The sequence below is a fragment of the Lygodium microphyllum genome, unplaced genomic scaffold (assembly GCF_053477565.2).
Source record: "Lygodium microphyllum isolate KBCC unplaced genomic scaffold, Lygodium_microphyllum_v1.1.10 scaffold_266, whole genome shotgun sequence".
Lineage (NCBI taxonomy): Eukaryota > Viridiplantae > Streptophyta > Polypodiopsida > Schizaeales > Lygodiaceae > Lygodium > Lygodium microphyllum.
In genome coordinates, this window is record NW_028229747.1 from 4,634 (window position 1) to 76,722 (window position 72,089).

General features: G+C 41.1%; 1 protein-coding gene across 4 annotated transcripts; it reads left to right on the plus strand.

Annotated features, from left to right (window-relative positions):
- The first annotated feature begins 23,693 nt into the window (after positions 1–23,693).
- On the plus strand, positions 23,694–43,042 carry LOC148008219 (pentatricopeptide repeat-containing protein At3g53360, mitochondrial-like). Of its 4 annotated transcripts, XM_087674405.1 has the most exons (4): positions 23,694–23,945; positions 24,141–24,226; positions 24,352–28,163; positions 42,843–43,042. In XM_087674405.1, exons 2-4 carry the CDS (start codon positions 24,209–24,211, stop codon positions 42,847–42,849), a joined length of 3,837 nt encoding a protein of 1,278 aa, XP_087530531.1. In that variant the 5' UTR covers positions 23,694–23,945; positions 24,141–24,208; the 3' UTR covers positions 42,850–43,042. The 4 variants fall into 4 exon arrangements, with proteins under 4 accessions (XP_087530531.1, XP_087530528.1, XP_087530529.1 ...); XM_087674402.1 differs by lacking the exon at positions 42,843–43,042 and having other exon boundaries at positions 24,352–30,917; XM_087674403.1 differs by lacking the exon at positions 42,843–43,042 and having other exon boundaries at positions 23,695–23,945; positions 24,361–30,917.
- The last annotated feature ends 29,047 nt before the right edge of the window (positions 43,043–72,089 follow it).

The following is a 72,089-nucleotide window of genomic DNA, read 5'->3' on the forward strand; positions in this document are numbered from 1 at the left end:
CGTGTTTTTCTTCCTCCTCTTCTTTGTCATGTTGGGACGCTTTGTATAGTTTGGTTTTGCAATCAAGGTACATATGCCTCTCTCTCTTCGTTATTGTGAGTTGGTAAGTTATTGTAAGCCATCTCAAAATATAGTCCTATGGGATTGGCATCAATAAGTATTTCGAGACTCGAGACACCTTCTTGTGTAGGACCTTTAGGCAATGCGTGGTTGGTGCTTGGTGAGTATCATGTCCCATGATGGCACTCATGTGTAGCATGCATACATTCTTTCATACATTTAGGGTTTGTGGTTGCGAATGTATATATCACTTGTCTTGAATAGCTTGAGATTTATTTGTTGTGTGACTCTTATGTTCTCTTTAAAGTTTGGTGTAGCCATGGAACAAAGCAAAGCCATGGGAGATATTCCCAACATAGTGCTTTCGACTCCATTGAATGTAGTGGATTTAGTTTAATTAAACAAAATGGCAATGACATCATCTCTTCAACAATTGCCACCTTTGAGCCATTCGCATGGGTATGGAAGATAGTTGCTTTAATTGTGCTTGCACCAAAGTGCTATATATATTTTTGGAGATGATCGTTTATATATTTCATTGCAGTCAGTGTATGGGCTCTAATAGAATGAATGTGCAAAAAATGAAAGAGGTGGCAAGGGGACAAGAGATGCATGTTGCTAAATGTACAAGATCTACAAAGATTTGGAGAAACACGAGGACTACTTCAAGTGCTTTGGAGTTTAAAAATCTTGAGGCCAAGATGAATGAGTTGACGAAAATGTAGATCGGCTTATGTGTGTGTGTTGATCATGCACCATGTACTCAATGGAGTTACATGAACAGGCTAAAGGTCTGTATGGTGTTGTGTGTGAGACAAAGCACACGCAAGGTGTTCTCCAACAAGTGTCGACTGATTTGGGTGGTGAAGTAAGTGCACTTTCAGTAATTATTTTTGAGACAAGTAGATTAATGAATCTACTAGTGAATGATATGTGGGCTTTGTTATGGGGGCTTGGAGATTACCATGAACTTGTAATTTGCCAGAGGGGTTGTTAGTTTTCATTCTTGCAATTTCAAATGAATGTTAGTAGGTTTAACATCTTGCTACAACAATTCAGCCACCATCAGATGAATGGTCGCATCTAAGAAGAAAGAATTGCTTAGGGTGAAACTTATAGGTTCGGATTGTCTTGCATATTTTTAAGTACTTGGGCTAGCATTTTTTGTGATAATATATGCTTCTTTTCTGTAAAGCCTATGTGGAATCTGCTAAGGTGTGCAACACTTTTTGATATAACAAAGCGTATTTGAGTAAAATGTATTGAGTGTGTATAACGTGACGTCTCTTTCTTGAGGTTTACATGGAGTAGTTTTAATAATCTAGTGATGTTCAATATATTTACATTCGATGTATTGTGTACATCGAATGTACATGATACATTTAGTTTTGAAATCAAACCATGCCTTTGATAAAGTGTGTTGATAACCATTTCTGTGGTTGCATGTTTACTTTGTTTTGTTAGTTAATTGAAATGGATCAATTATGCATGTGTTATCTAAATTCTCTATCTTAGCAAAAAAGCTCTCTCTCTCTCTCTCTCTCTCTCTCTCTCTCTCTCTCTCTCTCTCTCTCTCTCTCTCTCTCTCTCTCATGGGCGGGCCCAACGTCTTTGTAGATAGATACATTGACAGGGCTGCATGCATTGACTAAAATACATTGACTTGGTATTGTGTGTCTTGATATTTAATATTTAATATTTAATATTTAAATATTTAAATATTAAATGTGTTTGTACATATATGCTGAGCCATGCCTTCGATGGAATTAGTTGATAACAAATTTTGTGGCCATTCAATCAATATGGGGTGTTCGCATCGAGCAACTGGCAAAGACTATGTCTTGCGTGTTCATAGGGCTTCAAGCTTTAGGCATTCTAGCTCTGATACCATCAAAGGAGACTATGTCTGCAGCCCATTTTTTGTAGAAGCTATATCTTGCTACATAAATGGTTTTTGGAGAAACGGCCCACCCTGTAGACCGTTTTGACGTGGTCTACAACTTTGCAGAAGAAAGTTTTTTCAAATTCCTCACAGATTTTGAGATATTCAGCACAGACCTGTGCAGACTGGCTGTTTACTGCTTTAAATGGCAGGTGATTCCAGGGCACTGGTGGCTTTCATCCTTACAATGTATATGCCCTTATTATCATGCATTTGAGCATGATATTGGAGTGTTAAATGCTCAGTTTTGGAGCTTATTTGCAGGCTAGAAACAGTGAACCGGTTGCTGCCCTGAGCTTGGAAACAATATACCTACAGGGTTGAGGTATCTGTGATGCTTATTTGCTATTGACAAATGCTTGGATCATACAACCTGAGTGGTAGATGCTTTTGGGATATTGTGAGCGCTGAAAGTCCAAAGTTCGGACTGATTTGTTACTGGTTATACTAGGGTATTAACTGGTTATTGTCTGCAGGAATGATACCTATCATCTTCACTTGACATAAATTCAATATATTCTAACCGGTTGGACATGCATCAACTCGTGCATAGAGTGGCACAACTGAATGAGATGTTTTGGGGTTTTTTGAGGTTTGAATACTCTTGTTTTAACAGAGAAAATACTGTTGGTTATAGTAGTGGACTGGTTGTATTTGGCACTGCTACTTGCATACATTACAAACATTGATACTTGTATGGACATAGTTTGTTGCTGGGATGTTTTGCCACTACCATAGAATGTTTTGAACTGATTTGAGCTTGGCTTATGCTCAGTTGACTATGTTTTTCATTATTGGAATACAATTTATAGCAAGCAGGTTGTCAGGAAAACTGTCTTGAATAGCAGGAAACTAGTCTTGAACTATAGGAAAATGAGTTAGATACTTATAGGTTGTATATATCACTAAATACCTAAGTTGCAACTATGGCAAATGCTCAAGGCATTGACAATATCACTCAAATTGTGGGAGAAAAGCTGGATAACAAAAATTTTGCTTTATGGAAGTTTTGTATGAATAATTTTTTGGTTGGCAAAGGTTATTGGGACTTGTGTACAGGTGATGAGGTTGAACCTGAAATGCATGAAAGGAATTCAACAAATGATCAGAAAATGACTCTTTGTTTGGTGGTGCTCGTTACTATGTATCCTTCATTGATGATTTCAGCAAGCATACTTGGCTTTACATAGCCAAACATAAGGATGATGTGTTTGATGCATTCAAGGACTTCAAGAAGCATGTTGAAAATGAGTTGAGTTGTTGTAACATTTCATGTCTTAGATCAGATGGAGGTGGAGAATATGTCTCTAATTACTTTGACAGGTACCTTGCTAAACATGGAATCAGAAGACAATTAACTTGCAGCTATACACTGCCACAAAATGGTGTAGCAGAAAGGAAAAATAGGGTACTGATGGAATCGGCAAGAGCTATGCTGAATAAGAAGAGTTTGCCAAATGGTTATTGAGCTGAAGCAATAGTGATTGCTATCAATGTGTTGAATAGAACCCCTACAACACAGATTCATGATGTAACTCCATATGAGAGGTTGTATGGTCATAAGCTTGACATTTCACACTTGAAGGTATTTGGCAACATTGCATATGTGCATGTTCCTGATGAAAAGAGGAAGAAATTGGATCCTAAATCTGTCAAGAGTGTGTTCCTTGGTTATGCACAAGACCGGAAAGCTTACAAGTGTTATGTACCATCTACACATGAGACATTGATTAGCAAAGATGTTGTTTTTTATGAGCTAGCATCATGGTATGGTAATCATGTTGCAATGGCTACTGATGGATCAGCCCCCAGCACTAGTAATGTTGAAAATACACCTACAGTGAGTACATCTATGAGTAGTCCTACAGGTGATGGGTCACCTACAGTAAGTCCTTGGTCAGGACACTTGCAGAGTCGTACTCCTACGTCCATTGACACGAATATGTCAGTGAGGGAAAGCTTGGATAAGGGAAAAGAAAAGATGCTTGAGGATGTGACTGGTCCACTTACAGCAGGTTATGAGTCATCTAACAGTGATAATTTGGATAGTGAGTTAGGCATTCCGTCTATTATGACACCTAGAGTAAGGTAGAGTTGTTATGTACCACCTCATGAGAGGCAAGCTTAGAGTGAGCCATAGTTTACGGAGATCTGAGAGAGTCAAAAAACCAGTTGATAGGTTTACATACACTAGTTATTCAGCCCACCATCATGCATATAAGGCTAGTGTGATAGGTTACAAAGAACCTACAAAGTTTGATGATACAGCAGCTCAAATGATAACTGGTGTGGTGCCATGGATGAGGAGTATGCAGCCCTAGTTGAAAATGAAACATGGGAATTTGTTGAGTTGCCTGAATGCAAAGTCCCCATTGGCTACAAATGGGTGTACAAGGTTAAGTGCAAGTTAGATGGTTCATTAGAACGTTATAAGGCTAGGCTGGTTGCAAAAGGGTATGCACAGCAATATGGCCTTGACTATGAGGAGACTTTCAGTTCTGCGGCTAAAATGGCAACTGTCAGAACTGTCATTGCTTTGGCAGCATGCAAAGGCTAGAAATTATGGCAAATGCATCTCAAGAATACTTTCTTGAACGGTGATTTGGTTGAGGAAGTATATATGGAGCAGCCTAAAGGCTATGTTCACTTGGACTTTCCTACACATGTATGTAAGCTGAAAAAGGCTTTATATGGATTGAAACAGGCACCTAGAGCATGGAATGCTTGGATTAGCAGTTATTTATAGCAACATGGATTTAGATTGGGTGATGCAAACCACAGTCTATTCACGGAGGAGACAGATCATGGATATGTGTTTCTAGTAGTTTATGTAGATGATCTTATCATCACTGGAGATGATGAAGAGGGCATTGCTAAAATTAAATCATGTTTACAGGCTGAATTCAGAGTCAAAGACCTTGGTGAACTAAAGTATTTTCTTGGGATTGAGGTAGTCTCTACGCCTCAAGGTATATGGCTATTACAGAAGCAGTATGCTCATGACATGTTACAAAAGTATGGTATGGCTGAATTCAAGCCTATGGAGACACCTCTTGATCAGAATGTCAAGCTATAGATTGATGTTGGGAATGACATAGAGAATGTGACCATGTATCGACAGATGGTGGGCAACTTGATATACTTGACTATTACCCGTCCTGACTTATGTTATGGGGTTGATTAGTTAGTTCATGCAGAAGCCTCGCAAACCACATTTAGATGCAATCAGGAGGATCATGAGATGTATAAAGGGTTCTACAGATTGTGGGTTGTTTTATGCATATGGAAAATCCCTTGACTTGACAGGGTTTATGATGCCGATTGGGCTGGTTGTGCCTATGACAGGAGGTCAATCTATTGTTATGCATTTGGATTGGGCAGCAGTATGATCAATTGGCAGAGTAAGAAACAACCTACTGTTGCATTGTCTAGTATAGAAGCTGAGTATAGAGAGCTGCCTTAGCAGCTTTGGAAGTGGTTTGGTTGATGAAACTGCTAAAAGACTTGGGAATACAGCTGGAAAGCAGAGTGAGATTGCATTGTGATAACCTCAACAGTGTTATGTTGGCTAGGAATCCTGTCTACCATGCTAGGTCCAAACATATTGAGGTTCACTACCATTTCATCAGAGAAATGGTTCTTATAGGGAAAATTGACTTGATTCATGTGAAGACTGAAGACTAGGTAGCATATATATTTACCAAGTCTCTTGGTAAAGAAAATTTCATATATTTCAAATAGCTACTTGGAGTTTATCAAATGGTTTGAGCTTGAGGGGGAGTGTTAGAATATCAAGCTCCCGCTACTCTTCAACCAGTCTATCTTTATGTGTGTGACCGACATTAGCTGGATATAGTTGTACATATATGTGACATTCAATAAGTTGGTGTAGTCAATGACTTAACCACAATTAGCCTTGGTTAGTCATACCTATGTGTGTAAGTCTCTTTTAGTTAGTATGATGGAAGAATAATGAAAAAAGAACAACAATGAGCTGAGGCTCATCTTTCGCTCCACTCTGTCTCTCTCCTTCTCTTCCAACATGAGTCACGTGTTCATAATACTGTTATTTTTTATTCCCAAAATGGTGGATTGTGCTCCATTTTACATACTTTGCCTACAATGAATGTTCACCCAACAACAATGGTACTACTATTTCAAGAGCCAGATGTGCATTCCATGGGAAGTTTTTCTGAAATGTGTGAGAAATGTTTAGGTAAGTTTTGGAGATGCGAGACTCGAGTGCAAGGGTCAATTTTGTTTGGAAGGCATTGCTGTCGAAATGGAAAAGTAATGTTGCCACTATTGCAACGTCCACCACAACCATTGCATGATTTGTTGCATGGTATGCACCCTCAAAGTAGGATATTTAAAACTAACATACGAGCATACAACAATGCTCTTGCATTTGTATCACTCAAAGCTAATGTTGATGAGCTGCCTGTTATCGGGAATGGTTACACCTTTAGAGTGCATGGCTTTGTTTATCATCGTAGAGGTACTTTGCTTCTTGATGTGCAACGTCAAGAAAGGCTAAAATTTCCACAACTCTATGTTTATGATACCGAGCATAAGTTGCTTAATAGGCTGGGGGTTATGCATGATTTATTACCAAATTTGCTAGGGGAGCTTCCATGTATGATGCATCGACACAACGTATATGCACAAGCTTTTAGGTCTCTGGGTTTGCAACTGCAAAATAATCTCATGCAAGAACTAAGAATGAGTATTTTTGGTGTTCAAAGAACTAGTAAACAGTGCTCTACTCCTACAGCAACTGAGGTTGCAGCTATCATGCCGAGGTAGGGTGACAAGGATACTCTTGATTGTTAGGATATTCATATTTACACTCAGGGTGGTCGATGTGTTGCTATTTCAAACTTGCATAGAGCATATATGCCAATGCTATATGTCCCCCTTTTTCCAATGGGAGATGATGGTTGGCATGTAAAGGTTGAGTTAGTAATGTTAGTGTTCCTGTTAACATATTTGAATTGTCCAATAAAAATTGTGTTACCCAAATGCAATTTTATGCATTCCGTCTTCAGGTGCACGAAGATACTAAGGTGTGCATATTGCGCGGTGGTTAGCTATTGCAACAATTTATTGTTGATGCTTATTGTAGTACAGAATAGTGTAGATTAACTTGGTGTTTCCAGAATCAATCAAAAAAGCGTCTAAGACAATCAATAACATCATCTGCTATGTCTTCGCTAGGTTTGCAGCTAGAGTTAAGAATGATTTCCGCTTGTAAGATGGTTTAAGGCCCGCAGGTAGCTAGGGTTTGATGGGGCCAATAAGCGCAGTGGCAGATGGTGGTAGTTGCCCATGACACGATGGTTGAGTCCCATGGATAAGCGTTGGAGTAGTGGCTGCTACGGATGGGTTGCTACACTCGGATTGGGCTTGGCAAGTCTTATCGTCATTAGTAGGGGTTGAAGGGGGTAACGTTGTTTAGGGTTTGGGCCAATAGTCTTGCTCAACTCCTCGGAGCTCATGCGTGGGTGAACTAGTAGCAGGCAAGCTTAGGAAACATTGCGGCTTCTGGTTCCAAGGTTCCACGAGGCTCAGGTTGGTTAAACAAGAGGGTGGCATTTGAGTGATGTCGTGGGCCACTCTGGCCTTAGGGATCCATAGCCAGGCATTCCCCTCATAGTATCCTTGTGCGTGCAAGAGGGATCTAGGAACCCATTTTGGCTTAATCATGCTTTGATCTCCGTAACTGCATCTTGGCTTCCTGGGCTTAGAGTCTCTTGAGTTACGAAGACGTGGCGTCTACTCCTAGGCGGCGATCGCGGTTGTTTATGCCTCCATTGAAACTCGCGTTGTTGGGCCTTAGCTTTTGCCGCTATGAGCGGCGGCCCGTGAGGTTTTGGTGCATGTGGTTGAGCCCTACCCCCTCCGTGGACTTGGCTACAAGTATTTCTACCGGTGGCCTTGCAGACTTTAACAGAATCGTGTAGCCCTTGCCAAAGGTTGTATCAATATGGACGTTGCCTATGGTGAGGTGGATGCATTGCGACTCATAATCGATATTGCAGCAAGTTTGCTTCTTGAAGGTTCAAGCTAGCAGCGACTCTATGCCCGCGTTTTTAGTGTTTCGCAACATGTAAAAGATCATTGGTATAGTCTTAGACTCGATAGCAATAGCGATCCGACACTTGTCGAGGAGTGCGTATGAGCAGCCTCCATATGGGTTCACGTTCTTGTAATTGATACACACTCTAATTTTTCTGTTTTTCTTCATCACGATGACTATGGGTGATACTCAGTCCGCGTGCTCAATTTTGTAAATGAATCCTACTCTCATCATCTTATCAATCTCTTCCTTGACAGCATGAACGTGCTTTGGATTCATTGGGTATGGTTGCTACCTCACTGACGTTGCGTTTGGTGTCATGGGTATATTATGAGTCACTACACTCGGCCCTTTAAGCTCTTCCAGGGACCATGAGAATATGTCTACGTACTCTCACAAGAGAGCGACAAGACTCATTTCTTCTTCCTCAGTCAAGTCATTGGCAATGAAGGCTGGTTGGGGTGTCTCCCCTTCCCGAGCTAAGCTCGCCTCCTTGACCCTGGCTGGTCCCTCGATTGATTCGCTCATTTGCCCTTGCCGTTTGGCACCCAATAAGATCACTACCCTATCTCCTTTCTTGAATTTTGTAAATCGTTTAGGGAGGTCCCGTGGTTTTCGCTGTTCGTCTGTTTGTGTATGCCTGGGTTGGTTTACCCTTTCCTGCTTCAATCGTCTAGCCTCAGGTGGACAGGTAGGTCCCCATTGGTGCATCGGGTCTTGGGTGGCCTAGGTATTTTTGGATCGCTATCCGACCTCACCTCTGACGCAGAGTCGAACTCGCCATCTTCGCTAGAAGAGGGGGTCTCCCCTGGTGGTCGTAGTTCAGATGGTGATTCTACCCTAATAAGCGCCAGTGTCGCTCCTGGTTGAGCTAGGCTTGCTTGCACAAGGTCTAGGGCTCCTACGTGTTCTAACCAAGCGCGATCACAATCCATGCGCATGATTCCCCGCTCTATCCTATAGACACTTCTCTTTTGTGTCTTGGAGTCTGCCCGTATTTATTCTATTTCATGTTCCTCAGTGTCGTATTCTACCGTGTCCATCTCACCCTCACTTCCATCATTGAAGGATTGGCACTCTTCGTACTCGTTGTTAGAGTCCTCTGCATCAAACTGCTCATCATCTCCTAGGGCTTGGCATATCTCTTGTCGTTGATCAGGGACTAGGGCCCAGTTGTACATAAGGTTCAAGTCATGCATCTTGGTCCATTGCCACTTGGATTCACCTAAGAGATCCTGGAGTGGTTTGAGGTTTACTGCTGAATTGTCAGCTAGCTTGTCTGTTAAGTATTCCAGAGCCTCTTGGAGTTCTCTCTTGTTGCTTGGCACTTGGAAGGTGACGGGCTTAGGTCTCCCAAGAAGGGTTCCTTCCATCATGCAAACTAGTATAGAGGGTGTGCCGTCAGTCGTGCCCATCATCTTGATGTCTTGCTCATACTCCTCTTGATCCGAGAATGGTAGGTCGACTATAGCAAGGACATGCATCCAATCCTGTGCATCCTCTGGGCATGGGATATACTTGGTCAAGGACCCATAAGACGTCTTGACTTAACCATCACCCTTGAGCATCGCAAAGATGGCATCCAAGTTAACTGGTGAGGTCTTCCAAGTGTCCATCTCTACCCTCACAACTTTCTCATGTTGCCTAAGAATATCAAGCCGTTACCCCAATCTTTGATAACTCTGGCATTGTGCATCCAGGGTCGGCCTAACAGGATATCGTAGTCCACCCCCTTCATGACTATAAAGTCGACAGAGAACTAGACACCTGCAATTTTCACTGGCCAGTTTTTAAGTACCCCGAACGGCTTCACTCTCATGCCGTTTGCTATTATGACATTAAACCGAGCAGTCTCAACAGGTGGGTTTCCCCAGGTTTGTAGTACTGCATGGCTCAGCACACTAATCCCGACTCCCATGTCTACGATCCCCTTTCTCGTTGTGTCACCTAAGGCTAGGACTGGTAACATTGCATGTATCTCAGTGCCTTCCCAGAAAGCATTAACGTGCAAGGATTTTGGCACAGAGTGCAATGTTAGACTCGGTATTTGTGTTTCTGCATCCTGATCATGCAGATCCACAGCTTGTTCTCGTGACCCCTCAACCCACTGCTTGAGGTCTTGCCATAGGGTGGGATGCTGCTTAAGCAAGCCTTCTAGGCTTAACGTCACACGGGTGGTCACTAGCATGGTAAGGAGGCTGTCGACTACTCGTCTCTCTCCTGCACCGGATTGTCTTGGCCAATGGCCATGACTGATTTGTGGACCTGTAGCATCAAGGTTTGGCCTAAGGGGTACTGCCTGTGATGCGGTTTCATCTCCTGACTTTGGTCGAGGGGTGAGATTGCTGTGTTCATGCTGGTGAGATCATCGATCTCGTCCTCTAGGATGGGCTCAGCATCCCTTAAGTGCTCTTGGGTCTCTTTCACCCAGTCCTTCACTTTCTCTATGGCCTCGAGTTGGCGCTTCGGATGCGGGTACTCCCCTACCTTGGCACTTCCCTTTTCGGCCGTCTTGGGGGCTGAAGTTTCTGCCTCTGCGTCCGTGACTTTCTTTCCAACAGGCAGAGTTGTAGCACTCTCAGTTTCTTTCCAACAGGCAGAGTTGTAGCACTCTCAGTTTTCAGTGCGATCTTAGCCTCCGACCTCTTCTTCCTTCGCCTGTGGCTCTTCTTCCCTATTGAGGCTGCATCGAGGTTGCTGGGTCCCAGTAGTGATATACCGGCCTACTTTGTCTGAGCATGGGTCATGACCCGCAATGGGATGGGTGTGGCCTCCCCATCAAGGTTCTCGACACCAAACAACCCCAATGGAACATATGGTACGTTGGCTGAACTTGCAAAAGGTTTCCGCTTTGGGTAATCGACGAAGAGATGGGTAATTTCGCACTCAACGCACCTTAGGTCAACTTTGTCTCTATTCTGTTGCTCCCTCTTGGGGCAACGTGATGAGACATGACCCCGGTGACCACAAGTCCAACAGATGATTGGATCCTGTGTCAGCCCTCCTATGCCTCTACCTCATCCTCTCCCCAACGCCATCACTGGTACTGGTCAATAGTCCATAAGGACTGCATTGCCCTCGTCGTCATGAGAGACATAAGGGTATAAGTAAGTCTCTTCCTCATTTGGCTCTTCCATGTAGTGGACTGAAGCGTCGCTCGGTGGATGGGTCACATAGGGACCGGCCGACCTAGGTATACCTGTAGGGTTTATGTCCACCCTAGGGACAGCCAGCTTAATATCGTTAGGCCCAGGAAGGGCCAATGGGGCTCCCCTTCCGAAAAGTGGTTGTAGCCTATTCGCTAGGTAAGGCTGATCGTATGGTTGGGAGTATGAAAGTCTCCTGGGCAATCTGCAATGCACAATGTCATGGCCGAACCTGTCGCAGTTAGCGCAAGGTCTCAACCGAGGGTCTTGACACTCGACCGAAAAATGGTTTCCACCACAGTACACACATTGGACGTGTGGCCGCGTTGGTCATCTCCATAGGTCTTGCAGCTTGAATATCTCCATCTTGACATCAGCCAAGTCTTGGTTCGTCTCGGTGGCCTTCCCCTTATCTTGGGATGATGGGGCTGGTCACTCACTAGAGGCTGATGCTCTTTCTAAACTTCACGAGATGGCTTCTTCTAAGTTGGAGCTCTTCTCTTTCAGTTGATCATCGACTCTGATAGCTTCCTTAAAAACCCTAGCTAGCTTGTCTTGTTGCAAGCTCGAGTTGGCTACCAAAGCCTTATACAGTTCCTCATTTCGAATTCTGCTGATGAACACATTTGAAACTGCTCTTTTAGTCGATCGTTCACTTGTAGGGATTCTCTTGAAGAGGCTTCTCACGTGGGTTACGTAATCGCGAATGTCCTCCTTCTCTTTCTGCTTGACATTCATTAGTCGTACTAGCAGATTGTCGAAGTATCCAGGCTCAGCAAATCTCTTAATGAAGAGATTCTTGAGGCTATTGACATTTGTTTGCTCTGCGGCATCTAAGCTTGTATACCAAATCCTACCCTTGTCACCTAAGCAGAGTCCAAACGCTTGAGAGCACTGAGTCAGGTCGCTGAGGCCGTTGGCTTCACAGACTTGCTCGAACTACTCTACAAAGCTGTATGGGTCGTCGTGGGATTGGTACTTGTCGAGCTGCTTTGCGACTATTGGGATTTTAGACTGGCTCTTAGAGCCTTGGGTTACTCCTAACCTTGCCAGCAATGAGGTCGCCAATGCTGCAACACTTTGCTCTGCTACGGTGTTGTCTAACAATTGCTTCATAAGAAGCTCGCTCAGCGTTAAGTCTCCTTCTAGGGCTCTCTCGTGATCCGTTCGATTTCTGCTAGCTAAGTTCAGCACTCGCTGCACCTTACACAACTCCGTACTTTGCCTTTGACTCATGGCCTGCTGGTCTCTATTGTATGCGGCTATGCTTTGCAACACCTTGTGGGCTAGCTTCCTCTCTTCTTCTAAGTCTACAATGATAGCATCTGCTGTCCAACTGTGGTGCTCATACCGAGCGTGCATATCGTAGCTGCTGACCAGTGCTGGATAGCCTCTGGGAAGACATTTAAGTCGAGTTCCTCGTTAGACCTACAGTCTGAGCTTTCCTCTGCCATAGTTGAGTTCTCGTGCTTCACCAAGCTATCGATCAAGTTGAGTGGGTTTGTCGAATCCCCTTCTTTTGCACTGCTCGCTTCGTCCTACTTCGCGTGCTGATGGTTTCTTTCTATCTGTGGGTTCTCTCCTATTCGTGGGTTCCTTGAGTGGCTTATCTGAGTGAGTTCCTTGACTTATTAAATACAATCCTCAATTTATCTCCACTCCGTGCGTGTGTTCTTTCTAGTGCACTTGTGTTCAATCAGGCTTTCAGTTTTCCTTAAGTGCACTTCAAGTGCGGAAATTCAAGGTGAGAGCGGCAAATAGCCTCTAAGCGTCTTACGCACCCTCACTTCGTTTTGGGCCTGATAGGCTTTGTCAATAAATTCTCTGGCCGTCTAAACAGGATTTAGGGTTTTTTAGTTACGTTGCCTTGTCGTTTTTGGGTCCAATTAGGGTTTTATGGCTCAGCAGGTTGCCTCTAGGTCTCTAGGTTTCTAGGTATCACGACAGCCCACTCAAATTGCTAAGCGGCTACGCCTTATGCTTTTGTCTACTCTGTGTGCCAAAATCAGGTTCTAAGCGTCAGGAGGGCTTACGACAATTTGCACTACTGAGCTTCAGCTGGGTCAGGTTAAATTTTTGAGAAATTGAGCCAAATACACACTCGGCCCAAATGGTCCAAATTGCAAGGGCCGAGTGGGTGACTGAGACGGGCCAAATCGCATTGGTGTGAGTACAAAAAGTTTTTCGCGGGCCAAGGTTCGAGTGGCGTGACTCGGATGGGCCGAGTCAAATGTTGGGCCGAGGGGGGCTGAGTCATCTTGGGCCAAGGGCCGAACTGGTGAATGGGGCCAAGTGTCCAGTTGGTCAAAAGGCCGAGTGCTGCCACTCGGACAGGCCGAGTGGACAAGGGTCAAGGGCCGATTAGGGTTTCCGGGTCGAGGTCCGAATGGCCGGGTCCGAGGGACGAGTTTGGGACTCGACCTAACAAAGGCCGCTCGGACGGGCTAAATGCGGCGTGACGAATGTCACGCGACGATGATTTCGATCAAATCTCATGAGCCAAGCAATCATTCCAAGCACAAGCTTCTAGATCCCGGCTAAGGCACCAAGGGAAGTGATTGGTATACTTGGGGTGAGCGGTAGGCTCTCCGATGACGAGATCGAATCGAATCTTTGCGGGCTCTCTCTCTCTCTCTCTCTCTCTCTCTCTCTCTCTCTCTCTGTGCAATGGCTGCAAATGAGCTCTCCTTTGGCCTCTTGGCTCTAAAACCCCCTCCCAAGTAAGGCTTTGACTCTCCCAATCACTCACTTGCCAAAGCATCCCAAGCAAGCTTTTTGCCATTTTTTGCATGAGTTATGCCCTGTTTTGCAATAGTAAACCCTACCCTTTCCCAGTTTGATTTCCTAATCCTATCCTACACTAAATGCAATGAGAATCAAAAGCAACAAACTGAAATGATTTCTCCCTATTTTCCAATCATCAAACAAACAAACTAACCCAAAATACTTACTTGTTTCAAAGATCAAAACACCGAGCCTTCCTACCTATCTCAAGCTCCGTTTCGGGGATGAATCCCTTACTTCGATGCTCGATATGGGGCGCACAAGCGCTCAAGCTTGAATCTGTGTGTCCCAACAAAAGGAACCAAAATGTGGGAGATTTCGCTCAACTGCCAAGACCCACGGACCGCTTATTATTTCAAGCATTCCAAGCAAGCTCTAATGGCTACCTCTTACATAGTCAACGTGCCGTCAATCCTACGAGTGTAGTGAGCTTACCTTGATATCGATATGAGTTGCCTTCTCTCTCGCACACATCGATACCTCCACAATCCTAAATGCTAGCTCAAGCCTCCTTCATCTCCAAGCTCCATCCACCATAGCCATGCGCGCAAGAGAAGGGAAGAGAAGAGAAGAGAAGAAGAGAAGAGGAGATGGTGAAGAGCTTCACCCTCTTGATCCCTCACTCTCACACACTCACTCCCTCACACTCACACTTCCTCTCTCAAGAGCACACACAAGCAAGAAGAGGACAAGAAGAGAAGAGCTCTTGTTAGCCACACACCAAAGAATGAACTTCCATTCACTTTTTGAACTTTATATATACAAACCCTAAAACCCCATGGGCGCCCATCCCTTTTTACATGATCGGCCATTGTGACAAGGTCCCTTTTTCTAATTCCTTCTTCTTGCTTCATACCCTAAGCCTATACGCGTCTATTCTTTTACAAGTGGCACAGGAGGGAGTCTAGCGCTCTTTTACAAGAGTTTTTGAGGCGCCTTTTATTTAAAATTACGCTTTTGGCCCCGGCTTAGCTTTAGAGGCCGATTGCGTGTCTTTGCTCCTCTTACATCTTCTTCCCGCTTTTTCATTCATTCTTCCGCCTTCTTGGCTTGGGCATTCTTCCACCTTTTTGGCTTGGGGTTAACACCATAGGCAACATTCGCATTGTTACAGCCTTCATCAAGGGAAGACATCAAAGAAACCTGTTAAAAAGATGACACAAAAGAAGAAGCAGGACGAAGGCCGGAAAAAAGAGAAAGAAAATTTAGAGAGGGCAAAGAGGGAATCCCTCAAGGAGGCCGAAGAGAGGGAGAAGAAGAAAAAACATGAAGCAGATAGATTAGAAGAAGAGTCTAGGAAAACAGAGAAAGAGAGGGAGAGAAGAGTTGTTGAAGAAGAGGAGGAGCTAAGAAGGAAGGAGGAGGAAGACTTGGCCGAAGCCACATGCCGATCAATTGAACAACAAAGCAAGGCAGATGAACTGGGGGCTATGAGCCCGCCCAGAGAGGAGGGGCCCAGTTCCAGCACATAGGTGCTAGAAATCGTACCACCGATCGTCACTGAGAGCAAAGGCAAGGCTTCCATTCACCCTATTCCGACCCTCCTAGTGCCTTCCACCGAAGCAACAACCCTCACCCTAAGCATCCCCACCAGTGCAGATGTCTCAAACTTCGTAACATGGATGCAGTACTTTATTAACAAAGAGTTGGCCCAAGGGAAGAGCACCGAGACCATAGCCACATGAAAAAAAGGCCGGCCACTAACGCTGAATCAAGGCAGGATCCGAAGCAGTAGAAAGTGGAGGCCTCGACCACTAGCTAATTACGACGAGTACGTCGCCGAGCTGCTCTCACAATTGAAGAAGGCTAAGGAGGAAAGAAAGATAGCTATGGCTGAGTTGGCAGCAGAAAAGGAGTTGGTGACTGCATTTCAGCTCAAAAAGACCCGAGTAATAGCCATGCAGTAAATGAAGATCTTTGATCTCAAACAAAGCTGAAGGCTAGGATGACATGGAAGAGGGTTGGAGACAGCAGCTGGAGGATGAAACATAGGAACTTGTGAAGATGCAAAGAGAATACAAGCTCCTGATTGTGTAACTTGAAAAGTTTACTACAAAAACCAATCAAATCGAAAAGCTTATGGTTGAGTTTACCGCCAGGGACGAGGAAAGAAAGCAGGAGTTAGAGCTGCAGCAGAAAGAGATTGAACAAGTTGGACCGAGGAAAGAAAGCAAGAGTTAGAGCTGTAGCAAGCCGAAAGAGATTGAAACCATGACCGACAAGTTAGATGAGGAAAGAAAGTAGGAGTTAGAGCTCAGCAAAAAGAGATTGAAACCATGACCGACAAGCTGGACGAGGAAAGAAAGCAGGAGTTAGAGCTGCAGCAGAAAGAGATTGAAACCATGACTGACAAGCTGGACCAAGGAAAGAAAGAACATGAAACCATGAGCAAAGAGCTGAAGGACTAGGAGCAGAAACTCATGTCCCTAGTCCAGAGGTAGGGTGAAAGCATGGAAGAGATGAAGAAGAGAGTTGAGGAATGGGCTGGGCAAAATGAAAGAAGGGTGAAGACATTAGCGCGGCACCTGGCTCTGGTAGAGAAAGAGAATATCCTTGCAGAGAGCAAAGCAGAAGCCGCCCAGCTAGCCTTTAATACCCATCAAAAGGCCTTTCTAGATACACTGATAGACATCACCCGCCTAGACGAAGGAGAGTCATTGGAGATGGTTAAGAAGAAACTCAGTATCACATGCAGAGCTCTGCATGCAGGGTTGTACATGCCACCCCAACCTCCGGAGGTTAAGCTGAGCTTGGATGATCAACGAAAGTGCCTATTACTGGCCGGCCTAATCCCCCAGGAAATTGATGCGATAGGGTTTGAAGAGGGAACACAACAAGGAGACTGCAAGGGGATGAAGCTGAACTTCAATTCGATATGGGAAGGTTTAGAGAAGAGGTGATCTCACAACCCCCCTCGCTACATTCTCAATAGCAACAACCGGTCGACACATCTGTGGAAAGACAAGCGGCGCTCATGGAAAGAATGAAAAAATTATTAGAAGAAACCAAAAAGCAGCTAAGGGTCAAGCCAGTCGTGTAGTCATCCGTGCCCCTCCCACCATGCCCCGATGACATTCCCGCAGGATTCCACGCAGAACTGGTAGTTTGGGAGCGACAGGAAAGAGAAAAAGAGCCATTTACTTTCAGCTTCCTCATGCCCAACTGCCTGCGGAGGCTCTTACCACTCAAGGTGATGGAGGAGGTGATTGGAATTGATAACCGACTAGGACAGAAGTGGCGGGAAGAAAGAGAGAAGAACCCCACTCTTTGGGGAACTGAAGAAGCCAAATTCTGGCAAAATAAAGTGTTCAAAGTACCACATTCCGTGCAAGGTTATAATTGCCAGCCCCTATGGAGGAGGCGGGTGTGCGACATCAGCATGCTTGCTTGGATGGCTTTTTGCAACACCCTGCCCTATGAGAGGAACAACCCTATGTTTATGGCATACCCTCGTAGGGTAGGAGTGGATTTTGCTGCCCTCCTCCTTGGGCGATATGATTTTCCCATTATCTACAACTCTAATGTTGTCTCTTTTAAACACGCCCTCATCTTCAACTTGGAAAGCTTGGGCGACTCCATGACTTGCTTCCTCGCTGACTTCTCTTGCCCTGATCCAGCTTTTGTAACTACATGTAATTATCTTAGGCTTCTTAAATTATTACTTAAGCAGGGCCCGACTCCGCAAGAACGTGGCCAGCCTCCCCTCTTCTTTGATCCTAACGCCATCGATAGCTGTGCCATGGCGCGCCTGATGATGAGGGCTAGCCTCCTCCCTTCTTTTTGCCTAGCTCTCCTGGAAGACACGAACGACAGCCAGCTCACTAGATGTAATCATCCCTTCCTCTCCACCACTTCACTCCACGTTCACATGAATCTTAAAGGACATGCAGAGCTGGCAATTTTTGAGCAAATCCATCCGACCTCCTTCTCTACCTAATTCAAACTATGAGAATTAGGCACTGGCTATCATCCTACTAGTGTAATAATTATACTAAATAATTTTTTAAAATATAAGAAGAATAAGAAGAAGCAAAAGAAGAAAAAGAAAAGCATGAAAGGAAAAGCAAGAGGAACATCACTCAAGGACATGGAAAGAATGACTCACTTGAAGAAGCACTTAGCACCACATAAAATATGATCACTGCACCTAGGGGTCCTCAAGTTAGGTGTGCTCGGTGGCTTTGGTTGGCCGACTCCGCTCCTAAACCCCTAGCCCTTTTGATCCCCCCCTTCATGCTTAGGGCCCATCAAGGGCAGGACATACCTAGGGAGGTAACACTCGCCTATGGTTAGACCTGTTATCCTAAGCTACTTGCACCGCACCTCCCTTTGCATGAATGGGATACTCAAGTGTGAGACGTCACCCAGGCTGGCCTGTGGTTAGATCCACCTCCCCATTCCACTAGCACGAGCACGATGCACTGCACAATAAGGTAGACACTCCCCTTAGGTAGTGCACCACACCTTTTCCTTTCAGGCATTACAAAAGGTGACAAACCACCAACTTTGGAGGCTCCCATCATCCACTTGGCATCCAATTGGCTTCTCCAACATACATCATTACCAAGCTTCCACACGCACCCGAGTCTACATGTGCCACTACCCTCACCCGAACAATTTGCCAACTGCCTACCATTCCCCAACAGCAGCCATAAGTGCCATGGGATTGGCACCCATCTCGGAGGGGGGTAATGTTAACCCCAAGTCGAGATGTCAGAGAAAGATGGTGGAGAAATGAAGGAAAAAGTGGAAAAAAGATGAAAAAAGAGCAAAGACATGCAAGCGGCCTCTAAAGCTGTGGGGCAAAAAGCGCAAATTTAAATAAAATGCACCTCAAAAAGCTCTAAAAACTCTTGTAAAAGAGCGTCAGGCTCCCTCCTGTGCTAATTGTAAAATATTAGACAGGTGTAGGCTAGAGGCATAAGGCTAGAAGAGGAAAATAGAGAAAGGACCTTGCCACAACGGTCGGTCATGTAAAAAAGGGATGGGTGCCCATGGGAATTTAAGGTTTTGTATATAAAGTTCAAAAAGTGAATGAGAGCTCATTCTTTGGCGTGTGGCTAACAAGAGTTCTCTTCTTCTTCTCTTCTCCTTGCTTGTGTGTGCTCTTGAGAGAGGGAGAAGGACTGTGAGGGAGTGTGTGCTCTTGAGAGAGGGAGTGTGAGAGTGTGAGGGAGTGAGTGTGTGGGAGTGAGGGATCAAGAGGGTGAAGCTCTTCACCATCTCCTCTTCTCTTCTTCTCTTCTCTTCTCTTCTCTTTTCTCGCCCGTGCGGCTATGGTGGATGGAGCTTGGAGATGGAGGAGGCTTGAGGATGCTTGAGCTAGCATCTAGGATCATGGAGCTACCGGCGTGTGCGAGAGAGGAGGTACCTCATTTCGGCATCAAGGTAAGCTCACTATACTCATAGGATTGACGGCATGTCGGTTAGGTGAGAGATAGCCATTAGAGCTCGCTTGAAATGCTTAAAACAATAAACGGTCCGTAGGTCTTGGCCGTCAAGCGTGAGCTCCCTCTATAATCGGTATTGTGATCAGAGGCCTATAAAGGTCTGGCAGACATGGTGGGGACAAACGATAATAGGCCAATGCAAGTTGTTGGTACCTCTATTGGTAAGAGGATAGTTTTACTGTTGTCATTCATGGGTGGGCCAAGGCATATGTATCAATTATATCAGGATGCCATGGCTATAGTGCGATGCAAGGGAAAACCTAACCTTTTTATAACAATGACATGCAATCCAAAGTGGTTGGAGATAACTAATGCTTTGTTGCCTGGGAAAAGTGCTTATGATTGTCCAGATTTGACTGCTCGCGTGTTTCATAAAAAACATGCTAATTTAATGTATACGTTGTTGCAGAAGGATCTCTTTGGAAAGGTTCAAGGCTATGTTACTGTGATTGAATTCCAAAAGAGGGAGCTACCACATTCTCATACTTTGTTAATTTTAGAGCCGTCTTTTAAACATTCTAAAGCATGTCACTATGATAGACTGGTTTGTGCTGAGTTGTCAGATAGAGTTAGGTTTCCAGCCTTATTTGAGACAATTTCAAAGTGTAATATTCATGGCCCTTGCGGAGGATTGAACTCGAAGAGTCCTTGTATGGATAAGGATAGATGTGCTAAAGACTATCCGCAAAAATTAGTGGACATGACAACAGTTGGTAGTTCTGGCTATTCCGTTTATCGAAGACGAGATGATGGAAACTCTATGATCATAAATGATAATGTTATTGATAATCAATGGATTGTTCCATATAATCCTTTCTTGAATGAGAAATACAATGCACACATAAATGTGGAGGTGTACTCGACAGCGGTTGTTAAGTATTTGTATAAGTATGTGTACAAGGGACATGACCATACAACCATCAAATTTTCTGTTGGGATTGATTTAGCACGGAATGGTGGCGATGTTCACAAGGTGGATGTGGGAGCTTTCGCTCAACCACTGAGACCCACGGACCGCTTATTGTTTCAAGCGTTCCAAGCGAGCTCTCATGGCTATCTTTCACCTAGCCGACGCGTTGTCGGTCCTCTCGGGGTATAGTGAGCTTACCTTGATGGCGAAACGAGTTGCCTCCTCCCTCACACAAGTCAGTAACCCCACGATCCTAGATGCTAGCTCAAGCATCCTCCATCTCCAAGCTCCATTCTCTATAGCCATGTGCAAGGTAAGAGAAGAGAAGAGAAGAGAGAGGAAAAGAGAAAAGGAGATGGTGAAGAGCTTCACCCTCTTGATTCCTCACTTCCACACACGGACTCGTGTTAGCCACACACCAAAGAATGAGCTTTCATTCACTTTTTGAACTTTATATATACAAATCCTAAAACCCCCATGGACACCCATCCCTTGTTACATGACCAACCATTGTGGCAAGGTTCCTTTTCCTAATTTTCTCTTCTTGCTTCATGTCTATACCTGTCTATTCCTTTATAAGTGACACAAGAGGGACCCTGGCGCTCTTTTACAAGAGTTTTTAGAGTTTTTGAGATGCATTTCCTTTAAAATTACTCTTTTTGTCTCAGTTTAGTTTTCGACGCCACCTCTACGCCTTTGCTCTCTTTCTGTTCTTTTTGTACTTTTTCCTTTATTTTTCTGCCATTCTGATTTGAGGTTAACAGTGGACGAGATTCAGAGTTATTTGGATGCACGATATGTTTTTACCTCTAAGGCATGTTGGTGGATCTATGATTATGCATTGCATGATGAAAAGCGTGATATACAACGTTTGTAGGTTTACTTACCTGGTGAGAACTATGTGGTGTTTTGAGATATAGATAATATACTAGATGTTGTGCAGAATGAAGACCTTTAGAAAACTACTCTTACTAAATGGTTTGTGTGCAATTGCATTCATCCAAAGGCTAGGACTATTCACTATCAAGACTTTCCAGTGTATTGGGTGTGAAATGCACGACATAAGATGTGGACTAGGAGGAAGCGTGGGAATACATGTGGTCGGATGTATTTTGTGGCGTCTACTTGGGGTGAGCTCTACTATTTGTGGATGCTTTTAACCAAGTGTCGGGGATGTACTTCTTTTGAAGGTCTACATACTATTGATAATGTGATCTATGATACTTTTAGGGATGCTTGCATTGCAAGGGGCATGTTGGAGAGTGATGATGAATATGTTATGTGCTTAGAAGAAGCTTCCTCTGTGTAAACCGATGTTCAACTCCGTACTCTCTGGGAATATGCGAGTGTCAACAACTGGTAGTGTAGTAAACAATGGGTTCATCTATTGGATTCAAGGAATAGGGGATGGAGTGGGTATTATCGAAAGTTGTGATAAGTTGTGTGTTTCACCTAGCATGGTGTTGAAAGGGCAATGTATTGTGGCTACTTTGAATGATCATGCATTGCAACTGATGCTAGAGGAGATCAAGCAGTATTATAGTGTAGATTCGATTGTAAAGACTGATGACTCATTTTTATACTTTGTTGAGTATTTAAATACATTGGACCTTGGATGTGGATTTCCTCATTTATTGTTGCTAAAGATAAAAACACATATCATTCTTCTTAGAAATTTAAACCTCAGAAGGGGTATGTGTAATGGTATGTGGTTGATATGTAGAGCTTTCAATAGGAAAGTAATAGATGTTAAGATAATAACAGGGGCAAATGTAGACGAACGAGTTTTTATTCCCCTGATTACTTTTATTTCCAATGCTACACAATTGCCATTTACTATGAAATGGAGGGAGTTTCCCACCATCCGGTTGACATTCGCTATGACAATCATCAAGTCACAGGGATAGACTCTATCCATTGTTGGGCTTTATCTAAATGCACCAGTATTTACACATGGTCAACTGTATATTGCATTTTCAAAGGTAAAATCTTCGCATAATGTGAAAGTCTTATTGGGTGGATGTAGTTATTGACGACCATGTAGGGACACTGGTTTTGCATATATGTGAATTGCTCTCTATGACTTGTTTGGTTGGCATATACTCTCTTGGAAGTAAATTATTTTTCATATTTTGCTATTTATTTAACTTTTGCAAATGCCTACCTTAGAGTGGCATTATTACCCAACTTCTGACTATTAAAAAGAGTTACAATGCATGTTGCGCGCATTAATGAGTAATGATATCATAAGAATGACATTTGCAAGGGTCATCGAATGTTTATATGATGATGTTAATATTGACATCAAGCTCCCAGTTTTTATTGAAGTTGTACATTGTGGATACACACAATGTTTTCAGGTGCATATGTACGAGGTTGACCATAAGAAGAGATTTCAATGCTTTCATACTGATAAGATATCGAGGCATTGGTTTAAGTATGGGTTCAAGGATTTGGGTTGTTTTGTGACGCTGCATCAACGTTTATCAGTACCTACTGAATGGTTCACAAATGTTCAACCATGTATTATTATTGTTGGGATGAAATGGTCTTTGTTAGTTGTTCCACGTACTTATATTGTGATTTTTGTTCCAATGCATGTGGTAAAGAGAAAGGTAGGACTATTGCATTGCCCATGCGATTACCAATGGAAATTGTGGGATCATTCCGTGCTTCACCTTCGCATATTTTGCTCAAGGAGGAAGATTTTGTTAATGATTCCCCAAAGAAGATGAAGTTTTCTTTCTATTAGGCATCTTGGAGACGTATTTTTTTGTTGGCATCGGCCATTTGCCTGTGGTGCTTGGAAACACTCGGGTGCCTTATACTTAGCCTTCATGGCTTGCTAATGGAAGGTCTCTTATACTTGGCCTTCATGCCTTCATTTTGACTATGTCTCTTATAGAAATTCTTTTTGTGGTGGTTGGTCTTTGTTTCGATTATGACCGGTTTTAGCATAACGTTGTTGTTTCTAAGTATCATGCAAAGCAAGCAAGTGATTCCTTACATTGATGTCAAGAGGAAAGTTTGTAAGTATGGTGCATGGAAGAGATTGTTTTTGTGTCTGGCATTTTGTGTTACAAATTCGATAACCTACTTTTAGTTTTAAGTTTGGAGAGAGAGAGAGAGAGAGAGAGAGAGAAGAGAAATAAAACATCTTGAAAATGGAGAGGAGAAGTAAGAGAGAGAAAGAGGAGAAATAGATTATTGAGCGAAGTCGCACGGCAACTTTGCATGCTATGAAACAGACTAGCGTTCTGCATGCGCGAAAGATGCTTGTGCAGGCACTAGCGCAAGTACATAGAATGAAGAAAGGTATACACAGTTGAAAAAGCCCCCTGTTGCTGCGACGGGGCCCCTTGCATTTTGGGCATTAGTGCAAAATTTATGGGCGTTTTGTTAAATTTCCCAAGGATTCAATTTATAGCAGACTCAGAAACAACGGGAAATCGAAATGATTTAAAGTTTGCCCACACACAGGCCGGAGAGGCAGTTTGTCAATGCCGCAGGAAGAATGAACCATTCATTGCATGAAGCCTGTCGAGATACAGGCTCACCACTAACTCAGCAGCAGGTTGTGCTCTGTATCTGGTCTGGTTCCTCTCATAAGGCTGTCTGAAAATCTAGACTAGAGCAAACAAATATTATCATTGATCATGAATGCTCGGTGAACAAGCTCGAGCTGTTTCAGTGTACGTAGGAGTTGTTTCATTCTCTGGGTTAATCATTCGATAACCTCGTCTCTTTCTGGTGTTCCTGCTGCTAGCAGGTAAGGGACCCAAGCTACATAGGCAGTGTATATGGATCGAGTCTGATAATAGCAAATGCACATGGCCGATGTCCGGACTATCCAAAGTAAGTAATTTCTGTGTTTTCCCCCTCAAGGAAGTTAACGGTGATGTATCATGACTTGTATTAGCTTTATCATACAAATCTCTTGAACTTCAGATGTGCCATATGATTCATAATCTAAGGATTAGTGTACACAGATAATGCAAAATTCGATTAAGAACGGATTGGAACAGTGTTACCATACGATTTTTAACGGCTTCACACCTTTTGGATCTGCAAAATCAAACCAGGTCTTTTCAAATGTTAAAAAGATGAGTTTTGCTCGTGATGTTTCATCGTATAATCCCACATGCAATGATGATTTTCATTATGAGGTTAATAAGGAGGCATCTGTGTTTTACTCTTTAAAAGAGGGGAGTGATGAAGGAAAGATTTGTTGGATGAAGGATGGGCTGCCAATAATTGACAGGCTTATCCATAGCTTGCAAATTTGCCGGAAAAAAGGTGGCCTCATAGATGCAAATCTCATACAACTTCACGTTTGTAGCTTTGGGCTAGAAGCTCTCACTGTGTTGGGAAACCATCTTGTGACAACATTCGTAGAATGTGGAAGCATTTTTGATGCTCGCAGAGTTTTCAGCAAGCTGATGTATAGAAGCGTGCATTCATGGACTTCTCTTATGTTAGGATATGCTGACAGTGGCCAACCGCAGTATGCCTTTGACATGTACAAAAGGATGCAGGAAGATTATGTTGCTCCTAGCACATACACATTTGTCGCGCTGTTGAAAGCATGCTGGAGACTTAACAATGTTGAAGAAGGCATGAAATTATACATAATGATCACGACTGTTGGATTTGAGAATGATATCTTTGTTGGTAGTGCTGTACTAAACGTGTATGCAAAATGTGGTTCACTTTCAGATGCTCGAGAAGTTTTTGAGAAGCTCCCATCCCGAAACATTGTATCATGGACCTCTCTTCTTACAGGATATGCTGAGTATGGCTGTTTTCAAGAAGCACTGAAATGCTTTGACCTGCTCCAACTGGACTGTATCTCCCCCGATGCTGCTGTTTTGATGTGCATTTTGAAAGCCTGTGGTAGCAATGGGGCCATACGAAACTGCAATGAAATTTACAATTTGGTTATCCAAATTGGAATAGAGGATGATGCTTGGGTTGGGAGCACTTTAGTAGATGTATATGCCAAATGTGATGCATATGCAGAGGCTGAAGAAGTTTTCAACAAACTTCTGGCTAGAAATTCTGTTACTTGGACTACGCTTATTGCAGGATATTGTGATTCAGGTTTTCCCCACAAAGCTCTGGAGTGTTTTGAACAGATGCAGCTAGGAGATCTATCTCCAGATCCTGCCATGTTTACATGCCTAATAAAAGCCAGTAGCAGCATAGTAGATCTAGACAATGGTAGAGAGCTACACAAAGGAAGTGTGGAATGGGGTTTCGAAAGAGAACATTCACTCATTGATGCTTTAGTTTATATGTATGCTACATGTGGTTCATCTGCTGAGGCATGGAAAGTTTTCCAGGAGCTAACAACCCGACTTGCTACATCATGGACTTGCTTAATAAAAGGATTTGCTGAAAGTGGGCTACACGAAGAAGTTCTAAAGTGCTATTACCAGATGCAGGCAGAGAATGTGGCTTTTAATGCTGTCACATTTAGCTGTGTGTTGAGAACCTTTGGCAGTTCAGAAGCCATGCACTTGGGTCAAATAATGCACAGGGAGAGTGTTGAAAGGGGAGTTGAAGGGGACCTCTTTCTTGGCAGTAGTTTGGTGAGCATGTATGTTAAATATGGGTTAGTCGTAGAGGCCTGGGAAGTTTTTAACAAAACCATTCAGCGAGATGTAGTGACATGGAATGCTCTAATGACAGGATTTTCTGAACATGGACCTTACCAAGAAACGATTAAATGTTTTGGAATGATGAAGACTGAAGGATTCTCTCCAAATGCTATCACTTATACTTGCTGCTTGAAAGCTTTGGGGCTAACAGGCATGCTTGACAAAGGTCGAGAATTACACATGGATGCTACGGCAGAGGGGTATGAAAGGGATGAATTTGTTTCGAGCAGTTTGATTGATATGTATGGCAAATGTGGCTCAGTTATTGATGCAGGAAAAGTGCTTGATAAACTGCACACAGGAAACCCTGTGACATGGGGTGCAGTTATTCATGGTTATGTGGAACATGGACTTTATGAGGATGCACTAAGGTGCATGAAGAAAATGGAACTAGAAGGTATTTGTCTGGAAGCTGGCACTTTCCCTGCCATTTTGAAAGCTTGTTCTAACATGCGAGCCATAGATAAGGGAAGGGACACATATATGCAGATCACATGCAAGGCATTTGAAAGTGATGCTTTTGTGGGATGTGCTTTGGTTGAGATGTTTGTGTCTTGTGGCATGCTGTCAGAAGCTCGCAATGTGTTGCTTGATCTGTCTGTCCAAAACATTATTGCATGGAATGCAATCATAGCAGGACATGTGGAAGGTGGGTTTGAGCAGGAAGCACTAGCTTGTCTTTATCAATTACAGCAGTCTGGGATCCCTCCTAATGCTTTCACATATGGCTATAGTTTAAGAGCTTGTTGCAGCTTAAATGCCTTTGATAAGAGTAAAGGACTGCACAAAGAAGTCATTGAAAGGGGGTTTGAGGGAGATATCTTTGTTGGAGATACGCTTGTCGAAATATATGCCAAGGATGGTTCTTATTCAGAGGCCTGGAAAGTTTTTGATATGCTGCCGAATTGTACTGTAGAGTCATGGAATGCAATGATTTCAGGGTTTACAGACCATGGATGTTGGAAGGAAGCTTTAGGTTGTTTCGATCAGATCAAATTGGAGGAGGTATCACCAGATATACATACATATCTCTATGTGCTGAAATCTTGTGACTGCATAGAGACAATTAGCAAGGGTTTAGAACTGCATGCAGAGATCACATGTAAAGGATTTGAAATAGACACCTCTATTGGCAATGCATTAGTTGATATGTATGCCAAATGTCACATCCTTGTCGATGCACAGGATGTCTTTGAAAAGTTACCAGATCCAGATGTCGTGTCATGGAGCACAATTATAACAGCTTATGCTGCACATGGACTTAGTCAAGAAGCCCTCAAAATGTTCAGGAGAATGCAACTGGAAGGTTTTCGTGAGAGTACTGTAACACTTGTTTGTCTGCTAAAAGCTTGCAGCAGTACCTTGGATATTGGACAAGAAATATACACATACATTGTAGTTAAAGGATGTGAAAGAGATGGCTTCATAAGCACTGTTTTGCTCGACATTTATGTCAAACATGGTTTGATTCTGGAAGCACATAAAATTTTTGACAGTTTGCCAGTTAAGAATATTGTGTCCTGGAATACAATGATTAAAGGATATGGCATAAATCATGATGGCAGCATGGCTGTACAACTTTTTCAAGATATGCAAAAACAGGCTGTATTTCCTAACAAGATCACATTTAATTGTGTACTCACAGCATGCAGCCGTGCCAACCAAATACAGCAGGCTAAAGAAATCTTCAAGCTTATGAGAGAGAATTATGGTATGGAACCAGGATTTGGTCATTTGTCTTGCATGATTGATCTCCTTGCACGGTCAGGAGGCTTGCATGATGCACTGAGCTTTCTTGAATCTATACCTTTTTCTCCTTCCAAAGTTATGTGGATAACTTTACTTAGTGCCTGCAAAACTCATATAGAGGAACACCTTGGACTTAGATGCTTTCAGCAGCTCATAAATTGCCAGTCAGAATATGGCATCTCTTACATCCTCAAGGGAAGCATATCTACAAACACTGGGAGGTTGTATCCTGAACTATTGATAGAGGAAACAAGAAAATGGTCAGGCAAAAAGAGAACGCCTGCTAATGTCTCCAGAAGTGTGGGCACCAAGGTGTATGATTTTTGGTTTGATACTCATCAAGAAAATAATTTCATGCTACAACATCTTAGTGAGAAAAAAAGGTACGTTCCAAATTTAGATTTAGTACACGCACAAAAAGATAAAGGTACATAAAAGAGTAGCAAATTTAGGCTTAATATTGAAACTATTTGTCAAGATGTATAATGTCAAATGAATGCAGATTGAAGCTTGATTGCACTAGCATTTTTCTCTTCATAAGAGGACCAAACAATGTTCAAGTGGCAAGAACCCAGTCTTATACAAATACGCCATGTGAACATGAGGGTCCAAACAAGTGATGCACCCAGCAAGACTTGAACATTGGTTCTAGACTCCTTTCCATTCGGTGGAAGCAGACCTATTAGAGCATTGTCTACTTTTCACTAGCTGTTAGATTCCTAGTGGTCAACCAGGCCCTCCAAGATATGGCCCTGTAGGTTGCCTTCTCTTGGTGTCTTTGACATCTTGCGTGGCATAGCTGTGCTGCTTGGTCCAAGAATTTTATGATATTGAGGGATTTTTGTCTAGGGAAAATTGGCAAGCTAGGAGAGTGGTTTGTGCACCATTGGTTCGGAGTAAAGTTGGGAGAGACCTTTTTATACAAGCTGATGGTCAGAGGGCCTGGTGCTCCAGGCAGGGAAGACCTAGAAACTGTTTCTGAGAAGGGGATGCAACACCGAATCTGCTATGTAAGAGTGGAGGCCTTTGCCCTGATGGATTTTTACTATTGCCTTGGTGATCCATCCTTGCTCCACTTGCTTTATAGTCTCCTAGGAGTTTGGCAGAGCCTCCATAGAATGTCTGAAAATGCTAGGAAGAGATTGACAGGCAGCCCATCATTTACAATGGGTAGGTCAAAGGGCAGGACTGGACCTGTGGGTACCCTGTAGTACCTGCATTTGTGCTTCAGTAATAAATGGTGTACCTGTAACCACCTGTAAATACCCTGTTCAGCCCTCGATGCATTATGTCTTGGTTACAGATGCAGGAGAGCCTTTCACTTATGATGAGGCTATGCACAAGGGTGACAGTCACTCCGTATATCTCCTCTCCAAAATCTATTGTACTAGATTGGACACCACCGCTTTGAGTTAAGACCTTTCTATTTCTGGTATAAGAATGACACTTGGGATTTGGTTTCCTTGCCTATGGGCAAGAAGGCTTTGCCATGCAAGTGGGTGTACAAGCTGAAAAATACCCCTGGACACCCCAGGCCGGCATACAAGGCTAGATTGGTAGCAAAGGGTTTTAAGCATGAGCATGGTATGGAATTTGATGAGGTCTTTTCTCCTGTGGTTAAGATGACCACCCTGTGCTTAGTCTTGGCTTTGGTTGGTTAGCTTGACTTGGATTTATACCAGATGGATGTCAAGACGGCTTTCTTACATGGGGACTTGCATGATGAGATTTATATGGAGCAGTCTAAGGGCTTTGCAGAACCTGGCAGGGAGCATCTAGTGTGCAAATTGAAGAAAAGTCTTTATGGCTTGAAGCAGGCACCTAGGGAGTAGTATCATAAGTTTGATGCCTTTATGTAGTCACAGGGCTATAACAGGAGTGCTATGGATCCGTGTCTTTACACGAAGAAAGCTCGTGATGGTTCTTTATTGATTTTGGTACTCTATGTGGATGATATGTTGATAGTAGGGAAAGCTCATGATGAGCTAGATGCTCTTAAGGCTAGCTTAAGAAGAGCTTTGAGATGAAAGATCTGGGACAGGCCGCTCACATACTTGGTATGCGCATTAGACGCGACAGGCATCAGGGACTCCTCTACTTGTCACAGAGGGAGTATATTCATAAAGTCCTTGAGCGCTTCCGCATGCAGGACGTAAAGCCTATTGGCTGTCCATTGCCTTCTTATGTGAAGGTATCACAGACTGATTGTCCGCAGATAGATGAGCAGAGGGCCGAGATTGCCAAGATTCCCTATGCATCTGCAGTGGACAGTCTTATGTGTGTCATGATCGTCACTTGTCCAGATATTGTCTTTGCAGTTAGTGTTGTGGCATGCTATATGGCTACACCTGGCAAGAAACATTGGGATGCCGTGAAGGGTATCATGAGGTATCTGAAGGGCACTACAGATATGTGCATATGCTATGGCAGCCAGGATACATGAATCGTGGGGTACACTGACTTTGATTATGTAGGACATGCAGATAGTAGGAAGTCCACTTCTGGCTATGTATTCACCTATGCTGGAGGTGCTGTTTCTTGGATGTCCAAGGTGCAGAAATGCACGGCCCTTTCTACTACAGAGACTGAGTATGTTGCAGCCACTGAGGCTTGCAAGGAGGCCATTTGGTTGGGTTGTTTGGTTGCTGACCTTGGTATTGATGCTATTCCTACACTGCATTTAGATTCTATGAGTGCTATTCAGTTAGCCAAGAATTTGGTCTTCCATGCGAAGATAAAACACATTGAGGTGAGGTATCACTTCATACGTGGGGTCGTTGAGGACAAGTCTGTTGATCTTGTCAAGATCTCGACTGACCAGAATCTTGCAGATCTGCTCACGAAAAGCCTCTTTACAGAGCGCTTTGCCTTCCTCAAGAGATTGATGGGCGCGGGATGAGATGACGTCTTTCCTCATTCTATTGTACATGTGTACACGTACTGTCTTTTTTTTTCCCTCTTCACTTCTCACTAGGGCAGATTCGTCTTTAAGTGGGAGGTTGTTGGGGGTAAAGGTGTCTACGCCTAGCCGCCCGTGTATTACTACACTAACAGTCACCACCACTGCACAATGCAGGTGGCGGGCGCCCGTCACCATCACTTTATTCTTTATTCTTATAGTAACAGTTTGGATAAAGGAAGGCCCGTCACACATTGTGACTGTTGGGGTTTCCATTTCTTGTCTCTCTCTTTCTTACTCTTGCTCTCTCGCCATAGCTCTGGAGTGCAAGCTTCGATTTTTCTCACCTTTCACATGTGTGAAATACATTAGTGTGTAAAAGTGCATATCCAAGAAGACATTTTATACCACTTAGTGTTAAGTAAGGCTCAAAGGTGTAGGTGGATATTTTAGAGCATATATTCAGGTCCTATCAGTTGTACTTTCATCTCATGTACTCATTGTTTGTTTATTAGTTTAAAGCATATATTCAGGTCCTATCAATTGTACTTTCATCTCATGTACTCATTGTTAGTTTATTACTTTAGTTTGTGTACTTGCAAGAGTTCTTTGTGTGTGTGTGTGGCTATTGTTGCCATCTTTGCTCTAACACATTGATCTGCACGACAAGTGATAACTCTAGTGATGGCTAGTGGTCCGGTCTATTGCAAAAGTTGCCCAAACCACCTTCTCCACTAGCCAATTGTACTTTAATGGTCTTTATGTTAAGACCAAGAGCTATACTTGAAGTTTAGGTCCATACTCACAAGAACTATGCCTCTAAGCCACGTTGGCTTTTGATTGTCTCCAAGCCATGCACATACAACTTTGAGCCATGCCCTTGGTCGTGTGCACAATGCCTCTAAGCCTTGTTGACCTTTGATTAGTATCTGAGCCATGTACATGAACCTTTGAACGTTGTTCTACTTCGAGTCCTTGAGCTTGTCAGTAGACCATGTCATGATCTTGCTCATGTTTGCCAACTCTCTCACTTCTGTATCTCCTTTATAGAATCTTTTGCATGGGATTAGACACTACTACTTTGAGGTAAGACCTTTCCATTTCCTTTTTCTTTTGTTCCGTGTCATGGGTTTAGTCACCCATTATGTGAAGGGGGAATTTGTTAGTTATTATTCATCCCCTTGTGTGAAACACATTAGTGTGTGCTAAAGTGCATATCCGGTAAGAACACCTTTTATACCACTTAGCATTAAATAATGCTCAAAGGCGTAGGTGGATATTTTAATCTATATATTTATGTCCAATTAGTTATACTTTCATCTCACTTATTGTCCATTTATTCTTTAAGCTTGTGTACTTGCAAGAGCCCCCCCCTCCCCCCCCTCTAGCAGGTCGTGGAGTTCTATTTGCCATAGTTGTTGATTTCTACTCATAAGCTCCACCCAATAGTTTGCTAGTAAGTTGGTATTCCTTTACTAGGTTAGGATATTTTGCCATTAGATGACCCTCTAGTTGAAGAGCTATGATATTTTTATGTCACAAATTCTCATACGATAGAGGGCCCCATCAAATAGATGGAGAAGATTACGAGTTCATTTTCAACATCATGGCCCTACGTCATGCTTGTTGAGCTAAAATAAGCATTTATTCAATATATTGTCATTCATTCAGATTTCCATCATGTTCATGGTTACTGAGTTACCCTAACTCTAACTGTGTTCTGTTGAGTTTATGCTTTGTCATACACTTTCATTTATGTTTTTGCATTAGGGTATTTGTTCACATGGTATTAGAGCAAGGTTCTCTTCAATGAATTCTCATCCTTCGATCTAAAAGCCCTTTGCAAGAAGTAGGAACAATAGGAGGGCAAGATGATTTTCAACCACAACTTCACTACATCATCATGATGCTCCTGAGCCTAGCATACTAAGATACGAGACGGAGTGGGCTTCATATCTTGGTCCTCCTTCTGACATGGTCAGAGAGTCTTTAGATTACCATGAAGTCCACAGACCATACGAGATCTTACGAGCTGAATATGATCTCATTCTCATGTATCGAGCTCAATAATAGATTGAAGGTAAAATTGAGTTTTCTCCTTTAGATTTGGTGCACCGGTCTAATGATTTTATAGGAAGGATGGAAGCTCCACAATAGATTGGCCATCTTGATGTGAAAATTGCCTTAGAATATAAACCATTTTCCTCTCTACCACCATCAACTCCATCCTTATCTCTTTCATCTTTTCCACACACTTCTCCACCTTGATTCACTCATGTTAGGTATGCATGTTATTACTTCTCAATCTTTTGAGCTTATTTCCTCTTTTTCGCAAGATATTGGTGATGCTTATGATGAAAAAACTCTTTAAACTAAGTATTGGTTCATTAGCCTTGAAAGGATAGGTTTTTCCAATTGCACTCCAAAAAAGATAAGCAAAAGTTGCAAGAAACTTTGGTGAGTGCTCCATATTTTCTTCAACGGAATGAAGTGGATTTTTAGGACTAAGCTAAAGGTTGATGGGACTTTAGTTGAGTATAAGGCTCTCCTTGTGGTGCAAGGGTTTCAACAAAAGCAAAGTATTGACTATGAAGAGACATTTGCTTCTATTGCGTGGTTGACATCATTTCATTTGTTGGTTACGTTAGTTGCTAACTACAGTTCATCGATCTATCAGATGGATGTCAAAAGTGTCTTTCTAAACAATTATCTGGAGAGGACATCTATGTGGAGTAATCTCTCAGATTTTTTTGGGTGTTTGGAAAGATAGGGTTTAACTTGTTGTGGAAAGCTCTTTATGGGTTGAAGCAAGCATCACGGTCTTGGTTTCAAAGAATGATGAGTTCCTTCGAACTCAGGCATACCATTCTATCCCTTATGATCTGAACTTATATGTTCATACTATTTCAATGGGGGTTAGCTATATCCTACTATATGTAGATGATTTACTTATCATCATTGGCTCAAATTCTACTGCCATAGCAAAAATTAAGGCCTAACTTTATTATACTTTTGAGATGACAGACCTTGGTTTGTTGTCTTACTTTTTGGAGATGGAATGGTCGATTTGGGAGAGGTAATTTTGTGTCATAGCAATACGCTCTTTAGTTAGTGGACCAATATTAAACGTATCAAACACGACATGTGGCCATGCCTCTTGATCCCATTGTCTATCTTTCAAATGATACCCTAGGTTAGCCTTTGATAAGCCCACCTATAGATCTATGGTAGGGAAACTCCATTGGTTGATTCATAATAGGCCAGATTTAGCTTACTAAGTTAGTTTATTTCGTTAGTATTTCACTGCATCTAGGATGCCACATTAGATTGCATGTCCACGTTTTGAGATATTTGTGGTGTATATATTTTTATGGCTTAACTTATGGTTCTGATTTATGTTTACAAGGATACACTAACTCTAATTGGGCAGGAGATCCTGACACTTGGCATTCCCATGGTGACTATCTCTTTATCTTGGGCATGTCACACGTATCTTAGGCTAGCCGTAAGCAAGAGATGGTGGTAGCTTCCACGATCGAGATTGAGTATATGGCTCTTTGTCACCATGTGGTGATACTTTTTGTAGTTGCTTTCCTTATTTACTTATATAAATATTTTATTTTTCTTTTCTTTAGTTGACGTTGCTTTTTACCCCCAGAGTTTTCTTGGATTAAGGCGAGATCTTTGCATGGCAAGAAGAGGCAGCCATTGGGACAAATTGGACTAATTGTTTATTTGAGTCTTAGGACTAGTTTTATATTGAATGGGCACTGAAGAATAGAATGCCAGTGGTTTGGGACTGTGTGCTTAGCCACTGGAGATGGTGTAGGACAATGAGCTTGGCCAAGACAAAAGATGCACATGTGAAAATGCTCATGGAATAAAAATCATCGTAATTGAGCCATATTACACTTTTTGATGTGGTTGCAATGATAAAACTTACTCAGAACAACTTGAGGAATGCAGAGGTCACTATCCCTAAAATTTAGAGACTTACTATTTTTGGACCACAGAATCCGTTTGCATCATTATCTTCATTTTTGCACGAGGATTAATTTTCTGGTCTGTGCTGAGGTCAAAATTTGTATTGATCATGGAAAATTTTAGACCGGAAGGTTTAAACAGAAAAATTGTTACATGTATGCTATGTGGTACAAATTTCCAAAAGAGAGAAAGTAATTAAAAAAAACGTAATAGGTATAAGGGGTAGATCTGAGAGTGAAGTTTTGAGGAGCTGAGGGCAGATTGCTACAAGTACATCAGCTATGAAGAGTACTTCATCTCTGACTCATGTATGGATGTAGAGCTTGCTCCCTCTAGTCCACTCTCTCTCTATTCTCAGAGGAAATGCTTGGCATGATGGGCTGATTTCATCGAAGGTACTAGTTCTATGTTTTCTTTGCACTTCTACAGAGGCAAGAGTCTCACTGTTTAGGTTTAGGAGTAGCTGTTGGCTTCTCCAATGCAGGAACTAAAGAAAGTGATGACCATGCCACACATGAACATGGTTTTTTAGTTTTGATTTAATGCTGTTTGTGGGATTGTTTTACTGCTGGAATGATGCCAGGGTAAAAGAGATGTTGTTTTGGATATGCTGGACAGTAAAAATAGTAAATACAGAGTTGTTTAAGATATGCTGGAGAGTGAGAACAGTGCACACAGAGTTCTGTAGACTGCAATTCTACACATGAATTATTGAGTTATGGTCACAGAAAATGCTTTCCTAAAAGGGATGTTGTTCTGGATATGCCTGCAGACTGCAATTCTACACATAAATCATTGAGTTATGGTCACATAAAATGCTTTCCTAAAAGGAATGTTATTCTAGATATGCGGACAGTAAGAACAATGAATACAGAGTTCTGTAGACTGCAATTCTGCACATAAATCATTGAGTTATGATCATAAAAAATGCTTTCCTAAAAGGAATGTTGTTCTGGATATGCTAGATAGTAAGATCCGTGAATACAGAGTTCTGCAGACTGTAATTGTGCACATGAATTATTGAGTTATGGTCACAGAAAATGCTTTCCTAAAAGGGATGTTGTTCTGGTCCTGCTGTACTATCCTTATGCAGTTAGGATTTACTTAGAAAAGATAAAAACCAATTGTTAACAGGTTATGTATTTTGAAACATTTCATTTTTGTAACTTTCCGTTGTTTAATTGATAAAGAAATACTGAGAGGGGAGTTGGTCTTTGGGGCTAATCTGGTGTTGAGCAAGAGAGTGAGGTCTCTGTTTGTGTGTGTGTGTGAAAAGATGAGGTGTTAATTGAAGGAACTACTGCTTGATGTGAGTCATAGACCGGTTACACTCTCTTTGATAGTACCATACATGCTATCTACTTGAGGAGCTTAGTGGCAGTACTTCAATTTTCATGCGACTCTCCCATCATTGTCTACTCCAGTAACCAGAGTGTTGAGATATCGAGCTCCACTCGTGATATGCCAGGGTGACCGTTGTGCATTTATGTCACCGACTTGTCAGTTTGCAGATGTGGTTGGTACACCGCCCATGAATAATAGCTAGATGATAGCTATTCTTATCTACTCTAGTTCGTGGCTCAGTTAGTATGCCACCTTAGTTAGTTGAGTTTGGTTTGAGACCCATATATAGGGTTCTTCTATTTCTATGTACTTGAGTTCTTTTGGTTAAACAACTAAGAAGAGGAAAACTGTTTTCAGCCTCCACCTTTGTGTGTATTCCCCCATTGTGCAAGCAAGAAAGCTACAAGTGAGACTCATTCCTTCTCTCCCACAATCTTGACATGGTATCAGAGCCTTGTTCGTGGTAAGGAGCTCAAGAAAGCAAACCAAGTTTGCGGTGTTCTGGTAAGAGGACCAGTGTTTTTTTCATTTTTTTGTTTTGGGAGCAAGTCTCTGCAGGTAGCACAGCCGGAAAGTGCAAGAGTGCATTGTCTCAGATTGAGACGCCCTTCGCGGTGTAGCAAGAGGACAATATATGCTGCGGGTAGGGGCTTTAGCCCTTGGTTGCTCTGTTTTTTTGATTTGAGGCCATTTCGGGGCCTGTTTTGGATGCGGAAGTTTTTTGCACGCACTCAGGAAAAGGCCCAGTTTTATGCTGTGCGACCACTGTTCTACAGGTCAGTGAAAAGTTACTGTAGAAATTGTATCATATGCCTGTGCGCAGACATTGGGAGTTACAGAATCATCCTTGTTGCCTGTTGATGCAAAATCATCACTAGGAAGTGACTGTGTGGTCAAATACCACTTTCGTCAGTTTTACAGATTTGCCCTTGTGAGGCTGAAGCTGTGTTCTTTGCAGTGACATAATTTTTTGCAGTGTTCTGTAATGGCATCTGATTCTCTTTCACAGATTGTCACTGAAAAGCTTGACAAGAACAACTTCCAAGCATGGACGTTTAGAATGACGAATTTCCTTATGGGAAAAGGATATTGGAAATTCGTTACAGGAAATGAAGAAGAACCAGTTCTTCCTGATGTTCCCAATCAATAGCAAATGCAGGCATTTAAAGCATGGCATGAGAGAGCCAGGAAAGTTATGTACTGGCTGTCTATCAGCATTTCAGACTCTATGATTGTGCATATTCAAGATGCAAGTACGCCAAAGGAGGCATGGGATACTTTGTAAAAAATGTATAGCACAAATACGCAAGCCAAGAAAATGCAGCTCAAGCAAGAGTTGCACAATGTGCAAAGAGAAAGTATGAGCATCAATGACTACCACATGAAGGTGAAGAAGATTGCAGATGCACTTGCTTCCATTGGGTCGCCAGTGGAAGATGATGATTTAGTTTCTGTGACCTTGAATGGTCTAGGAAAGGATTATGCACAATTTCGAACATCCATTTCCGTCCGTGAAAGATTTCCTGATTTTGAGGAGTTGATTGCTCTTCTAATTTCTGAGGAGCAGAGAAATGGTGGTGCATCTTCTTCAGGAGGAACTTCAAAAGAATCTGTCTTCTACTCAAATGCTGGAAGAGGTAGAGGCAGAGGTAGAGGAGGCCGATCTGGAAGTCGTGGTAGAAATCAGAATATGCAGCAAACTCAAGAAAACCAGTCCTATGGAGGAGGATGTGGTAACTCTAGAGGCAGGGGGAGTCAAAGAGGTCGTGGTGGATGGCAAAGAGGCCAAAATGCAAACAGGAATGTTGAATGCTACTACTGTGGTAAAATGGGTCATATGGCTAAAGACTGCTATAAAAAGCAGAATGACATCATGAATGAAAAATTGCAACAAGGAAATTATGCACCTTCTAGTAGACAGGGTGATGACAGAAATGAGCATTTGTTTATGGTGCAGCACATGACTAATTCTGTGACAAGTGCAGAAGAAAGCAACGATGTGTGGTATGTTGACTCAGGTGCATCAAACCACATGACAGGTCATGCAGAATGGATACATGATGCAAGGAAAATGAAAATACCAGAATTTGTGGAGACTGGTGATGATATTGCACATCCTATTGTGCAAATTGGAAAAATTCATTTGTCTATGCAGGATGGGAAAAAGAAATACCTGTCGGATGTATTTCATGTCCCGAATATCACCAAGAACCTAGTTTCTGTTGGTCAAATGGTTGAGCAGGGCTTGCAGGTCAGATTTAATTCTCATGGATGGTTTGTTGAGGATATGAAAAATAAAGGTCGCTTGATAGCAAAAGGAAAGAAGAAGGGCAGAATGTTTACGTTGGATGCAGACATGCCTGAATTGAGTGCAGCAATGTTTGCACATGGGACCGGTGTAGTTGCAGATATTGATATTTGGCATAAACGCATTGGTCATGTTAATGTACAACGACTTAAATGAATGCAAGCCCAAAATATTGTTGCAGGATTGCATAAATTCAAGGTCGCAGAAATGCATAAGATATGTTAAGCATGTCAATTTGGAAAACAGTCAAGGAAACCATTTCCTAGACATGTTCAAGAGAGTAAGAAGCCATTGGAATTAATCCACTCTGATGTGTGGACTACTAAAGCTGCATCTCTTGGAGGCTGTTATTATTTTGTCACTTTTATTGATGACTATAGCAGAAAAGTTTGGGTGTATTTTATGAAAACGAAAAGTGAAGCTTTTGGGCATTTCAAAACTCTTAAAGCTATGGTTGAAAAAGGAACATGCCTGTAAATAAAATGTCTAAGGTCAGATGGAGGGGGAGAGTACCTCTCAAATGAGTTTGCAAGGTTCCTGCAGGAGCATGGCATAAAGCAGCAATATTCATGGAGTCATACCCCACAACAAAATGGAATTGCAGAAAGGAAAAACATGCATATTGGAGAGGTATCTCGTGCCATACTCAATGAAAAAGACTTGCCAGATTTTTACTGGGCTAAAGGAGTTGCTACAACAGTCTACATAATGAACATGACTCCCACTACAGCAATACATGGGATGACTCTAGAGGAGAGGTATACTGGTAGGAAATCAGACATTTCTCATTTGAAGATTTTTTGTTGCATCGCCTATGTTCATGTGCTAGATGAGTTGAGATCCAAGTTGGATCCAAAAGCTAAGAAGTGCATCTTTATTGGTTACTCTCTGCACAGCAGAAAGGGTATAGATGCTATAACCCTTCTACTTAAGTTTACAGTGAGCAGAGATGTTTTTGATGAGATGAGTAGCTGGTATAAACCAGTAAATGTGATTGATGATGTAGATGCACAAAATGGTAATGCTGCACAGAATTCACAGCAGCAGTCACAAAATATTAGTGGACCTGGAGTGTCCTCTAGCAGTGGTTCACATTCTTCGCCATAGACAGGCAGATTGAGATCAGGAGAATCTCCTCAAAACAATGCAGATAGTGGTATGCAGGTTTCACGAAAAGAAAAAGAGAAGGTAGATAAGCCCATGTTTGATGTGAATGCATGTCACTCTTATGTGGATGGTGAATCCAATGGCTCAGAACAGAGCATTGATGATGAGTTGGGTATTCCTTCTATTATTACACCTGGAGTAAGGAAGACCAGGGATGTTTTGAGAGCACCTGGAGTGAACCTACTTTGCGAGGTCTACCAGAGCTAGGTATCCTGTGGACAGGGTGAAATATGATGGATTTACAGCCATTCACTATGCCTATATGGTCAAAATGATACATGAACTAGAACCTACTTCTTTTGAGCAAGCCATGGGAAAAGAAAAATGGGAGAAAGCCATGGATGAAGAAATGGATGCTTTGGAAGCAAATGCTACATGGGAATTGGTACCTTTGCCTAAAGATAAGAATGCAATTGGTTGTAAGTGGGTTTATAAGGTGAAGCACAATGCAGATGGTTCTGTGAACAGATACAAGGCAAGATTAGTAGTTAAGGGGTATGCACAAACATATGGCATGGATTATGAAGAAACATTCAGTCCGGTTGCAAGGATGGCAACCGTAAGAGCAGTCATTGCTATGGCTGTATCAAAGAAATGGTATTTACATCAGATGGATGTAAAGAATGCCTTCTTGCATGGTGATTTGCAAGAAGAGGTCTATATGGAGCAACCACCAGGTTATGTGCATGCTATTCATCCTGAGTTTGTTTGCAGGTTGAAGAAAGCCTTGTATGGCTTAAAGCAAGTACCTAGAGCATGGTTTGACAAGATAGGACAATATCTTGTCACTATTGGCTTTCAGATTTTCAAGGCAGATTTCTCACTTTATGTGAGAAAAACAGAGAAAGATATTATGCTACTTGTCATTTATGTTGATGATTTGATTATCATAGGTGATAGTGATGAAGATATCTTTCATGTGAAAATGCTATTGAAGCAGAAGTTTGAGATGAAGGATTTGGGAGAGTTGCGTTATTTCTTGGGCATTGAAGTGATTAGATCACCAAGTGGGATATGGCTCTTGCAGAGGCAGTATGGATTGGACATGCTGTCCAAATATGGAATGACAGGCTGTAAGCCTATTTCAGTTCCTTTGGATCAGAATGTGAAGTTGAGCGCAGATGCAGGTGAGCTTCTCGAAGACCCTACTATGTACAGACACAGTAGGAAGTTTGATTTATATGACTATTACCAGGCCAGATTTGAGCTATGCTGTTGGATTGGTAAGTCAGTTTATGCAGGCTCCAAGGAAACCACATTTGGATGCGGCTAGACGCATACTCAGGTATTTGAAGTCCACATTGCAGTATGGACTATTTTATGAGATTGGGGTTCAGATACAGTTGCATGGATACACTGATGCTGATTGGGCTGGTAGCATTTCTGATAGACGATCTACCAGTGGATATGTGTTCTCTTTTGGGAGTGCTGCAGTTACTTGGAGCAGCAAGAAACAGCCTACAATTGCCTTGTCGAGCACAGAGGCTGAGTACAGGGGCGCAACAATGGCTGTATGTGAGGTAGCTTGGTTGCATAAGCTACTTTATGATATGCATCAGCCTACAGATGGGCCAGTTGTCATTTATTGTGACAACATGATTAGTATACACTTGGCAAATAACCCAGTCTATCATGCTAGAACAAAGCACATTGAGGTGCATTATCACTATGTGCGGGAGAGGGTTTTACTAGGTCTTATTGATCTAGTTTATGTCAGCACAGAGGATCAGGTAGCTGACATATTCACGAAGGCATTGGGCGTAGAGAAGTTGCGCAAGTTTAGAGACCTGCTTGGTGTGCAGGAATGGGGATTGAGCTCGAGGGGAAGTGTTGAGATATCGAGCTCCACTCATGATATGGCAGGGTGACCGTTGTGCATTTATGTCACCAACTTGTCAGTTTGCAGATGCGGTTGGTACACCGCCCATGAATAATAGCTAGATGATAGCTATCCTTATCTACTCTAGTTCGTGGCTCAATTAGTATGCCACCTTAGTTAGTTGAGTTTGGTTTGAGACCCATATATAGGGTTCTTCTATTTCTATGTACTTGAGTTCTTTTGGCTTACACAACTAAGAAGAGGAAAACTGTTTTCAATCTCCACCTTTGTATGTATTCCCCCATTGTGCAAGTAAGAAAGCTACAAGTGAGACTCCTTCCTTCTCTCCCACAATCTTGACACAGAGTGCCATTGCCATTGTAGACAATCTGATCATTACACCATGGACACGGTATGTGGATGTCCACTTCCATTTCATTAGAGAGTAGGTTGAGCTCAACACCATTCGTCTGGAGTTTATGCTTTCATTTGACAACTTTGTAGACATATTGACCAAGGTGGGTGATAAGTCAGTGTTGTAGTATATTCTGTCTAGGATCAGCTTGGGTATACCCTCCCCTATTTCTTATGATAAATGAGGAGAGAGTGATCCCTCCCCAACTTTACCTTCCAATTTGAGGGGGCGACTTTCTTCTCTGGTGGTGACAAGATATTGTTTACAGTTTCTTTCTCAAACATTACATATCTTGTACTTTGTATCTTCATCTGCATCTTCAAGATGATATGATTGTAAAAGAGTGCTTGAGCAAGTGAACAATTCCCTTGTAAGGTCACTGTCCAAGTGACACCGTTGCATAGCATTTTGTATGAACATGATCACATCTACATTGCCTCTTGTATAACTTCACCGTGTTGACATTCTATTCTATACACATGCTTCCATGTGCATTTACCACTTTTTGATATTTTGGAATGGTCAACTTTGGATGATGGATCCACTATATTCGTGGCATTGCATATGGTAGTCTTCAAGGCAGTCTCCCTTGCTTGCTTATTTCTTTGTCATCAACATCCAGTAGTGATATGGACAGCGTACTTATTTGTGAAAGTCTTTGGGTTTGACCATGAGTCTCTTGTCATCGACACTTTTTGAAACAAATACTCAAACCACCAACAAAAAAAAAGTTGTGTGGTTTCATCTACTTTTGCAAGACTTGGTAGGCCATTGGGTAGCCAACGTGCACCCTTTGTCCAATGTCTTGGCCTCTTTGGGGTGACCACTTGGGCACGAGAGTTCGGGATACATCTTTCATTTCTTGCACAATTTTTTGCTATACAAGCATTATATATTTAGCATTCAATCATTCATTCAGATTTCCTCTGTGTTCATTGTCTGTGAGATACTCTAACCTTAATTGTATTCTTTTAAGTTTATGCTTTGTCGTACACTTTCATTTATGTTTTTGTATTAGGGCATTTCTTCACAATGTTGATATATTAATTTGATATCATGCATTGGACAACTAGAATTTTGTCTTGACATGCATAAGTGTTATTGCGGCTTTGGTATTCTTCCCCAGCTTATGATCTTTGTCATGCTGATGATGAGAACCATTGTTTATGCATGGTTGATACCTTGAGTACTACTATTGTTTTCCATCATTACCAATGTGCCCATCCTTGAGCTGGAGTCTCAACAATTGTATCATATGTTGCAACTGATTGGGGCTACCTCTAGAGTAATTGGACATGATGGTTAACAATGCAATTATATTTTAATCCTCAACTTTGTTCTTAACTTGAATACTATTGCCTATTCTAATCCCCTCCTTCCTCCTCTAACTTTTCATACTCGGTCTCTTGTGACATTGATATGTTCAAGTTTTGACGGTTGCTAATGTACTCTATTTGTGCTACTCATTACTTGCTTGAAACACATCTTCAGTTCAATTACTTTAACTGCCAGTTTTAGCCATTTTTGCATCCAACAATGTAGAATTGTCACGAGGATCTTGAGTTCATGCCACAAACTTGTCTAGCTATATATGATATCTCATGTACTATATCTAATTCCTTCTTGATAAAATCTAGATCTCCCTTGATACTACCAACCACTATATGCTACAGCTCATGTATGGGATTATAAAACCTTGACCTTGTTAATCTTGCACATAACATTAATCTCACAAACAAATTAGTCCATAAAAACCACCAATGCAAGATTGGACCCTATCAAACAATTTAAAAATCAAGCATAAGATCCTAGTGCATTTCAAGCTAAGCATGAACAATCGATTCAAGAAAATGCGACTACATGTAATTACTCCTCTTCTTTCACTTATGGTTATAGTGAAAATATGAATATGCTTTTGTTTTTTCATGTTGAGAGTAAGAATCATGATTTGGTATTGTGATTGAAGTTGTTTAAGGTGCTTGCTTTTCTTCTTTAGCTACTTCTTTAATGCATGGAAATCACATTTTATATGTTGGGTAACAACATGCATTACACGTTGTATGCTAGCTTTACAACATGCATACTAATATGCTGTAGCATATAGTGCAAGTGATATGCTAGTATTGTGATATGCATGTTCTTCTATTTTTCTTTTCTTGTGCACAGTACCAATGCATGATGTAAGCTCTATCTTGATATTATGGCACACTATAAAGCATAACGCATTTATTAAAAGAGTAGCTTATAGTCTTGAGTAAGTACTAGCATATGGTGCATCATACACGTATTAAGTATCAACATATGGTCCAAGTTGTGTAGTGATATTGTAACATGTAGGTTATTTGTTTTACTTTACTCTTGATAAGCTGTTGTTTTAAATGGTATCTAATGTCCATAAGAAAAGTTAGCTTATAATATTATAAATTATCATATAGTGCAATATATAGACTGGAAAGATCAATTATAAAATGGATACTAGTATATGGTGCATGCTGCATGTTAGTACTATGACATCCACATTAATCTTTTGCTCATCTCATGTTGGATATCAATGTATGGTGCATGTTATACCTTGATATTGTCACACACCCTAAGTCTTGAAAGGTCAATCTATAATGTTGAATACTAGGGTAAAAAGGCCCACCCCCCAAAAGCAAAACACACCCCACCCTAATTGAGTGATAATTTTTCAAAAAAGATGCAACTTTTTAAGCCGATCAATATTATAATACATATTTTTCCATATTACATGTAAGCTTAATGTGAGTTAGACAATTGAGCCATGTAAATTTTTTTATATTTTGGATTTTGTAAAATCTTAAAGCATTGCATCCTTGAGTATTACTCAATTGGCCCCTCATTGTCACCCTTCCAAGAATCCTTCATTTATAACTAGGGCTACTTAATAAAAACATCAAAATACCCCAAAGTCTTTTCTTCGAATTGCATCTGATATATATAGTTGGACTATTTAGAAACATTTATGAAACTCGCTTGAGAAAAAAAGTTATAATGGAGGATTGTTAGATGTCACTATATTAGCCCCTTTACCCTAGCATATGGTAAAAGTTGTTAGCTAGTATTATGTTGTATGTGCTTATATTTTCCTTTTCTTGTGTTGGGTAGGTATGACAAGTCATGCTTTGATATTTCCAAACTTAGTAAGTAGATTTTTGGAATATGTAGTTTGAGAACTAGAATAAGGTGCAAGCTACCTTTCCAAGTGTGGATGATGGATCAATGCAAGTTGAAACTTGTTGGGGATGCTCAAAATTTAGCTAATCAAAGAGTCGTGTTAAAATTCAAAGTTAGTTTTGTTGCTTTATGGATGGATTCTTGGGGAGTCATATCACATGCTACTTTTGCTAGACCTTGTTTTAAACTAGCTAAGATGAAGTAGGATTGGGGAGTTGATCTTGTTATTATCACTCATGGTAAGAAAGAGATTAAATTGTGCATCGAGGAAAATTTTCATTAAAGCCAAGTTATAAACCTACTATTGCACAAACAATAAACTTAACTTGTGTAGTGGAAGATGATGAATATGGGCTTTTTTTGCAAGCTAACCCAAATATAGCACGAATTTTTGAGATAGATGTTGACCAAATTGTCCAAATCTATAGGATAGAGAATTATCTTATAGTTGCCAAATTTCAAGATGATCCTATAAGTGGCCATGGAGGTTGAAGAGAAGTTCGAGAATACTATGACACAATCATCCCACATTATAAAAGATGAGATGGAAGAAATCAATTCGGGCATTACTGATGTCCCAAAGTTGGTCAATTTCGATATATTTTATTAGTTGTGATTTTAGAACACAAATACTCAATTTATGCATGGGATGTAGAGTCTTTTATATAGAATTATACTAATATGAAGGGCTTTGACCAAAGATATATCAGCATCAAATTAACTTGAAGAAGGATGCCAAACTTGTAGTGCAGTGTCACTATATGAAGAATCTAAATATTGCAAAACAAGTCAAGGAGTTGGATAACTGACTGATTGAAGGATTTATCAAGGCATTGAATGAAATTACTTGGTTCTCTTCCATAGTGGTGGTTCCAAAGAAAACTGGTGAAATTAGAATGTGTGTTGAATCATAAAAATCTATGTGTAGCCACCATTTCTGATCCCTTTTCATTGCCATTTTTACTAATTCATTGTTAGATGATGTTGCAAGTCACCAAATGTATAGTTGCATTGATGGGATTTTTGGATAAAATCAGATCATAATGGGACCTCAAGTATGCACAAATGAAAGTAAGACAATGCAATACAAGACAATAAATCTATAAGAAAATGATGAATAGAGAATGTGGAGAACCAAAAAACCAAAAAAATTGATTATTACAGATGATTATAATAGATAGCTTATGCTTCCTAGGCATGTGCTTATATCAGAAAGCTTACATGAAATATGAGAGAGCAAAGGTTGTGAATACAAAAAATGTGTGACCGAAGCTTGTTGTTAAACAAGCCTAAAACTATTACATTAAATGGAGTGTTTCATGCATGTTTTTTTGAGCATGCAACCAAAATTGACGATCGAATAGGTCAATGAATCATGCATGATATTGAACATAACCCTAGATCCCATACAAAGAGGGTCCAACCCCCTCCACACATCCCCCAAGAAACATTTGAGGCTTTGTTCTAAGAGCTGTCACATGTCTATAATGTCCTTAACTCCCTTTATTCTTTTTTGCAATTAAGGGGGCTGTGTTGCTTGGTCATATCATTCCTAAAGAAGCAACGGCCATTGCAGCTACGATGATTAAGGCAATACATACATTACAAGCACCAAAGATAGCACAAGAGGTGATGTGGTTTTTTGGCCAAATTAAGTGCATAGTAAATACTTGAGATGTATGGGACATCCATTTTGTGTGGCCCATTAAGCCATATGCTAAGCAAATGCATAGTAGGTACATTCTCATATGCATTGACTATTACATAAAGTGGGATGAGGTTTAAATCTTGAAGAACAATACAACATATATTTTTGTTAAGCTTTTGTGTTCTAACATTTATGACTCTAGATGCCCTATAGACCTTGGCAATGAATTAAGACAAACATTTTTTGATTGAAGTCATTGCTAAGTTGACCAAGGAACACATGATTGTACGTAAGAAATCTATCACTTGTAGGTGAATGGTCAAGCTTAAAGTTCCAACGAAATTTTGATGCAAATTTTAGAAAAACAGTGGAGGATAATTGTACTCACTAGAATAAGAAGTTAAACTATACACTTCGGGCTTTTCTAACTACTTATAAGGTAACAATAGGAATGCCCCTATTAATTGGTATATAGGATGGAAGTTGTGGTGCCTATAGACTTTGTAGTACATTCACTCAGAATTACTACAAATTTCAAACTATGATGCCTATGAACTTTGGAGCACCTCCTCTTAAAATTATTGTAGAGTTCAAGCTATCTCCAAAAGAGCCAATTCAACACAAGTTAGATCAATTGTTAAAGTTGGAAGAGGATGTACTTATTTTAGCCTATATTTTTGGTTTCATGTAGCATAAGAGACAGACATGGGTCAATTGAAATGTAAAGAAGAAAATTTTAAAGGAGGAGACCATGCATGGTGTATAATTCAAAGTTAGGGTGACACTATAGCAAGCTTAAGCTTCATATACAAAAACTTGAAGGATGTAGGACAATGAACTTTCTTGTTAGAAGATTTATTAGGGGAGCCCTTGAACAAAGAAGTTGGTGTGTTCCACATGAAAAAGGTGGTGTTGTGTAGTGCAAAAATACATTTTGTGGTTCACAATCCGAGAGGATGCTAGAATTAGGGGGCCAAATCTTTATAAGCACATGCACTTATAAAACTAGATAGAGAATGAGTGTTTGTAGCTAGGTGAGAGATAATGTTGGCAACAAAGTTGAAGCTCTTGAATCAATATAAAGAGTTCTATCAAAGTCCTGCCATTGAGTGTAAATCCCAACACTATAACTCAATGTTAGTCTCATATAACATCTAGTATTCCTACTCCACTTTGGTTGTAAGTTCCTTATCCATTGAGCAAACATCTTAGCTAATAGTTTTCATTGCACTACTTGGTATTCCAAATTCTATCAACATTGCTATATTTCCTTACTTTTCTTTGCATGATCTAGAAGTAAGAGGTTAGTTCTATAGTTTTTGAGACTTCATTATTATATGGCATTTTTTCGATGCTGTAAAAGCCTCTATATCTACCACTAACATCCTAGGTAATCCTTTTAGAAATTTCAACATTGTTACTATAGGAATCTCTATTACACCTTCCTTGTTATTATCAGACTTCATATGTTGAAATTTTTCTCTACCAATATCTAGATCTCTATGTCGCCTATAGATGTGGACCTAGTAGTAGCAAACTTCTATGCTAAATTAAACTTTTCAAGCTTTAGTTTGGCCTTCTTCTGATTGGACTATGGTTGTTCCTTTGACCTAGGGCATCATTCCACATAGTGCAAGCACAATTCTTAAAACTCAACAACTTACAAATTTTTCATTACTTTTTTTGTCATAGAATTTGCACACCCTTAGGGCTATAAAATCATGGTAGGTTTTCTTCTTTCACTTTCTATGCTTAACACAATTTCCTCAGTGGGATAAGGTCATGCACAATATAGACATGGTGGCTCCTTGTAACTTCATAATACCAATCTTGCAATGTCATGAGAATTGAGTATATTGTACTGCCACTCTAGTTGATACTTCCAAATGTCATTGGGCTTTAATACCAAATGTTTACCTTTGAGCTTATCTGTTTGAAATTGACAAGCTTTCCACAATGCATTCTTTCTTTGTTGCTCTTCCTATCTTTTAGAAACATTATCTCCTAGTTTGGTCAAAGTGCAGAATGGTAGGTTCTTTTGGAGCCTTACTTCTATCGAACACATTTTGAGTGGAGAAGTGGAGGTCCATAGTGCAAGGATCATCTTTGTATAATGCTCCCGTATTTTAGATGCCATCTTTACTACCTATTGTGAACCTTGAGGCACCTCATTTATTTCCCTTGGCTCATTGTATTGCAATGGTTTTGTATAATTTACTAGGATATACATGATTTTAGGTTGCTCCATGGATGTGTACTATAAAAGGACTATGATGGGTAGAGTCCTAGATCTTCTAACTCCTAGTCTCCATAACTTATGTCCCTCAATGATGTATGAGAGCTTCTCTTGTTGGAGTAGGGGTCAAAAGGTTAAGTTCTTGGCCCAAGTTTAGACTGTTCAATGTTGTGATGGCGAAGCCTAATTGTGCCTTTCATTTATCTACACTCTTAGTATTGGAGGTGAGAATTGTCCTATTGTTGTGTAATTACATATTTGTAAATATCAACATGTGCCTTAAGCTCTCTCTACATACAGTAAGGTTAACTTTGTATAGGTTCTTTTAACTTCAGTTTATGTCAAGCTGATAGCTCCAGTCAAGCTTGCCTCAATAGCATGTTGCAACCCTATACAAACTGCTTTCAACTATTCTTGGGCTTGTTGATTCTTTTGGAGTTCTCTAACATGGAGAGTTGTCTTGGCTTTCTTCTACTCTAACTGGATTGTAAGAGTTATCACTTTGACTTGAATTTCCTCACAATTCTTTCATATCTCTTTTATTTCTCAGTTCTTGGATTCAAATGCCAGGTCATTATCCTTCAATTGTGTCTAGAGATCATTTATACTATGAATCTTTTGTAGGCCTCATGGGTATCATCTAACCATGCATGGAGCTCTTGCTTTCCTTGGACTACTTCTGCCTTATCTCAATGGAGTTCTTCACATGGCAATTCTAGGGTGCTTAGGTTGACTAGTACACTTTGTATCAAAGTATGCTCTTGTGGGCCACCCAAGGTGGACTTGATAGGACACTACTCACCTCCTTGTGAAGTAGTGGTGACTTCCTTTTGTGGACTCCATCTTCTTTATGTTGAGATATTAAGCTCAACATGAGCTGAAACTCATATACCTTGGTGACCGTTTTTGCATTCATATCACTTACGTGATTGGTACTTGCAACAACATATCATTCAAGTGATACTTTGATGTTGTTAGTCCACCCACTCGAGTTATAGGATATCTATCTAGTCATCTTTCTACTTAGTATGTTCATAGTATGGACCACTTGTATATTATGTATATTGTAGTGTCTCTTATTCTTAGTAGATTGTTATAGTGGAGAAGAAGAAGAAGAATACATACTCGGGTTTTCACCTTCATATCTTATGTGCATGCATTCTTTGTGTGTTTTATGTCTTGCAAGAGCTCAAGCTCCCACTCTCTCCCCCATCTTTTCATGGTATCATAGTGGTATTTAGGCAAGGAGTTGTGAGCCACAAGCAAAAGAGTTTATAAGAAAGCCATATTGTGGAGTACACATATGGAGATCTCTCTCATATGATCTTTGATTGGTGATCCATGTTTGTAAGCTTGTAGTTATCAAGGGAGTGTAACACATCTTTGGTCTTTGCCTATGTGGTCAAATTCACATTTCGGCCTATGTTTGGGAGTTAGAAGTTGTTTGTGTGTGAATCTAGTAAGGTACTCGAACTTTGCAAACCTCATCATTTTGCAAACAAGTTATAAGTGTTAGGTGTGATAGATAATATTTGGATATTGTTAGACATTATATGTGTTGCTTAGGGTATGCCTATGTACTGAGTTCAGTACATATGACAGTTTACTTAAATTAGCTAGTTGTTGATGAAAGCAAATTTTTGGGTTTTGTTGCACAATTTCTGAGGGATTTAATCAGATTGTCAATGAAAAAGCTTGACAAGTATAACTTCTATGCTTGGAAGTTCAAATTAACCAATTTCCTTATGGGTAAAGATTATTGGAACTACATTGAAGGAGATATGCTCAAGTTGTAGAGTTATCATAGGAAAATGCCACGCTTGAGTAGGCCAATGCAATTAAGAAATGAAATGAGGGTGCTCGGAAAGTTATGTATTGGCTTTCCATTAGTGTTTCAAACAATATGATTAGGCATATACAAGATGTAGATAGTCTTGCAGAATCATGAAATAATCTAGTCAAACTGTTTAGTACAAATACCAAAGCTAGAGAGTTGTAGCTAAAATCTAAGTTAAACAATATCAAGTGTGTCAATTTATCTATTAATAACAATGTGTTGAAAACTACGAGCATGTTGAAGCTCTTGGATCTATTAAAAAGTAGGTTGATGATGATGATATAATGGCTACATGTTTGGATAGCTTAGGTAAGGAGTACAAGCAGTTTCGATCCTCCATCAACACAAGAGACACCATTCTTGACTTTGTATATTTAATATCTATATTGATATTAGATGAGAAAAACTTGGGTCTTGTTGCATCTTTGTCACAAAGAAAGAATAATTCAAAATAGTTGCTCTATGCTAATGCAAATAGAGGTAGAGGTCGTGGTGGTTGCCGTTATGGGCCAAATTAGAGCCAATCTCATAACTCACAAGAGCAGTCACATACAAGTGGTAGAGATTGGTCTCGAGGTAGGGGAAGCCATAAAGGATGTGGTAGACAGAATGTATACTATGATATTATATAATGCTATAATTGTGGTAAGAAAGGTCATATTTCATATGATTGTCTAGAAAAGAGAAGAGATGGAAATAACAGACATAGGAGAAGACATCATAACAAATTATGCATCTACTAGCAATTAGGTTGATAATGAGAAGTTTTTTCTTATTATGTAGCACACGATGAATACAAAAAATGTAGATGCACTAGCAATAATGACTAATGATGTATGGTATGTGGATTGAAGTGTCTCTAATCATATGACATCTCATGGAGAATGGTTTAGAGAAATGAAAAATCTTAAAATGCCTAGTTTTGTGGAAATAGGTGACAATACAATGCATCCTATTGCTCATGTTGGGAGTGTTCCATTATCTATGCAAGATGGAAAAGTTAAGTGTTTGGTTGATGTGCTCCATGTGCCTAACATCACAAAGAACTTGGTTTTTGTTGGGAAAATGGTTAAGTAGGGATTGCAAGTAAAGGTCAATTAGAATGGTTACTTTGTAAAACATTTTAGGAATGGATGTAAATTGGTTATAAAAGGCAAGCATGTGGGGATAATGCCTACTTTGGATGTAAATGTACTTGAACTGAAGGTTGCTATGTTTGCACAAGGTGCAAGAGTTGTGGCTGATATTGACATTTGGCATAAACGTATTGGCCACATAAATGTGTAGTGTTTGAAGAATATACAGTCACATGTGATAGGCTTACCTAAGCTCAAAGTGGGTGATATGTAGAAAGTTTGTGAAACATGTCAACTTGGAAAATAAACAAGGCATGCAGTTTCTCATGATAAATATGTAAGTAAGCATTTACTTGATGTTATGCATTCAAATGTATGGGATTCTACAAATCTATAGATACTACATTAATGGCTAGATGCAAGTATTATGTAATCTTTATTGATGACCACACAAGGAAGGTGTTCTCTCACTTTGAGAATTTTAAAAAATTGATTGAGAAATGAATATGTGTTTCGATTAAGTGCCTAAGGTCAGATGGAGAGGGAGAGTACCTCTTCAATGAATTCAATACTTTTTTGAAATAGCATATAGAATTCAGAGGCAATTTGTATACAGGTACACTCTATAACAAAATGGTATTGCCAAAATAAATAATAGGCACATTGCAGAAATTACACAAGCCTTGATGGCTATAAAAACATACCTCATTATTATTGGCATGGGGCTATCTCTATAGCTACATATATTATGAATAGGACTCCCATTGCTACACTGCATGGTGTGACACCATAGAAGTTTATAAGAAACTAGATTTGTCACATGTTAAAGTATTTGGATGCATTACATATTTACATGTTCCTAACGAGCTAAGAAACAAGTTGGATTCGAAAGCTAAAAAGTGTGAATTTGTTTGTTATTCCCTTGAGCAAAAGGGTTACATGTATTATAATCCAATAACATGCAAGTTACAAGTGTGAGTAGAGATGTTGTGTTTGATGAGATGAACTGTTGGTATTCTATTGACAAATAGATTGTTGCAAATGATGTAAAAGAAAAGGTGATTGCATAAAATGTAAGTCCATAGTCACATAAATTGAGTGGACCAGAAGAGTTCTCTACTAGTAAGTTTGTTGAGAGACCATGGAGTGGCAGGTTGTGTGCAAATATCACTCCTACAAGTGCAAAAAATGTATCACACAAGGGAAAATAATGTCAAGAATCTCGTGGTGGAGGGGGTTGCTCAAGATGCTGCGCCGAACACACACATAGAATGCACAAGGAGAAGCTCACTCAAGAGACAAGAAGAGAGATGGAGGCCAAAACGTTTTCTTTCTAATTTCTTCTTCTTCTTACACACTCTTTACAATGTACACAAAGTATAGATAAGATACAACATAAAAGGAAAGTGGCCTACTAAGTCAAACAATGCATAACCGACTACACTAGTCGACTGGCGCTATAACTATGCCAGCTGTAAATAGGTGTAACAACCTGAATATAATAAGTAATGAGTCAGTGGCCATGTGAGAGTCATAATGATCACTGACGTGCTAAGTGTAGATGTGTGGACCCATCTAACCAGGCGGTCCATCATCAATGTCCGCATGTGTTGAGCTTGTCATCTCAACACTCCCCCTCAAGCTCAACTGCATCTCTGCAACTCCAAGTAAGCTTCGAAACTTTTGAAGCTTCTCTGTACCCAAGGCCTTCGTGAAGATGTCAGCTATCTGATCCTGTGTGCTGACATACACCAAGTCAATCTCACCTGCTAGTACCTTCTCTCTCACAAAGTGGTAGTGTACCTCAATATGTTTTGTCCTGGCATGGAACACAGGGTTCCTAGCCAACTGTATACTGCTCATGTTGTCACAATAAATGACAACTGGACCTTCCACCTGGACATCCAAATCAGCCAATAGCTTTTGCAACCATACTACCTCACATGCTGCAACATCAGCACCTCTATACTCAACCTCTGTACTCGACAAAGCAACTGTAGATTGCTTTTTGCTGCTCCATGCAACTGCTGCACTACCAAGAGAGAACATGTATCCGCTGGTAGATCTTCTATCAGACATACTACCAGCCCAATCTGCATCTGTATATCCAAACACCTGTACATCTGTACCTGCCTCATAGAAAAGTCCATAATGTAATGTGGACTTCACATATCTCAATATGCGTCTGACTGCATCCAAATGTGGCTTTCTAGGTACTTGCATAAACTGATTCACAAGACCAACAGCATAGCTCAAGTCTAGCCTTGTAATGGTCATGTAGATCAAACTCCCCACTATCCTCCTGAACATAGTAGGGTCTTCTATCTCATCCCCAACATCAGCACTCAGCTTTACATTCTGCTCCAATGGGACTGAAAGTGGTTTGCATGCAGTCATACCATACTTGGACAACATATCCAAGCCATACTGTCTTTGGAACAGCCATATACCATCATCACATTTGATCACCTCAATGCCAAGGAAGTACCTTAGCTCACCTAAATCCTTCATCTCAAACTTCATCTTCAAACAGCCCTTGACTTCAGCAATCCCACTATCACTATCACCTGTAATAATCAAGTCATCCACATAGATGACTATGATGACCAAACCTGCATCTCCCTTTCTCACATAAAGTGAGTGATCAGCATCAGAAACATAAAAGCCAATATTGACAAGATACTCTCTGATCTTGTCAGACCATGCTCTAGGTGCTTGCTTGAGCCCATAGAGTGCCTTCTTCAACCTGCACACATACGTGGGATGCTCTAAATCTTCATAACCTACTGGCTGATCCATATACACTTCTTCCTGCAAATCACCATGCAAGAAGGCATTCTTTACATCCATTTGCTGCAACCTCCAACCTTTGGCTACTACCAAAGCAATCACACATTTGACAGTTGCCATCCTAGCAACTGGACTGAAGGTTTCATCATAATCTATGCCATATGTTTGGGCATAGCCTTTTGCAACCAGCCTAGCTTTGTACCTGCTAATAGAACCATCTGCATTGTGCTTAATCTTATAAACCCACTTACATCCAATAGCTTTCTTTCCCTTCGGCAATGATACTAGATCCCAAGTCTTATTGGCCTCTAATGCAGCCATCTCCTCATCCATTGCTGCATCCCAATGAGCATGACCAACAGCCTCCTCAAAACATGTGGGCTCAACATCCTCAACTAGTTTCACCATATAAGCATAATGGTGAGCTGCATAACCCTCAAAACCAAATCTTTTAACAGGGTATCTCACCCTGCTAGACCTGCGTACCACTGGATCACTCAATGGAGTCTTTGCATTAACACGTGCTCTCTGCACACATGGAGTCCTCACTGAAGGAATGCCAAGCTCATCATCCAAGCTCTCTGAGCCACTGGAGTCTCCATCAAGAACTGCATCAATGCCTTCTGACACTTTATTCTTTCCTTTGTCTTTACCTGTAGTGCTACTAGATGCACTCGAAGATGTAGAGGTACTCCTTAGTCTCCCAAACCAAGGACTACCAGATGATGTCTCTGGTCCACTAAGAGTCCGTGATTCTTGCCTTTCAGCCTGCACATGAGTGTCATGATCATCATCAACATCCAATGCATCACCACTAGATGCATACCAACTGCTCATTTCATCAAAGATGACATCCCTGCTCACTCTGAACTTACATGTTACAGGGTTGTAACAGCGATACCCTTTCTGCTCTAAAGAGTATCCAATAAAGATACACTTTTCAGCCTTTGGATCCAGTTTCTTCCGCAACTCATCTGGCACATGAACATACGCAATGCAGCCAAATACTTTCAAGTGTGAAACATCAGGCTTCTTACCTGTAAAACATTCTTCGGGGGTCATACCATGAACTGCAGCTGTGGGAGTTCTGTTCATAATATAAACAGCAGTATGAACAGCCTCAGACAAAAAATGCTTAGGCATATTCTTTTCAGCCATCAAGGCGCGTGCAACTTCTGCAATATGCCTGTTTTTCCTTTCTGCAACCCCATTTTGCTGTGGGGTATACCTGCATGTGAACTGTCTCTTTATCCCATGAGACCTCAGAAAATCACTGAACTCATTTGAGAGGTACTCTCCCCCTCCATCTGACCTCAGGCACTTTACTTTCAAGCCTGTTTCTCTTTCAACTGCAGCCTTGAAAGTTCTAAAGTGCTCAAAAGCTTCACTCTTTTCCTTCATAAAATATACCCACAGCTTTCTAGAACAATCATCAATGAATGTGACAAAGTATGAACTGCCTCCAAGAGATACATTTTGTGTAGGCCCCCAAATGTCTGTATGCACAACATCAAGGATATTTCTACTTACATCTCTGTCATGTGAAAAGGGTTGTCTTGCCTGCTTACCAAACTGACATGCTTCACATACCTTTTGAAATTCTGCAACTTTAAAAGTAGGCAAACCTGTAACCAACCCTTTGGACTGCATTAATTTCAGCCTTTGTACATTTGCATGTCCAATGCGTTTGTGCCAAATTTCAATGTCTGCAACAACACCTTTTCCTTTGGCATACATAGCAGCATTCATAGTAGGAATTCCAGCATCTAGAGTGAACATACGTCCAACTCTACTTCCCTTTGCTACCAACCTACACTTGTCATTGAAGTCTTCTACAAAGCAGCCCTTTGCATTAAATCTGACTTGCAGCCCTTGCTCTACCATTTGACCGACTGACACCAAGTTCTTTGTAATAGATGGCACATGCAATACATCTGAAAGACTCTTTGTCTTACCATCATGCAAGGACAAGGGAACTTTTCCAATGTGTGAAATTGGGTGGCATGAGTCATCACCTGTCTGCACATAACCTGCATTCTGCAAATCCTGCATCTCCCCAAACCATTTTGCATGGCTGGTCATATGATTGGATGCACCTGAATCAACATACCAAACATCTTCATGTGTTCCCTTTCCTGTAACAGCATTCAGCATATGCTGCATAACGAACAAACGTTCATTTTTATCTTCATTCTGTCGTGAAGACGATGCATAGTTTCCTTGCTGCAACTTACCACTGTGGATATCATCTCTCTTAGCATAACATTGGGCTGCAATATGACCTGTTTTGCCACAGTAGTGGCACACAATACCAGAGTTGTTAGAACCTCTATTCTGCCATCCACCTCTTCCTCTAAAGCTCCCCCTGCCTCTAAAGTTACCACGACCTCCTGAAACCTGCATATCGCCAAATTGCTGATTCAATCTGTTTTGCTGGTTGTCACTACCACGTCCTGTACCATGGCCTCTTGAAGAGAACCTGCCACGTCCCCTTCCTGAACTGGAGTAGAAAGCTTGGACCTGTTCACCACTTCTTTCAGATGTCTCACTCTGCATGTTAATCTCTTCAGTGATCATAAGGGAGACCAACTCATCGAAATCTGAAAATGGCTTTCTGACATATACAGAAGTTACAAAAGACTTCCAAGCCTTTTCATTGTTAAGTCCACCCAAGGTAGACGACACCAAATCATCATCATCGGGCATTGCATCAATCGTTGCCAATGCATCTGCAATGCTTCTTACCTTCAGTGCATACTCATTGATAGACATCTTCCCTTTCTTTAATGTATTCAACTCTTGCTTGAGTTGAATCTTTCGTGCCTTTGTATTTACAGAAAACATACTTTCAAGTATGGTCCAAGCTGCATATGAATTCTCTGCATTTCTAATGTGTCCCAGCATATTATTGTCAATTACTGCAGACAACCAATACATGACCTTTTTATCCTTTGCATTCCATTCCTTCCGTGCCTTTGTCTCTTCTGCAGTTGGAGGATCACTCATCTCCTGTTCCTTTTCTTCACCTGAAACAAACTCGTAGAGGCCTTTTCCAATAAGGAAGTTCGTGACACGGAACTTCCATGAAGGGTAGTTGTTCTTGTCGAGCTTCTCAATGATAGGTCTTCCACTGTTCTTTGCCATTATCACAAAATTAATACCAACAGCAAGTAAATCTTCTGCAACCCTGGACCTGTAGTGCACAGCAATACACCAGACAGCCTTTTTAACTGTCTGCTCAACAATACATGCAATCTGCAACCTTTTTGCAGATAAACCTTGTGTTTACTCACTGATAAACACCTTTGAACTTACAGATCTGAAATCTGTAACCTGCGCACCCACGTTCGGTAATACAGTCGAAGTTACAGTGTACCCCGAAACTGTTGTCCGCAACCTTGCGGCTCTAAAACGGGCCCTGAAACAGCCTCAAATGCCCAAAATAACTGCGGGAAAGCCCTAAAGGGATGATCTGTAGAATATACAGCGCTCTTCGCGTATACCAAATCTCATTGCAATCTGAGATTTTTGCTCTACCCTGCTTCCGGTGCCTCCACAGGCGCTATCCAAGAGAAGGAGTGGAAGAATGGGAGAGATTCTTACCCGTAGCTTGCTTGCTCGAACCTTGCTTCTTCTCCTTCACTTCAACCTTCAAAATCAGCTTGTCTCAATGGCGCGGCTCTGATACCATGTCAAGAATCGCGTGGTGGAGGGGGTTGCTCAAGATGCTGCGCCGAACACACACACAGAATGCACAAGGAGAAGCTCACTCAAGAGACAAGAAGAGAGATGGAGGCCAAAACGTTTTCTTTCTAATTTCTTCTTCTTCTTACACACTCTTTACAATGTACACAAAGTATAGATAAGATACAACATAAAAGGAAAGTGGCCTACTAAGTCAAACAATGCATAACCGACTACACTAGTCGACTGGCGCTATAACTATGCCAGCTGTAAATAGGTGTAACAACCTGAATATAATAAGTAATGAGTTAGTGGCCATGTGAGAGTCATAATGACCACCGACGTGCTAAGTGTAGACGTGTGGACCCATCTAACCAGGCGGTCCATCATCAATGTCCGCATGTGTTGAGCTTGTCATCTCAACAAATAATAGGTGGTTAAGTCACTTGGTGTGCCAGATGTTTCTTCAGGCTATTCACATGTAGATGGTGAGTTTGATGGTATAGATTAGAGTATGGATTAGGGGTTTGGTATTCTGGTTGTTTGTATACAGGGTGTAAGGAAGAACCAAGGTTGATGTAAAGGGATCATAGAGTGCTCCACAAGTGTGTAGGGCAACAAGAGTAAGGTATCTTGCAAATAGGTTCACATATGATGGGCATGTTACTTGCCATTATGCATATATGGTGAAGGTTGTAAAGACAGTTGAGTCCCCTTTTTTGGGGAAGCTATTGGTCATGTGCATTGGGCGAAAGCCATAGATGAAAAAATGGACGCATTGAATGTAAATCAAACTTGGGATTTCATGCCACTACTTGAGGGAAAGAAAGCTATAGGCTGCAAATGGATTTACAAAGTAAAACATAATGTAGATGGAAGTGTGAGCAGGTACAAAGCAATGTTGGTTGCCAAAGGTTATGCACAAACTTATGGGATTGATTATGAGGAGACATTTTCTCCAATAGCAAAGATAGCAATTGCAAGAGTTGTCATTCCAGTGGTGGTAGCAGCAAAAAGGTTGGATTTTGCATCAAATGGATATAAAGAATGCATTCTTGCATGGTGAGTTGTAAGAATAACTGTACATGGAGCAGCCACAGGGGTATAAGAGTATAGTTTACTCCAATTATGTGTGTAGGCTATAAAAAGACTTGTATGGGCTAAAATAGACATTGAGAGCATGACATGACAAGATATTAGAGTATCTTTTGTCTCTATTGGTTTTAATGTCAAAAATGCAGATCACTCACTATATGGGCGTCAGAGTGATAGGGGTATTGTTATGATCACCTTGTATGTGGATGCTTTTATTGTTGGGGGCTGATAATATGCAAGAGGTGGAGCATGCGAAGAGTCTTCTCAATAAAAATTGACATGAAAAATTTGGGAGAGTTGAAGTACTTTCTCGAGAAGAAATTTGACATGAAAATTTTTAAAGAGCTAAAGTACTTTCTTAGGAACATCTAAAGTGATATGGCTCTCACAAAGGCATCACATCCTAGATATGTGGACGAAATATGGCATGGATGATTGTAAGCCAATCTCAGTGCCATTGGATCAAAATGCGAAACTAAATGGTGATGTGGGTGAGATATTGGAAGATCCCACAATGGACATGAAGATGGTGGAAAGTTTGATATTCACTACTATCACCAGGCCGGATTATAACTACATAATTAGCTTATATAGTCAGTTTATGTAGGTATCTCATGAGCCTCATTTAGACAGTGTGAGATGTACCTTATGGTACCTTAAGGCCACACTAGATTATGGTATCTTTTATGAGATTGACCCAATGTGATGCAATTATTTGCTTATACTGATGCAGATTGGGTAGGTAGTATATCTAATAGGAAGTCCAATAGTGGTTATCTAAATTTCCTTTGGTAGTGGGGATGTGACTTGGAGAAGTAAGAAATAGCCCACTATTGCATTATCAAATACAAAGGCAAAGTATAGGGGTACTGTTGAGGTTGCATGTGAGATAGCTTGGATGTGAAAACTACTTGATGATTTGGGGATATAGATAGACAAATAGCATATGAGTTAGCTTGGATGTGAAATCTTCTTGATTTGGGGATATAGATAGACAAGAAAGTTGTCATTTATTGTGAAAACATGAGCAACATAGAGTTGGTTAGGAACCCAATGTTTCATGCATGCACGAAACACATAGAGATTCATTGCCATTTCATCAGAGTGGGTCTTGGTACGTGACATTGATTTCATATATGTAAGTATAGAGGAGTAGCTTGTAGATACTTTCACCAAGGCCCTAGGAGCAAAAAATCCTTAACATTTTCAAAGCTTACTTGGAGTACAGGCCATGGAGTTGAGCTTGAGGGGGAGTGTTGAGATGTTAAGCTGAGCATGAGCTGACATAGGCTGACACTCATGTACTTGGGTGATCATTTTTTGCATTCATACCACTGATGTGATTGGTACCTACATCGGCATATCATTCTAGTGATACTTTATAGTTAGTTCACTTATCCAAGTTATGGGATATATATCTAGTCATCTTTCTACTTAGCATGTTCACATTATGGACCACTTGTATATTATGCATTTTATACTTGCTCTTATTCTTAGTAGAGTGTTATAGTGGAGAAGAAGAAGAAGAAAGACTATGGTTTTTAGCTTCTTAGCTTGTGCGCATTCTCTGTGTGTTGTGTCTTGTAAGAGCTCAAGCTCCCTCTCTCTCCCCCATCTTTTTACTCTAGCTCGGTGATCTTACCTTACATGTTCTATATTTGTATCACTAGCTACTAGAGGATTCCTTGGTCAATACTTAATGAGCTCTCAACTATCTTTTTCTTGCCTTTACTAGAGCTACCTTCCCCTCTCTTTGCTCTTGTTTCCTCTATTTGTTATGGAAGAGATTGGTTCATTTGTTACTTAGATTCCCTGTAGGAATGTAGGAGAGTTCTCTCGAAGTTTTTCTTTTGTTTTCTCATTTTGGCTTCCAACTTCTTTAACTCCTTTCAAGAGATTGGTCCATTTACTTTAGATAAAATTGGAAAAATCCCATGAGGTGGAAAAATTGGAATTTCCAAGGTCAACATGTTTTGTAATCAATCTTTCTAATATTATGAGTTTAGAAAAGGAATAATAGCATTGAAAAATATCATTTTTAATATGCTTATTCTCTTATAATTTTTTAGCTTGGCCACCATGCAACTATGCCTAACATGGATTTTTTGAATATGGTTAGCCCACTTGACTATTATTAATGGCTAATATTCTTATTTCATGGTAAATATTGGTATTGACATAGCCACTGGTGATAATATATAATAACAAATGTGTTGGATTGGGTCTTAAATTAAACTAGTTACTTCACCTACTAGTAATAAATATAAAGGAAAATGGGTTGTGTTTTAAAACACCATTAGAGCTCGTTTGAATCAATCTTGAGTACTAATTTTGGTTTATATTGCTAGACTATGTCATATAGAAGTCTTCTTGAGCCAAAAGATCATATAGAACTTGCAAAAAAAAGATAATTTAAATGAAAACTAATTTTAATTTCATGAAATTTTAATGTCATAGTAATTAACATAAGTTAATATCATACAATTTAATGAGACCACATTGTTTAGTTAAAATTTACCCCAATAGAACTACATACTAGAGATCTTTGGTTCTACATTGTTACTTACCCTTGATGTACCCATGGACTAGAGTTGCATGGTCAATTGCCTTGACACATAGTGATTGGTGTGTTCTATCAAAATTCACTAAGATGGGAAGTTTGATTGTGCCTTCCCACACACAACATATAGTATCTTCACTCTTTTATGTTGAACATATCCATTTGTTTTCCATGCCCAAACAATTGAATCAACATATTTCCATACTAAAATGTACCCAAGTCTAATTTCTAAGGAGGGTAGAATGGTAGTCATCTAGGGATTCAATCCTAGTCGCCACCATCCATGATAACTCTAATCTTTACGGATTTAGATGAGTGGGCATTCCCTAGGTCTGCCTCACAATCAAAGAGAACAATCTCATCCCACGAAGATTGACCTTCTGGTTCCTAAGGATGGAACTGTGGTCGCTAGTAGTACTCTATTATCCAACTAAGATGAACACATTTTGCGAACTGTCAAAGACTTGAGGTGGGCAAGCATCACACTTGGTTCAATAAGAGTGAGAAATGAGGGGGAGTTGAGGATCAATCCCTCTTCCCATAAGGCATATCTCACACAACACTGGCCCCCTAAAACGGTGCTTAGAGGACCAACTCTAGAAAGACGCACTTTTTGGTATTTTCCTAAACCTTGGGGAAAGCTGCTTGACTAATCGGGTCTAGTCGACCATAGGATGCTTTAATCAAGAGACCGTCCACCTACTTCCCATAAGTGTCATGGTGTATTTTAGTGATTTAAACAACCATGCTACCATGTGTGATGACATATAAAAATAGATTCATTAACTTATCTTGCATAGGGTTCATTGGCACACATTTTTGATACAAACACTAAGTGATCCATTTTGAAAACATAACTAGTTAGATTTTAACTCATATATACAACCACTCCAAGGAGCGAACCAACCCACAAACAATGTTGCCATCCTTGCCTTGTTAATCCCGAGCCTTCTAATACTTAATCATATTGGGATTGTATAGGTTTCCTTCCCTAGTTTAGGATTGAGATCTAGATAACAAACTCAAACTAGAGTCCCACTAGTTCTCACCCATTTGTAAGGGAGAACCTTCCTATACGGAAGACCAAACATACCTAAGTAGTGGTCGGCCACCTTAGGTAGTGTATACACACTCTAGGTGAAGAGTATCCGAGGTAGCCTTGGGAATGGCATCACATCTCGTTTCCATCCAATTGCTGGAACCACGATCGTAATTAGTATAATTATTTTCTTACTTTTATGTAACCATAAGTAATTTTTAATTTTCTAACAATTATTCTATTCAAACTAAGGTATAACGAAAATTTTCAGTAGGTCCAAATCATCCAAGAGATTTTGCTATGCTTTTTCAAGTCGTCACTACAAATCTAATCCAAAATGAAATTTAACTTCATACACTTGAACGTGCTTTACCATTCTGTGGCTATAAACATGTTTGATTTTGATTTTCTGTATGTGAAAGTGTACTTTCATATTTCATGCACATAAATGTACTTTAATAAACAACAAATAATCAAGCTAATTTTTATTGGAAAGAATTACAAATTAATAAAAGTTGTGTATTTATTCTTTTTACTAAATATTAAAAAAATATCTCATATATAAAAATACCTTTATATGGGATATAACCTCAAGCTATAGAGAAAGGATTATTATACTTTTTGTTTACTATTTAATATACATTTTCTTTATTTTAAAACTATTTTAAAGAATTTAAGCCAAATTTTCACTTGTGGCTCTTTTATAATCATCAATCAAATTTAATTATGAAATTCTAACCTTATTTAATTAGTCTTGGTTAGTTTATTATAATTTTAATTTTTACATATTAATTTTTAAAAGGTTTCATACTATTCAAGCTATATTTCTAAATTAGGAAGTTGGAGAATTTAAGAAGAATAAAAAATATACTAACTTATTATTTAAAAAGAGTTTCTACAATTAAAATACAAAAATAATGAGAATGAAATAATATACTTCGATCGTATTCATGGTTGTATTTTTGGCGTCACGTTTCATTAATGGTTGTGCCACGCTGATATGCTTGCATGGGTCCAATGTGGATGGGAAGAGTGAAAAAGAAAATATTTCGATAGGGCAACACATGAATTGTTGCTAACTCCTTTTTTGCAGAATTTTCTCGCCTCTCATTTATTAACTCTCACACTCTTTCTTTCTCTCAAGAGCAGTCTCCTCATAATTGTGTATTCCAAATGAGAAGGAGGACCCTTATTTAAATAGTTTCAAAAGGGGGGCGATGGGTCATCTTTTTATGAGAATTTAGTAGTGGGGGATTATTGTTGTTTTATTATCCAAGAGTGGGTTTTCATTTTTTAGTTTGTTTTTAGAAGTAAGGAAAATTGATAGCGGCCCCTCCTTTCCCAAGCGCCTTCCCCCCTAAACCTTTAATTTAAAGGGTGTGACACACGCACGCGCGCGCGCGCGCACACACACACACACACACACACACACACACACACACACACACACACACACACACACACACACACACACACACACACACACACACACACACACACACACACACACACACACACACACACACAGAGTAATGAAGGAGACCTAACTGTCCTAACTAAGGGAGAGAAGAGAGAGAAGGATTGCAGGAGAAGAGGGAGAGGAGAGAGAAAGATAGGAAGAAGAGAGAGAAAGAGAGGAAAGGGAAGAAGAAGAAGAAGAGGAAGAAGAAGACATGGAAGCTTGAGAAGGTGAAAAGAGAGTTTCTTGATAATTTCTGTGATGCCTCAAAATACCCTCTTACACCTTATATACCATTAGTGTGACTGGTATGTTCCCATGCAATATTCCCTAATCCCTGCTCATTACAAACCATCCTGTCCCATAAAGTTTTTGTCCTAAAAAACAAGGAAGGTTGTTCTATCCTGTAAGGGTGTGCCGTAGGAAATCAGCCATAACTTTGTGTGAGAAACTCCGAATGGAATAATTGAGGTGACATTACGGAGCCCATGAGATGTACTTTTAGTCCATGTGGGTGGGGCGGGGCTGCAATTAGGTCAGGACCAAAACTATTACAAAATAGAGGGTTGTCTAGGAGTTACTAGTGTGTTATCCCAGATGGTATGGTTGGAGAAAAATAGCCATAACTTCCTCTAGAAAACTCCAATTGGGGCAATTGAGGTGTTGCCGCAGAGCCCTCGAGGTGTACTTTTAGCCCATGTATGGGAGATGGGGCTAAAAATGGATCAGGACCAAACTGGTGTAAAATATGCAGCTGTTCAGAAACAGACTGCAGCTCGAAATATGTGTCATGGTTAAGTTCCAGCCAATACAACCTCCTTGAGGTGTGGAAATTCATCCAAGATAGATGCAGGGCACCAAGAAGCTTCCTCTGTTGGTAGGCCTTGCCATTTGATCAGGTATTCATGGATGGAACGGGTGTGGAGTTGCTTTTCACGCTGCACAATGACCGCTTCAGGAATATACTGGATAAGGCCCTCCTCATCTATGGGGGGTAGCTCCTCTACATGATCTTTGTGAGTGCCAATGAAAGGTTTCAATTGGCTCACATGGAAGACATTATGGATCTTAGTAGTGGGAGGGAGTTGGAGACGATAAGCCAAGTCCCCGACCTTCTTAATGATTGTGTAGGGCCCATAGTAACGGTGTGCCAACTTGTTGCAAGAACCGTCCTTTAATGTAGCATAACGGGACTTGGGGACCTTGAGGAGTACCAATTCACCCTCTTGAAAGTCAAGGGGTCTTCTTTTTGCATCAGCATGGAGCTTCATGTGCTCTTGAGCCCTTTTGAGGTTTACCTTGCATTGTTGAAGTAAAGCTTGCATGCGGTCCAACTCTTCTTTTTGCATCAGCATGGAGCTTCATGTGCTCTTGAGCCCTTTTGAGGTTTACCTTGCATTGTTGAAGTAAAGCTTGCATGCGGTCCACCAACTCTTCTTTTCCAAGGGGGTTGAGCTTTTCATTGAAGATCACGGCAGGAAGGGGTACTCGATAACCATACAATGCTTCAAAGGGAGAGACTCCAATGCTTGAATGAGTGGATTTGTTGTAAGAAAATTCAGCCAAGTGCAGCCATACATCCTAAGAATTCTGCACATCATGACAAAAATGTCGCAAATAAGTTTCAAGCCACTTATTGACTTGCTTGGTCTGCCCATCCGTTTGGGGATGATAGGCTGTAGATGGAGCCAATTTGGTCCCCATGGAGCTGAAAATTGTCTGCCAAAACTGACTCATAAATTTGGTGTCCCGGTCATGTACTATGACATGGGTAAGCCATGCAACTTAAAAACATGCTCCATAAACTGAGTGGCAACTTGAGATGCTGTAAACTGAGATGATGTAGGGATGAAATGGGCTACTTTAGTGAGTCGGTCAACTACCACATAGATGCTATCCCAACCCTTCTTGGTTGTAGGTAAACTAGTGATGAGATCCATGGTAATGTGGGTCCATTTTCCTTCGGGGATAGATAAGGGCTGCAACAATCCACCCGGTTTAAGAGTGCTATCTTTATTTTGTTGACAAGGCACACATCTAGACACAAAGTCTTTAACATCCCGCCATAGGCCTTTCTAATGGAAGCTTTTTGACACTCGATCATATGTTTTGAAGTCCCCTAAGTGGCTAGCAATTGGTGAAGAATGCATCTCTTCAAGGATCCTTTGGGTGAAAGGAGAGGCATGGGGAATCAAAATATGGCCATGGATCCAAATGAGGCTGTTGTGGAGCTGATATTGAGAGTTGTCATCCATGACACCTTGCTGTAATTTCTGGAAAAGAGGGTTGAATTCAGCATCAAGCAAGTATGCCTCTTGGAGCTCTTCAATCCAATCATGGTGGAGTTCAGTGATGGATGAAACCTTGCATGCCCACATGCGAGAGAGTGCATCAGCCACTATATTGTCATTGCCAGGGGTGTGGGTAATCTCAAAGTCACAGTTTTGTAAGATAGCCACCCATCTATGTTGTTTGGGAGTGAGGTTGGGCTGAGTCAAGAAGTATTTGAGCACACGGTGGTCACTTTTCACCTTAAATCTATTGCCATACAAGTAGTGATGCCACTTTTTAATAGCATGAATGACTGCCAACATCTCCTGATCATAGACATGCAACTCTCTCTCTTTATTGTCCAATTTTTGGCTCTTAAATGCTATTACCCCATGTTCTTGCAGCAAGACTGCACCAATACCCTATCCACTAGCATCACATTGGATGGAAAAATCCTTTGAAAAGTCGGGGCATATGAGGATGGGAATGAAGTGAGCAAGTCTTTCAGCTGCTGCTGAAAACTGCGATCAGCCAAATCATCCCATAGGAAAGCCTATTTTTTCAGCCTGTCTGTTAATGGGGCTGCAATTGTGGCATAATGGTGAATAAATCTCCGATAAAAAGAGGAGAGGCCAAGAAAACCACACAAGGAGGTAGTGGTAGGGGTGGACCAATCCCCGACACGTTGCACTTTCTTAGGATCAGCTTGGATGCCTTTTTCACTAACAATGTGTCCCAAGTACTCAACCTCTGTTTGCATGAAGACACACTTGCTTTCTTTGGCAAATAACCGGTGCTCTCTTAGTACATCAAAAATTTGTATGACATGCTTCAAATGCTCATGCAGTGACTTGCTGTAAATGAGTATATCATCAAAGAATACCAACACAAACCGGAAAAGCCATGGCTATGATATTTTGTTCATTAAGCTCTGAAACGTGGTGGGTGCATTAGTGAGCCCAAATGGCATGACAAGGAAATGGTACAAGCCACGATCAGTCCGAAAAGCTATTTTGACTTCATCACCCACCCTCATTCTGATTTGGTGGTAATCGGATCACAAATCAATCTTGGTGAAGTAGTGTGCTCCCTTGAGTTCATCAAGCAAGTCATCAATTCGAGGGATGGGGTATCTATTTTTGACGGTGATCTTATTAAGATCACGGTAGTCAATGCACAACTAGAAGGATCCGTCCTTTTTCTTAACCAACAGAACCAGGGAGGCATAAAGGGAAGAGCTAGGCTCTATGAATCCCATTTTAGTGAGCTCCTTGACTTGCTTAGCTACTTCCTCTCTCTCACATTTAGAGAGTCATTATGGGAGTTTATTGATGGGCTTGGCATGGGGCTCCAAGTCAATCAGGTGATCCACTGATCTCTGAGAAGGGAGGGTGGTGGGGGGTTGAAATAGGTCCTTATATTCATCCAAAAGTGCTTTTAGTGCTGCATTTTACTTCCCCAAGGTGTGCTGGTCATCATTATCCTTATGCAAATGCAAGACAAAGATTTGGGAGAGTTTCTTGAATTCCTTTTTGAGTTGTCTTGCTGTTATAAGCTGAAAATCTGCAATTTCTTTGATTCCCTCCGAATGTACAAGCTGCCCATGCATAACAAACTCCATATATAACTGAGAGAAGTCCATAGAGATTTTTCCCAAACGTTGAAGCCAATCACATTCCAAAACAACATCCACGGGGCCCATATCAAGGGTAATTAAGTCTACCTTTGCTATATAATTTTCGGCCAGTATAAGAGACACTTGTGTGCATACATGGGAGCTCACTTCCTCATTTCCATTGGCCACTTGAATCCTAAGAGGTTGTTGTAATTCAGTAGGAACACATGTCAAATGGCCAAGAGTCGATTTATTCACAAAACTGTGTGTGCTGCCACTATCTATGAGAATGTATACACTCTTGCCATCAATGTTACCATATACTCGTAGGGTGTTCGGGCTCCTAGAGCCGGTCCATGCATCCATGGAGATCAAGCAAGCTGATATAGTGGTGAATGAGGGGTGCAAAGGATAATTCCCAAGCATGTCATCTATGGGGGAGCCACTGGGGTCAAAAGGGAACCCATCCGGTGAGCCATAAAACTGATCGGTGTCAAGATCCTCTTCATATTCAGCATTTTCAGTAAGTGTCATCATGGGAGAGTAGTCATGCAAGTCCTCTTCCAACTTGTCACTATCTTCCAGCACATACATGCTATTAAACTTGACAATGGCGTTCTTAAAGGGGCGTTTGGATGCATGATCAGTCGTGTACTTATCCCCACATTTAAAGCATAAGCCTTTAGCCTTGCGATCCTTGACAACTTTAGGAGGAATGAATTTTTGACCATTAGGACTGAAGCCATTCCATGTCTTATTTTCATCATACTTTGGGTCACTTTTGGAGGGGGTGCTGTCCCAAAACTACCATATTTCCTTTCAACATTAAAAGTGGGGTAAGTGGGGATTTTGGGGCTGCCATTCCTTGCATTGTTGCTACGATAATTACCAGCATATGGGGGTTGCCTGATAGGGTATCTTTGTTGTCCTGCAATGGGCTATGTGCCCTCGTTGCGACGGTATTTTTGACCATAGCGTTCAGCCAATTCTATGGCTGGAAACAGGGTGGCTAGCTTTTGAGCCATTACATCAGCTGAGAGATGCACATCTAGCCCATAAATGCATTTATGCAATTTGGCCTCACCACTAACTGCCTCAACATACATGGATAGGTTCATAAACTGGTTGGTGTACTCCCTCACGGTGAGATTTCACTGATTAAACTGATAACATTGCCTAGCTAAGCGTTATTTTTCTACCGGGAAGACAAAAACTTGGATCATATGCATCTTGAACTCTTTCCAATCACGAAACTGCTGATTTTCTTTATGAATGAATCTCTACCATGTGTGGACAAAACCTTCTAAATGAAGGGAGGCAAAAATAATATTCGTCTCATTGGTATGGGGGTAGATGAGAAAATAGGCTTCCAATTTAGAGGTCCATTCCTCTAATTCAGTTGGGGATGAGGACTACCCATTAAATTTAGTAAACACAATCTTATCACGTAGCTCATTTGGGCCTTGCTGTTTATGAATGCCATATGCTACATGCTGCCCATACATGCCTTGCTATCCAATCCCTGGCTGTCCAAAATTTCCATGGGGGCTATGCTGTGCATGCATTACATGAGGACCAAATTGCACATTAGGACCTTGCTGTCCAAAATGGCCATGCTACCCAAAATTACCATGTGCATGCTGCCCATTGCCATGTGCATGCTGCCCATTGCCATGTGCATGCTGCCCATTGCCATATGCATGCTGCCCATTGCCATGTGCATGCTGCCCATGTACTCCTTGCATTCCATGCTGCCCAAGATTTGCATTGGAGCCATTCCCATGAGTGTGCATATAGCTTTCATTACGGGGGAGTTGTGGTGCCAAGGATGGGCTTGAAGGATTCGTAATGGGGGAGGAAAGGAGGAGTTCATCATGTCGGGTGGAAGGCTCACACGTCTCATAAGTGCTATGGGGAACACCATGGGTACCACCAAGACCTTGTGGGCTATGCCCGGTCTCCAAGGGGGGAGGGTGGTTAGCCTCACGGGGAGGGACATACTCCTTAGGTCGAAACGGGGGGGAGGGAGGGGGCGATGGTGGGGATGAGGGTGCCCATGCGCTCTATGAGTAAGTCCATCTTGGCCATCATCTATGAATGATAGTGATCTTGGCGGGTTTCCATCTCCTTATGGCGTTGTTCCATCTCTCGATGTCGTCCAGCATGACATGTCTCATGTTGGCATAGGGTTTGGTTGAGCATAGATAAGCGGTCCATCTTGGGGGAACCCTCTTCAAACATGTCTTCATGATCCTCCTAGGCTGAGCTAGGATCGTTCATTGAGGCACGGGAGTCCCTTATTTCACGCTGGAAGTCCTCCTGGGCCTTTGCTTTACCCTTGTGGCCTGCCATCCCAAGTGCAGTCCACCAGACCCCTTGTTACAGAAATGACAATATCTTGAGCTAGGAAGCTCCAATTTTGCCAAACTTTTTGATTCAAATAAAAGCCCTCAATCCCTTCTACGTGGCATGTAAAAATATATTTGACAGTAAATGATCAGGGCTTTTTTGTAATCACTTTTTGTGGGCTGACTGTGTAGGACTACTGCCTATCCCACAGTACCTTTGAGCACAAAATTGAGCTCATCTCCCAAACCGTAGGGCGGAATAGGGAGATTTTTGGTTTAGATCGAAGGGGGGGGATGCCCTCTTCGAATCGATCTATGGGGCCTGCACTCGATCACACAAGAAGGCTTTGCTATAATAGAATTTTGTGGGCTAATTGTGTGACTGCTGCCTGTCCCACAGTACCTCTGAGCACAAAATTGAGCGTATCTCCCAAACCGTAGAGTGGAATAGGGAGATTTTTAGTTCAGATTGAAGGGGGGGACTCCCTCTTCGAATCAAGCTATAGACGTTATGCTCAGTTGCACAAGAAGGCTTTGCTGTAATCAACTTTTGTGGGCTGACTGTGTGGGACCGTCGTCTGTCCGCAATACCTTGCAAAGACTCCCTCAAGGAGCATACCTTATCCCAATGGTGAGGAGCTTATTCCAGACATCCAGGGCCTCATTGGTGGTTCTCAATGCCACATAGAGCCATACATCCTTTGCATCCACAGTTCTATTGTTGTGACCATTTCTATGACTGCATACCCTGCCCTTCTTGCATTCATCCACCATACATTTCCAAGTGATACATGACATTACCAATGCATGTCGAGGGTTATAGACTCAAATGATCAGGGCTCGGCTATTCCATCAAATGTACTTGCATGTGCAATCATCTTTGGGCTCTGGATCACTGGGAGGTAGGCAAAGTTCCCCCCGGGCTAGGTTGTGCACCCCTTCAGGGTCTTTGATGTCAAGGGGGAGGTCACCCCTCTTTTGTCTTGCCACCTCGCCTGGCATCAGGCTTTTCCTCACCCGGAATATACATGGCAGGCATTTATTATTAAGCAACTAGCATGATATGCATTTAAAAATTTAGGATTGGGCCTTTCATGATATGCATGATCAATAAGGAAATGGGATGGGGAAGGGGTTACCTCTGCAATTCAGTGACTCACTGATTGCATGACTTACCCTTCTTACAAAATTTTTTATCAATAGGAATCAAACAAGAGTACGGTTAAGGATTAGAGTAAAAACTTGATCAATGGGAAAGAAATTGAAGATTATCCCATTGGCTGAGGGTGGGAATCCCATTGGAAATCTCAACCCAAGCATTTCTTCCATCTCTCTCATCAAGTGGCTGAGCTCAAAAATTGGATGTAAAAGAGAGAGGAAGAACCGATTGACATACCTTGTTCAAGCTTGGGGAAGAGTTATTGGCTGCCTCCTTCAAGAGCTTGTGGTTGCCCATCTTCTTGCTTCCCGTGGTTGTATGGGGGGTCTTCAATGTTGTATATCTTCACTTGTTGAAGCTT